Source organism: Nycticebus coucang, chromosome 2, assembly GCF_027406575.1.
Source record: "Nycticebus coucang isolate mNycCou1 chromosome 2, mNycCou1.pri, whole genome shotgun sequence".
Taxonomy (NCBI): domain Eukaryota; kingdom Metazoa; phylum Chordata; class Mammalia; order Primates; family Lorisidae; genus Nycticebus; species Nycticebus coucang.
In genome coordinates this window covers 111,118,983-111,191,071 of record NC_069781.1, presented here as the reverse complement: position 1 = coordinate 111,191,071, position 72,089 = coordinate 111,118,983, and the positions used below count along the sequence as shown (strand labels likewise).

Here is a 72,089-nt window from a genome sequence, read left to right as displayed (position 1 = left end):
CATAAGACACTGTGTGTATATATCTGCATGTGCGTTTGTGTGCCCGTAGTCCCCATCCACCTGTCTGTCATCTGTCTAAAAATGGCTGATTTTTATACCACTAACTGACACAAAGCAAACTCTTCTTTTCTTATAGAAGTTGGCATAAAATGTCCTAGTATACCAATCCCCACCAGGATCTCACCTCTCCAATTTTACTAGCCACACCAAATAGATTTTATGAAATTTAGTCACATTTCCTATATTTTAATGATGATGCCCCAGGTGGCCAGAATAAATATGTGTCCCACTGTGGGGAGCGTGCTCAGGTTTTATTTACATGTATCAAGCATCACAAAAACAAAAGGAAAAACTAATGTGGAGACAGGATTTGTGGATTGTTAAAGCACTTATTTTGATCTCTTTTTGAATGGGAAGTGGAGCATGGAGATGCTGTCTGAGCCCCTGTCTCGGTTATCACAATACCTGGACTTGGACCCTGTCTCCACCATCAGTGTGGAGTGGACCCACTTCCTGGCCTCCAGAGTCCTTTTGAGCGTCCACTGCTTTCGCCCTCTTATGTTGCCCATGAATGTTGCTTCTTCCTGCATCTCAGATGTCACCTCCACCATTAATCTCACAGTGTGTGAAAAGCTCCAACACGATAGCAAATGGGCTGTGAAAATTCCATCCCCTTGGTGCCAGTGGGAATTCTAGTAAAACAGCAGAGGAAGGAAGAGCAGGCCAGGACCAAGATTCACAGAGTCGGGCTTATGTGTAAAGACTTTAAGGGAAAGGGGAGGGCTGGGTCCAGCCTTCCCCAGGGACGGACAGAGTATTTGCTAAGTGGCCTGAGGAATACATGGGCCATCTGAGCCATTAGGCCCTGGCAACAAGCAGGGAGGAAATGAGAAAAGATTCCAGTCTATCCTATTCCTTAGAATAAGTCAGCTTCCTAAGGAATAAAAGGATTTTCTGGATCACAGCGGCAAACACATGAATATAGAACTCCTGCCTTGAAAGCTTACAGGAGGGGAAGAGCACTTTCAGAACACAGTAAAGTGGCTCTGAATTTTTAATGTCCCCCAAGGATCAGCAGTGCACATGGAGCCTGCTTCTTTGCAAGGGCCTGAGGACCCTGCTGCTCCATTGCCAATTAAAATGCACAGAGCTCGGGCTCCATGGGCACTAGCTAAAGGTTAGTGTACGTACCCCTCTGTGGGCAGCCCAGAGAGGAGGCAGGTGGTGGAGCTGGCAGAGTCACAGCCACAGCCACAGGGGAGGGGCTCCTGATGCCTGCACAGGTGACCAGGTGATGAACCAGGGCACAGGGGAACGGTGGGTCTTGGGACACAGCTCCTTCTGCAGCTTCCGGGGATTGCCAGAGCTCTAGAAAGGTGGTTTGAGGGCTGGGACCAATGTCAATTTATAGTTGACATTTCTCATTCTCTCATATTTCTAAAAGACACCCCAGGCAATCATTATATATGAAAATCCCATCATTTGCTGACAGTTTACTGATTTTCAGTTATTCATCTGCCTCCACGAAAAACCTCTGAAAATGTACAGCAATTTTTCCTATGGCTTTTAAAATACTGTCCATTAAAGACTTGTTTCTATACTATTTCAGATTCAGAAATATATACATACATAATCTCTACTCATGGCAATAAACAAAATGAAAAATTTCCAGTTTGGCATAAGTTACAAAGGACAGGCTCCCTGGCCCCAGCACTGCCACCGAGGGCTGGTTGACTTACACAATATGTCTGTTTTCCTCTAGGAAAGTAGGAATAATAGCGCCTGTCTTCTCCCAGGTAAAGGACACAAGATAGTGATCAACGAAGTGTTTGGAATTCTTTACAAGAAAGGCATGATCAAATTATGCAGTGCTCTGCCTGCCTTCAAGCTGGAGCTTGTAGACCAGCCTCTCCATACGTGGCCATCCACACGATGCAGGAGATGGAAGTATTTGTTAGTCCTACTCCAGCATTTGAAATAGATGTCTATTTAAAGAACTTCAAAAAAAAACACAAAAAACAGAAAATTCTTTTTAAAATTGGTTCTGAGATTGAAATAAAACAAACTAGGTGCTATGTGTGTCCGTGTGTTGCATGTGTGTTCATGTGCACATGTCGGTGAAGGCACACACATGCATGCCCAGACAGGAGTATGCGTGCACTCACAGACAAGGGCACATGTACACGTGTGCATGTGTGTGACTGAGTGTGAGAATAGTTACATCTCTGCATGACTGGATGTGCGTTCCTGCATGTGTGTGGGGGGGTGTGTGTGCACACGTGCATTTTTCTCTAGTGGAGATCACTTCTGGTCTAGTTTTATGACTGGCACCAATTCACCTGCTGCAGACCAAGAAATCTCACATGAGAAATGACTACAGTTGATCTCTGTCACTTTCTAAGTGAGCCTTTGTGTTCTTCATTATTAAATTCAGCTTATTATGTCATATGCAAGTGCTTTTTATTACCGATGATGACAACTTAGTTCTGCAAAATACCTGGAGTGCAGACCCTCAGCAGAAGGCTGCCCACACCCCACACTCTCTCCTACAGTTTATGGAGGTGAGCACCCTGTGTACTGGATGCCGGAAGCCTCAGCAGGTGGCTGGCTGTTCACAAGTGCTGCCAGCCTGCTGGCCAGGTGGGGGCTCCGGGTCCTGCTCACTCTGCTTCATTCTGGTGTCATAGTCATTGACGGCAAGGCCTAGGCTAGTGCACACTGGCCATTGTCCTCTCTCTAAAGGCCAAGTGGAAGCGCTGGCCTAGAGGCCACTGAACAAGAGGGCTTCTGCTGTTCCCCGGAACAGCAACCTGGTGAGAGACTTACGGCGCTACAGTGACAGAAATGCTATTTGTGCTTGGGAGTCTGGTGTTGCTCCGTATTTCAGGTGTCACACACAGATGTCACAGTGTCAACCCCCATTAAAACCAGCCACAGGGAGGGGAAAGTTTCATTTGAATTTCAAAGCAACTGGATAAGGCTATGTCTGAAAAGAAAAGACTCGCAAAGGCTATGCTTTACAATGCACAGTTCTCATGGGCGAGTCCAGGAAAATCGTGATCTTCATAATTAAGGAAAGGCATGACAAGTAAGTGTCACTACCTTTCAGAAGGAATTTACTTAAAATGCAAATGTTGCTCTTAGAGGAATAAACGGTCATACCTGACCTTGAGTAACCCAAGGGAATGAAGACTTGAACTGATATGGATGAGAGGACACCAGAAGCAATCTTTATGCAAATACTTGTTTAAAATAAAAATGTGCTACTGGCCGCACTGTAAGATCTTCAGCTTCAGATGATGATATTTTATTTCAACCTGCTTCGTTCATTTGCCACTTAAATTTGTTGCAGATTTATATTTTAAAGGCATAAAATGTGACGGAGTGAACAGGGACTTAAGTCTGTGTACCTGGCCCATAAGCCTGCGGGCTGGATGACCTTGAGAAAATCACTTTACTTCTCTGAGGACTAGGGTCCCTTTCAGGAAACAAAAACTCTGGTCTCAATGAGTTTTCAGGGTGATCTAATGAGAAAAGGAATGGGAAGATATTATGTGCTGTGAGTATTATTGTCAAGGTAATATTAGGAACTGCATTTCAAACATGGTATACTTAACCCTCACCCTAACTACTAACATGATTGTAAAAACAAACATGCTGAAGGATCTATCTACCTTGCTAGACCTGAATCAAAAAGCAAAACAAAGCCTACACTGGCTCTGAGGTTGACACACTTTCTCTCAAAGCACTGACATGTTGACAACAAACCAGTTCAGTCAATTCACAGAGGAAGAATTTGAGGCCCCATGTTTCAGTTGATCATAACAAAACAGTAGATTCTCTGTCCGTTTTGGACTCTGTTCCCCTGCACACTCTGATTTCACAAAGACAATAGACTTGAAATCTCCCTTCCAGCTTAAAATGCAGTTTCTGAAACAACCGAAACACCATGGACACTACTGGGTCTTTCCAGCAGTTTAATATTTCCTTCCTCATGTGAGGATCCAGCCCAGGACACGTGTGGGTGCCTGTTGACTCATGTGGTATGAAAAGAGGGTTTTCTCTACTCAACTCATTCACAATCTTTTTGTGTGTAAAAAGTTGACAACTGATATATTGGCATGGAGAATCGATGTAGCTTCGCAACTTTATTTGTTCATAGGCTTTATAGACTACTGAGTGGCTGGACCCTACAAAGTTGTGTTGGGCCATGTCCTCACTTTAATGATGATTCAACCACGGCCTTAGGAGTAAAGCAAGGCCTCAGAAATTACTGAGGGCTAAGAAGGATCCAGCACCTAGTCCCCAACTTTTAGCCTAGGACTCTGTCTGTGGCTCTGCATCCCATGAGTCTCAGACTCAATGCAATTAATGAGTAGCCCATACAAGGTCAGCACTTGAATTTTAAAAGAAACAAAAGAAAACAGAAACAAGAGAAAGCTGGTAGACCAGAGCCATATGAACATGGAGATGAAGTGTTGGGCATGGCAGGCAGGTGCAAGGCTGACTGTGCGACCTCAGACACTCAGGCACTGCGTGTCCGCAGCACTGGAGGAAGGCAGGGTGGGGAGGGCTGGGTGCCCAGCTGCTGGTCTGGGGAGGCTTTTCACACCGCCTGCCGGGAGGCCTGCTGTGCTTACGGCCACACAGGCTTGGGTGGACCAGCAACTTGAACTCTTTCTTAAACAGCTTAACAGGTAGCAGGACAATGTCAGTGATCCAGAGAAGAAGATAACACACACTTGAAGTTTCAAATCTGGGTCTCAACGAACAAAAGGCAAGCCCCAGTTGGCCCTGAGGGAGAGCTTTCAGGATGGAGAAAAGCAATATGGTATCAGGCAGGCCAACAGTGGCATGATGAGACCAGCAGTCCATGGTCTGCCAAAGCCAGAAGGTGAGTTGCAGTGCACAGGCCCAGTTATCCACCCCGAGGATGTCACACAGGGGTGTCTAAGGCCATCCTCCTCACTTCTTACTCTGCGGCTCTCACTGGAGCCCCTTGCGGTTTTGTGGGTAAATGAATTAGCAGATTTCTTCGTATGAGTTTGTTTTTGCTTTTGGGATAGAAAAAAAGTTCTTTGCTCTTTGGGCCAAAAAAGAATGGGTATCCATCCATCCAAAAGTCAAGCAGTTACATTCCAAATCAAAGATTAGTCTTAATCTAATAATGTTGATTGACTTTTATAAGAAATTGAGGTTAAGCCCCTTCACAGGGAAGAATAGCTCCTAATCCCCCAGGTTGCTAAAAGTTAGCTTTCTGCTTGTCAAATTAGCTTGAAGCGGGCATCACTGAAACAAAATATTTTGTCTGACTCTGTACACTGCAGGGGGAAGGAGCCCTGGTCCACAGAGTGAGAGCAAATCAGGCCAGAGCCAGCACAGGGAGTGAAGGCCTCCTGTGGGCGTGGCATGCTCAGGGCAGGGCAGGCTGGATGAGGCAAGATGGCCTCAGCAACCCCAAACACACTTGCAACCTGAACTACACAAACACTGGCCCGCACTGTACCAAGAAGGAGATTCTATCTCCTGTGAAAACAGGCAGATAGCCAACCACCCTGCATGCTTCACCTCAGCAAGATTGCACCCAGCAGGTGGCTAATTGGTGTGTTGTGACTCCTCAGTTGTCCAGCCCACCATAGCAAACCAAGAATTTCGGGGTGTGGGTAACCCGAGGGGAGTGGTGGTCACCTGGAAAGGGAAGAAAGTGCACCGTGGACTCCTTCTCACTCCAGAGGAGAGTCACTGGGTTTACTCCTTGGAGTGGTTTTCATTGTTATTAAAATAATAATAATAATAAGCATAAAATTAGAAATAAAGCCCGCAGCGCTGCAGCCATTGCTACAGCACTGTGTAGCAACCAAGCCCTATCTACACCCCAACTCTCGTTCAGTGCAAATTTCACAAATATTTACTGTCATGGATACAGAGATAAAAAGATATGATTTCCTTTCCTCAAGCAGCATACAGTCTTAATAAGGAGATGGACAAACAAATGGACAATTTCAACACAATGGCAGTGCGTTATAACAAACACACAGGGCAGTGAGAATATGGGGAGGGACCCCTGAGTCCATCCATGGGAAGGCAAGTGGGAATATGGTCTTGGGTGGGGGAGGGGACAGGCGGGCCAAGAAGGGGTAATACTGGATGATTCCATGCCATAGAACAGCTCACACGACAGCCCAGAGGAACCACAGGCCTGGAGTGTCTGAGAACAGGGACACAGAGGTGTCTGGGAGGTAGGGCCATTGAGTGGGGGACTTACACAAGGATTGTGAGCAGGCATGCTTGAACCACGCAAGGCACAGTCCTCTGGTTTTGGTGGGTTAGAAAGATCCCAGACAACATCAGAAGCAGAATGTGCCTGAAAGGGAGGTGATTCTGAGCAAAAGGGCAGAGGTTCAAACCTCATCTCATCCACAGCAGCTCTTTTAAGACAGAAATAGAACATGAGACGCCTTTGTAATTGTAAAATTTCTAGAAGCCACATTTTTTAAAAAGTAAAAAGCAGCAGGTGAAATTAATTTTTGTAATAAAAATGATGGTACTCGCTATAGCCGAAATAGTATCATTTCAATATGGAATCAAAAAAGTATCAATGAGCTATTTTTCATTTTTTTCTCCATTTAAGTCTTCAAAGCAAAGTATGTATTTTACACACACAGCCTATCTCAATTCACAGCAGCTGCATCGCAAGTGGTCAGTGGTGGCTGGTTGGTGGCTGTGTGGCCAGCATAGGTCTGGGTCCAGAGTCTCTAGTAAGAGGCAGAGATAATACACATTCTTCCACACATTTTTTTCCCAGCCATAATTGCACTAAATCCCACACTTGCTGATATTTCTTTTCCAAAAGGTAGGGAAAAATGAAACAGTTTCCACTGCCGAAAGATACCTACCTACCCTGTTTTCCTGAAAATAAGACCTACTTACAGGAAAGATAAGACGTCCCCTGAAATTAAGACCTAGCGCATCTTTGGGAGCACACCTTAAAATAAGACACTCTTATTTTCGGGGAAACAGGGTAGTCATCCAAGTTTTCAACTGCAAGCTACAGGACTCAGTTGTGGGAAAAAGTTCTCTTAAAATAAACATGCACTGCGTAATTTTCTTTGATTTCCAAAGCTCTAAAGAGAGAGGGTGGCACAGGATGATTTGCATTTTAATAAACATGGCTTCTTGCAAAACAATTCTCAACGTTGTTGATGAGTGCCTCCCAATAACAATAATTACCATCAGAGGTGCAGGCGCCAGCACTCACTAATGACTGTCCTCAGAGGCAGGTCCTGTTTTGATTGACTTAAGGTGAAGCTGTTAAGTAACTGGCATGAGGCCATACAGGGATGGGGTTCGTGCAACTTGTTTCCCAGAAGTAAAGGAGCTTACTCCTCTCGTGTCAGGCCGCGAGAGGGCTGGCGTTAGAAGCAGGACTGCAGCACAGGAATGTGTAGGCAAGTTTTCAGAACTTAAGAGCTGAGGAAGAACAGAGCAGTAAGTGAGGACCGCAGCAGCCTCAGGAGGTGTGTGGGCTTGGCCAGATCACCCCAGTCTGGCCCGTGAGGAATAGCTTTACTCTCCTCAGCCAAGGACATGTGTGTTTGGGGTCAGTTGGATCCTAAATGCTTTTTAGAGTTTGCTCTCAAAGCCCTCACCCAGCTTTGTACCTGGTTTGCAGAATTCCCATCCCAAGCACTTGGTGGCCTTTGGCTCCTTTCCAATGCTCAGTTTTGACAACAGCATGCCAGCATTTGTAAGCACAATATAACCCCACATGCCGCCGCAGCCTTGTAGCAGGTCTGAAGAAGTAACTTATGAGACAAGCTCCCTCACTTCGGGCCGCCATGTGCTGAACGTCGAACTAAATGCTTTGTGGGAATGAACCCAGAAAATCTGCACAAACCCGTGAAGTGGATATTGTCATTATCCACACCAGGCAGAGAAGGAAACACAGGACGTTGTGTAACTTGCTTTGGTAGCTCAGTAACACCTGCGGAAGCCAGGTGAGTCTAGGACAGAGCTTTAAGCTACTCCTTCGCTCGACTGCGGTTAATTTCTTGTGTTGTATGCTTATGAGAAAGACACACACTATGGCAGGCACAATTCTAAAGTGACTTCCAACATTCCCACCCCAATCTAAGTGAGGGCAGAATCTGTGAGTAAGACGGAGCATCACCTCTAGGATCAGATTACCAATCAGTTGACTTCAGGTTAGTCAAAAGGAATATTATCCAGGTAGGCCTCAGGCCTCACCTGATCGGGTAAGAGCCTTAAAAGGATGAGGCCCTTGCTAAAGGAAAAGAGGTTCTATGTGTGAGAGAAGCTGCAACAGGGCTGAGGGGCAGGAGCCGTGGGCACCTCTAGGAGCTGAGGGCAGCCCCTGGCAGTAGCCAGCAGAAGAATGAGCATCTCAGTTCTACAACCTCCAGGCACTGAATTCTGCCCACAGTCCTGAGTACAAAGGAGGACCCTGAGCTCCAGAAACGAATGCAGGCCAGCTGACTCCGTTACTGCAACCTCTGGGGACCCTAAACAGATGATCCAGCCTGGTTGTCTGTCCCTTGCAAACTGTGAGATAATAAATATGTGTTGTTCTAAGCCACAAAGAAAAACCAATACACATAGTTGCCTGCTTCATTTCTATAGGCCCTAATTAGCGATATTATTGATTTTTCAGTAATTAATACATTTTATTTTTAGAGGAATCCTAGGTTCACAAAAAAATTGAGTGAAAGGTACAGAGATATCCATATTCCTCCTTCCCCACACATGCACAGGGTGGTACGGTTACAACTGACAAACTCACATTGACATGTAATTATCACCCAGAATCCATCGTCTAGGCCAGGGTTCACTTTGGGTGTTGGACATTCAATGGGTTTGGACAAATGTACAAAGATGTGTATACATCATTGCAGTATCACACACAGTACATGGTTTCACTGCCTACACATTCTCTGTGCACCACCAGGTCTTCCCTTTCTCCCCCGAGGGTAACTATTGATCTTTTTACTGTCTTCATAGTTTCTCTTTTCCAGAATCTCATGTAGTTGACATTACATATTAGCCTGGCTTCTTTCACTTAGTAATACGTGTTTAATGGTCTTCCCTGGCTTCTCATGGCTTGATAGCTCCTTTATTTTTAGTGCAGAATAATATTCCACTGTATGAGGGCACTACATTTTATCTATCTATTCACCTCTGCTTGCTTCCAAGTTTTGGCAATGATGGATAAAGCTACTGCACCTATCCATGTGTGGGTTTCAGTGGGCATGGTTTTCAATTCCTTCAAGTAAACACCAAGGAGCATGACAAGAGTATGTTTAGTTTTGAGAAACTGATAGACTGAATTCCAAAGTGGCCATACCATTTTGCATTCTCATTAGCAATGAAAGAGAGTTCCTGTTTTTTCATATCTTCACAAGTATTTAGTGTTTACAGGGGTCTGGATTTGGGCTATTCTGATAGGAATGTAGAGGTATTCCTTTGCGGTTTTAATTTGAAATTCCCTTACGACAAAAGATGTATGGCATCTTTTCCATATGCTTGTTTACTGTCTGTGTATCTTTTTTAGTGAAGTTTCCGTTCACATCTTTCACCCATTTTTAAATCTAGTTGTTCATTGTCTTATTGTTTGAGAATAAGGACGCTGTGTACTTTTGATAAATCTTATATCAGATGTATCTTTTGCAAACATTCTCTCCTAGTCTATGGCTTGTCTTCTCATTCTCTTGACATTGTCTTTTGCAGAGCAAACATGTTTTATTTTCAAGAATTCAAGTTATCAATTATTTTTTTCATGGATTGTGCCTTCGGTGTTGTATCTAAAAAGTCATCACCATGCTCAAGGTCATCTAGGTTTTCTTCCATATCTCTTAGGAGTTTTATGCTTTGCATTTTAGATTTAGGTCTATTATCTATTTAGTTAACTTTTCTAAGGGTGCAAGATCTGTGTCTAGATCACTTGTTTTGTTTTGCATGGAGATGTCCAGTTGTTTAGCATCATGTGTCATTTTCCATTGTAGTGCCTTTGCTCTTAATCAAAGTTCAGTTGACTGTATTTATGTGCGTGTGTTTCTGGGCTCTCTATTCTGTTCCATTGATCTACTAGTCTTTTATTTCACCAATACTACACTGTCTTGATTACTATATGTTATAGACTGAGTATTTGTGCTCTTCCAAAATTCTTATGTTGAAACCCTAATCTCTGATGTGATAGTATTTGGAGATATGGTCCATGGGAAGTAATTAAATTATAGAGTGGGAATCTTATGTTGGGATTAGTGCCCTTATAAGAACGCACATGGCTGAGTGTGGTGGCTCTCATCTGCACTCCCAGTACTTCAGAAGGCTGAGGTAGAAGGATCATGTGAGCCCAAGGATTTGAGACCAGCCTGGGCAATATAGTGAGAACTTGTCTCAATAAAAAATAAAAATAAAACAAATTAGCTGGGCACAGGGATGCATAGTATAGTCCTAGGTATTTGGGAGGCTGAGGTGGGAGGATTTCTTGAGCCCAGGAATTTGAAGTTACAGTTACAGTGAGCCATGAATGCATCATTGCACTCCAGCCTGGACAATGGAGCAAGACATTATCTCTAGATAAATTTTCAAAATAAATAAATAAGGAAAGAGGGGAGACATGAGAACTTGTTTTCTCTCCTTCTTTGCCCTCCAATTTAAGAGGATACAACTAGGAGATGACTGACCATCATGCTGGTACCATAATATTGGAATTCTACCCTCCAGAACTGTGAGAAATGAATGTTCCTTGTTCAAGCCACCCAGTCTGCAGTATTCTGATGCAGAAGCCTGAATCAAGACACTAATTTTATAGTAAGTCTTGAATTCAGTCAACTCCACCTTGAGTTGACTATTCTAGGTTTTCTTGCCTCTCCATATGAACTTTAGAATAAGTTTATTGATATTTACAGAATAATTTTCTGGGAATTTTGCACTTCACTTGATCTTAGCCAAAAGGCTGAGAAGTGATTTTTCTCTGGGAATTTTGATTGAGATTGCATTAAATCTACAGATCAAGCTGGGAAAGACTGACATCTCAACAATATTGAGTCTTCCTAACATGAATATGGGCTATCTCTCCTTTTATCTGGTTTTTCTTTGATACCATTCATCAGAAATTTTGTAATTTTCTTTAAATAGATCTTGTGTATATTTTATTAAATTCATATCTTGGTATTTATCTTTTGGGAGGAGTTCTAATTAAATGGTAACCTGTTTTTAATTTCAAAATTCCACTTGTTTATTTCTGGTATATAGGAAAGCAGTTGATCCCTGTATATTAACCCTGTTTCTTGAAACCTTGCTATATTTATTTATTAGTTCCAGGAGGTTTTTTTGTTGATTCTTTCAGATTTTCTACATAGATGATAATGTCATCTGTGAACAAAGACAGTTTTATATCTTCCTTCCTGATATGAGTCTGCATACTTTTTGTTTCCTTTTTTGTCTTATTATATTAGCCAGGACTTTTCAGTACAATATCGAAAAACAATGTTGAGAGGGGACACTTTGTTTCTGATCTTAGTAGCCTATAGTGGCTTTATAATGGCTAAGTATGGCAGTAGCTGTAGGGGTTTTGTAGGTGACAGTTAGCAAGTTGAGGAAGTTACCCTCAAGTCCCTATTTACCAAGAGGATTTTTTAAAAATTATAAATGGATGTTAGATTTTGTCAAATGCTGATTCTGCGTCTATTGATATAATCATGTGATTTTTCTTCTATAGCCTGTTGATGTGATGGAGTACAGTAACTGATTTCTGAATGTTGAACAAGCCTTGAATATCTGAGGTAAATCCCACTTGTTCCTGGTAGATAATTATTTTCAGTTAGATTAATATCAAATCCATTATAGTTTTCCATTTTTCACCCTTGTTCTTTTGTTTCTATTTTTGTCTTCCACAGTTTTTCTCCTTTTGTGGCTTTAATTAAACATTTTAGGGATTCTATTTTCCCTTCTTTCTTAGCATATCAATTGTACTTTTAAAACTTTTCTAGTGGTTACTTTCAAAAGACATTGATAAATAATCTGAATCTACTTTCTAATAACAGATTGCTATTATTTGAACAATCTGTTTATTTGATAGATCAATTAAGGATAAAAGAAATAAAAATTTTTGTCTTGCCTCTACTTATTCCTTCTCCAATGTTCTTCCTTTCTTTATATAGTTCCTAGTTTCTCATCTAAATCATTTTCTTTCTCCCTAAATAACTCCTTTTAATATTTCTTACAATATAATTCTATAGGTAACAAATTTCCTCATTTTTTGCTCATTTACAAAAGGCTTCATTTTGCTTTCTTTCTGGAAGGATACTTTATGGGGTACAGAATTCTATGTTGGTACTTTTTTTCTCTTAAAACAACCAATATTTCACTCTATTCTTATTTACATGGTTTCTGGGAAGAAAATATATGTAATCTTTATCTTTGCTACTCCTATCCTCTCCAACTTCTTTCACGATTTTTAAAAATTTTGATTTTTCTGAAGTTTGAATATGACATTCCTAGGTGTAGGTTTTTTGGCATTTATCATCCTTGATGTTCTCTGAGATTTCTGGATCTGCAATGTGATTTATGACATTAATTTGGGGAATTTCTCAGTCATTATAACTTCAAATATTGTTTTATTTTATTTTCACTTTATTTTTCTTCTGGTATTTCCATTACTTACATGTTATATGTTCTGTAGTTAGCACTTGTCTTGCATATTGTTTTATTGGGAGTTATTGGGGGTCTTTTGCAGTGTTTTGGGGGGGGGATGGGTTACTTTTCGATTTTGAGTTTGTATTTTCAAATCCTCAAGCTCCGAGATTCTTTCCTGAGCCATGTCCAGTGTGCTAATGACCCCATAAATGACATTCTTCAGTTGTTAGTGTTTTTGATCTCTATCATTTCTTTTTTAATTCTTTCTTGGCATTTCTTTCTCTTTGCTTACAGTATCCATGTGTTCTAAATATTTCTACTTTTTCTATTGGAGCCTGTAGCATATCAATCATAGCTTTTTTCTTCTTTTTCAATTCCTGATCTGATCATTTCAAAATCCCTGGTTCTTGATGTTTTCTCGAGCTCTTCAAAGTATTTGTCTTGCCGTTTACTGTGCCTTGTAATTTCTTTTTGTTGTTGTTAAAAGGCAGACATGATGCACTGGGTAGAAGAAGCTGCTGTAATTAGGACACTAGTCATATGGGGTAGGTATGGGGTCCAGGGAGCCCTTCTATAGTCCTATGATCAGGTCTCAATGTTCTGCTGAACCTGTCCTCTGGGCTGTACCTATCAGTCCCCTCCCTCAGGTGGAACAAAATGGCTAAAGGGAACTGGAATCCTATATTTCCTTTCCCCCTAGGTCTTTAGGCTTTAATAATACTAAACAGGCTAGGCTCTGGTTAACTGGTTTCATCTGAGGATAGGACTTGTGTGGAAGAATAGAGTTCACTGGTGTTTTTTCAGAATTATTCCTTTTACTCCTTTTGGAAGGAAAAGGGCCCCCCCCCCAATATTTACTATGAGAACCTGGTTAGCTCCCAGATACAAAACTCACAAAAGTGTGAGAGTCCCCTAATGACTGCATACCCCTGGAGTTTTTAGTCCTCAGACTTGCCTGCATCAAGTACCCAGCAATTCATCAATTATAGTTCAGTTTTTCCCATTCAAGCCTGGTTCCTATAGAAACCACTGCTTATGTGTTTCTGCACCAGTAAGTTGTGATTCTCTGTATCTTCCCTTTGTTTCACCCATTTTGGAGGCAGCCATATGTGGCCTCATTATACTTTCATTAGTAGATCCAAAAAGAGGTTTTGATTTTTCAGTTTCTAAGATGGAGTGGTGACCCTCTAAGCTTCTTAAATGTTGGACCAGAAACCAGAATTGGGCAATATTATTTTAAAGTAAACTTTTTTGAGAGGAATAATCTTTGATTTACAGAGAAATTGCAAAGGAGAGTACAGAGAGTTCTTATACACCCTTCACTCAGTTTCAGTTTGCCCTAATGTTGTCATAGTATGTCACTGTGGTTTCTGATTTAAAGCCCAGAGACCAGTGTGCATACATTTCTACAGAGTAACCCCCAGGCTGTGTTCCAGTTTGTCCATTAATGTCTTTTTTCTGTTCCAGGATCCAAGGCAGGGCACTGTGTTGCATTTAGTTGTCATGTTTCCTAAGTCTCCTCACATCTGTGATAAGTTTCTTAGCTTTTCTTTTTCATAACCTTGACAAATTTGAGAGGTACTGTTCATATATTTCATAGAATGCCCTGCAGTTTGGGTTAGTCTGATGTTTTTCTCATGCCTAGACTGTTCATGGACTTAGGGAAAAATCCTACAGAGGTTAGGTGAGCTCCCATTTCATCATATGGGGATACACAGTACCCATGTAATATCCCCAGGGATGGTCATATTCCTTACTTGGTTAAGGTAATTAACAATATGTTTACTATAGAACATAGTAACAGATGGGCATTTTAAGGGGACAGGGAGCCTCTGGCTGATCCACAGTTCTCACTACACTAGAGGCTTCTGTGTAGAGGTCTGGACCAGCTAACGCATTCTCTTCACTATGATTTGGGAGTCATTACAATTGTTATATGAGACTATCTAACTATACAAAGCTAATTTAGCCAGTTGTCCATTGCTGTAAGAAACACTCCTCAAAGTGGCAGCATGATATGCCCACAATCAGTCGATTCACAGATTGAGTTTGGATCTCAGTGCATAGACTTGGGATGACTCAGTACTACCAGTGGACATGACTGGTTAGACCTGGCATGGGCTAAAGCTGCAACAAGGATTCCTTGTGTTTGGATTTCCCTAGTGCCCTACTGTGGCTACTGGACTACTGGACAGCTTGAAATTTGTACTGTCAAAGAAAAATATTTGGACACTTGTTAAAAAACAGTAAGGTACGCTTTTTCTGGGGGCTACTACATAACTCTTGAGAGTGGGCTCAATCCCAATACAATAAGAAAAAGCAGAAATTTATAGCCAAGGAGTAGAGTGGGGGGTCAACGGATAAAAATTAAGCAGAGGAAACATCAGGGGTAAGGATTCTGGCTAAATTGACCTAATGGGATTCTTGCTGAAGATGGGTCAGGGTGACCTGGCATAACCTGGGGAAAGGTCAGGATGAGAAACCCAAGCAGATATAGAGGTAATCAGATAGATATTGAGGGTGGAGTTTCTGATTGAGCTATCTTTGTAAGGTTCTAAAATTAGACTCTACAAGGACACTGACAGTAGTCCAAAGTTGGGCCTACTTAACCAGAGTAATCAGAGGATTTGACTAAAGTTTGGTCAAAGAGAGAGTCTTTGTCAGTACCCAGCCCAGGTGGCATGTGTAGCCAACACCCATCTTCACCCCCAGCATGTCTGCTATAGTCTTCACCCCTGATAGAAAGTTGGCCTTCAGTGAAACCCATACCCCATTCCTGGGGTGTCCTCTCTCCTAGTTTGCTTCCTTATATTTTAATCTTCTGGCACCCGAAACTATTGGGCTTTCTCCTTTCCAATTTCAAAGCATCTAATATTTATCACTGACGCAGTCTCACTTGAAACCAGGAATTACCGCTCATGCAGATGTTCATTTTAAAGCCACATATCAATTATAGAAAGTGAGACTTTCGAGTGTCAAAAAGCAGATGGGCATTTTAAGGGGACAGGGAGCCTCTGGCTGATCCACAGTTCTCACTACACTAGAGGCTTCTGTGTAGAGGTCTGGACCAGCTAAGCAATTGGAGGAGAAAATGCAGCCCCAGGGAGGAGGGGTGAGGATGACACCGCCAGCGGTAACCCAGCATAGCTCTCTAGGGAGTCAGCACTCGTACAGATGTCTGTGAGTTTAAATATGACCCTGGTCATGCTCTTCTCTCAAAATGCTTTAATGATGTTCGTTACCATCTCAACCAAGTTCCTATTTTTTAGTGGAAAAAATAAGGTCCAACAAGACTCAGTTTCTGTCCACATCTGCAGTCCTCCCCTTCCTCCACATCCAAGCTGGACCTATACTCTTCATGGAAAACCATCACCACTGTGTTTGTCAAACATGCTGTGCACTGGGCACATCTTTAGGCTTACCTTTCTTCGCTCATGAATGCCCTGAGCCCCTCCCTGCCTTTTGCACAGCCAAATCCTGGTCAGCTTTGAAAACTGACTCCAACAGTCCCTCCTGAGAAAGCCTGAGAGGCACCCTCCCCCACACACTCACCCTCCCCCACACACTCACTCGGGCCCTGCATAAGGTGGCCCTGTGCTCTGCCACTCCAGGAGCAAACTTCTATTACGGTGTCCCCACAGTTTGCAAGTCTAATTGAGATTCTCCCGTAAGACTATGAGCTCAATAAGGACAGAAAATATGAACTTTCTTCTTTGTTTATCTGAAGCCTAACATAATACTGACATATAAGGTATAGATATTGGTTGAATAAAGGATAGAAACAAGGAAGAAAGGAGGATAAAGAAGGAGGGAAGAAGGGAAGTGCACTGGTTTATTAGGAAAAATGATGGATGGTATCAGGGTGGAAGAATGATGTCTATTTTGGACCTAATGCTACCAGTGACAAATTTCTAATGTGCTGAGAACAGATTTTTGGTGTCACTCTCTTTTCTTGTTTTCTAGACCTCATGTGTGAGGCCTCTCTAGCTGAAAATCAAGGGAAGAAAAGGTGTCAAGGTATCAGTTCAATTGCTAGTCACATTTGACAAACAAATCAGTCATAGATCCTGGGCTGCAATATAGATCTTAGACTTTTTTTGAGATAGAGTCTTGCTCTGTCACCATGGGTAAAGTGCCTTGGCATCATCATAACTCACAGCAACCTCAAACTCCTGGACTCAAGCCATTCTCCCACATAAGACTTCTGAGTAGCTGGGACTACGGTCATACACCACTATACCCGGCTAATATTTTTCTATTTTTGGTAGAGGCAGACCTGCCTGACCTCAAGTAATCCTCCTACCTCGGCCTCCAAGAGTATTAGGATTACAGGTGTGAGCAATGCCACATGGGCAGCACAGATGTTGCTGCTCCAGTTTCTTCTAAATAATCATATTCTCACTCAGACTATGTATATTTAGAAAAGAGAAGAGAAGTCAGTGGCTGTGCTCAAAGATAAAGGGCTCCTTCCTGCAAATTGAGTCTACTTTGAAGATGAGGCTACACCTGGGAAAATTCTCAGCAGCACCTTTTCCACCCAGGAGATCAGTCACCTACTGGGCCATCGGCTTACATTTTGTGTAGAGATGTGACTCCTACAACTAGGGTGCAAGAAAAGAGTGAGCCTCAAAGGTCAGCCACACGATGACACAGACCACATCCATATGTGGCCATGAGGAGAGGGAGTCTCACAGACCTTCTCTGCTTTCTCGTTTGAAATAAAAAGGTGGCCTTGCATTTAGGATGCTAGGAGTAACTATGTGCTGACTTCTGATGACTCTCATCTTGGAAATTGGGGAGGTGGGGCTGTCCTTTATGGACAAAACGCTCTTGAGTCCAAAACAGAAGCTCTATCTCCCTCCACAGCCCTTGGGCCCATAGCCACATAAGCAATCCAAGCAGTGAAATTGCTGATATGAGCTGAAATAGGAACCAAGGAGGGAGGAAATAAGAGCCATTTGCTCCACCGTGGGGCTGTCACATGGCTGGCGCCATGGAAGGACCACCCAAATTTGCCTCCTGCTGATGGTGACAATGGGGCAGGCTTTCTTCATTCCCTCCTTCCTTTGTCTTGGATCCAGCTCCTGGAACCCTATTTCTGTGTAGGCACCTGCCCCCAGCTCATATGGCCATATTTGTTCCACTTACCACTCAACTCCTTACTGGGATGGAAGTAGGTGATGAATCAAGGCATCATCTACTCAAGGTAGAATCTTCTAGAACCTTCTAGACTCAAATGACTGAAGTGGTTTAGGAGAGGAGAGGAATCACTAGGACCAAAATTCTATATGGACCTATTCTGTCCTCACAACTCCTGTGGCATATATGGCCACCTTACACAACTTATTGCTTCCACAGCCTTGTTCCAAAGATGTTGTGGTTAGACCTGTGAACCCAGTAGAGTGACCTAATTAGCTTTTCCTTAGGGGATTGTCAAATTTCTCCAAGTACTAGAATGATATGGAAATATTATCTGTCAGATTTATATGAACCCAGAGAGAAATCATATGTAAAACTGAAGCTCCAACCCAGTTCTCTGTCATGGCTTCAGCAGAGCAGAGCCACATCAGTCTATCTGACACAGCACAGTACACTGTCCTCAGGGTCAGTGCTAGATTCCCTACTGATTATGGAATGACCAGTGCTCACCAAAAACAGGGAAGGAAATCTACCCAAGACAATAGGAGAAATGAAGAAAGATTATAGAGGTGATTGACAGTGCCAGGCACACAGCAAGTCATAGCTGGATGGCAAACTATTATTAGATGTATTATAATCACCATTGGTACTACAGGCAAGGGATGGAGAGAGACACTTGTCCATGTAGTGTGTGAGTAGGCCTGGGCTGCCATAACAAAATACCACAGACAGGCCTACCTAAATAACAAGAATTTATTTCTCACAGTTCTGGGGGCTGGAAGTTCAAGATCAAGGTGCCAACAAAGAAGGTGTTATTCTGAGAACTCTTCCATTGGCTTGTAGATGGCCACTATCTGTGTGCTCATGTGACTTTTCCTTTGTGTGCAGGGATGAAGGGAAACTCTCTAGTTTCTCCTATAAGGAGACTAATCCTATTGGATGAGGGCCCCACATGTATGACCTATATCCAAATATAATCACGTTGGGTCTTAGAGGTTTAACACAAGAATTGGGTGGAATACAACATTCAGTCTATAACATGTAGGCACAGTCCAATATCACTACTCAGGAGTTATGTATCTGATGCTGGAGATCTCGTCTATGTGGTGATACTTAATTTAAAATTTACCCTTAAGACTCAAGGCCAACTAGGCAGGCTTCACTAAAGAAAATTTGTCTTGGTCAGTAAAATCTTAGGATTTTGTGAAGACTATCAATTGAACTTTGCTTCCAGAAACATTCTTGAAATTTGTAACAGATAATAGGGAAAAATATGTTGGGGGGGAAATTCAAATGAAATCAGGGCTCCTTAGAAAATTGTTTTTTCTTTTCTTTTTTTTATTAAATCATAGCTGTGTACATTGATATGATCATGGGGCATCATTCACTAGCTTCATAGACCGTTTACCAAGTTTCACATATACCCTTGTAAGATGCACCGCTGGTGTAGTCCCACCAATCCCCTTCCCTCTAACCACCTCCCCCCGCCCTCCCCTCCCTTTCCCCCTTCCCCCTATTCTTAGGTTGTAACTGGGTTATAGCTTTCATGTGAAAACCCTAAATTAGTCTCATAGTAGGGCTGAGTACATTGGGTACTTTCTCTTCCATTCTTGAGATACTTTACTAAGAAGAATATGTTCCAGCTCCATCCATGTAAACATGAAAGAGGTAAAGTCTCCATCTTTCTTTAAGGCTGCATAATATTCCATGGTGTACATATACCACAATTTATTAACCCATTCGTGGATCGATGGGCACTTGGGCTTCTTCCATGACTTAGCAATTATGAATTGGGCTGCAATAAACATTCTGGTACAAATATCTTTGTTATGATGTGATTTTTGATCTTCTGGGTATATGCCCAGTAGAGGAATTACAGGATTGAATGGCAGATCTATTTTTAGATCTCTAAGTGTTCTCCAAACATCTTTCCAAAAGGAATGTATTAATTTGCATTCCCACCAGCAGTGCAAAAGTGTTCCCTTTTCTCCACATCCGCGCCAGCATCTCTGGTCTTGGGATTTTGTGATATAGGCTAGTCTCACTGGAGTTAGATGGTATCTCAAAGTAGTTTTGATTTGCATTTCTCTGATGATTAAAGATGATGAGCATTTTTTCATATGTCTGAAGGCTGCATGCCTGTCTTCTTCAGAGAAGTTTCTCTTCAAATCCCTTGCCCAGCCTGTGATGGGATCCCTTGTTCTATTCTTGCTAATGCATTTGAATTCTCTGTGGATTCTGCTTATTAAACCTTTGTTGGAGACATAACCTGCAAATATCTTCTCCCATTCTGAGGGCTGTTTGCATGCTTTACTTACTGTGTTCTTGGCTGTGCAGAAGCTTTTTAGTTTGATCAAGTCCCAGTAGTGTATTTTTGAAGCTGCTTCAATTGCCCGGGGGGTCCTCCTCATAAAATACTCGCCCATCCCGATTTCTTCAAGGGTTTTCCCTGCACTCTTCTCTAGTATTTTTATAGTTTCATGTCTTAAGTTTAAATCTTTGATCCAGTGAGAGTCTATCTTAGTTAATGGTGAAAGGTGTGGGTCCACTTTCAGTCTTTTACAGGTTGCCAGCCAGTTCACCCAGCACCATTTGTTAAATAGGGAATCTTTTCCCCACTGAATGTTTTTAATTGGCTTGTCAAAGATTAAATAATGGTAAGTAGCTGGATTCATCTCTTGATTCTCTATTCTATTCCAGACATCTACCTCTCTGTTTTTGTGCCAATAACATGCTGTTTTGATCACTATTGATTTGTAGTATAGTCTGACATCTGGTAGCGTAATTCCTCCTGCTTTGTTTTTATTTCTGAGTAATGTCTTGGCTATTTGAGGTTTTTTCTGATTCCATATAAAACGAAGTATTGTTTTTTCCAGATCTTTAAAGTATGACAGTAGAGCTTTAATAGGGATTGCATTGAAATTATATATTGCTTTGGGTAGTATAGACATTTTAACTATGTTGATTCTTCCCAGCCATGAGCATAGTATGTTTTTCCATTTGTTAATATTTTCAGCTATTTCTTTTCTTAGAGTTTCATAGTTCTCTTTATAGAGATCTTTCACATCCTTTGTTAGATAAATTCCCACATATTTCATCTTCTTTGGCACTACTGTGAATGGGATAGAGTCCTTAACTGTTTTTTCAACTTGACTGTTGTTGGTATATATAAAGGCTACTGATTTATGAATGTTGATTTTGTAACCTGAGACGCTGCTGTATTCCTTGATCACTTCTAAGAGTTTTGTAGTAGAGTCCCTAGTGTTTTCCAGATATACTATCATATCATCCACGAAAGGTGAAAGTTTGATCTCTTCTGACCCTATATGGATACTCTTGATTGCCTTTTCTTCCCTAATTGCAGTGGCTAAAACTTCCATTACAATGTTAAAAAGCAATGGAGACAATGGGCAGCCTTGTCTGGTTCCTGATCTGAGTGGAAATGATTCCATTTAACTCCATTCAATATGATATTGGCTGTGGGTTTGCTGTAGATGGTCTCTATCAGTTTAAGACATGTCCCTTCTATACCGATTTTCTTAAGTGTTCTGATCATGAAGGGATGCTGGATATTATCAAAAGCTTTTTCTGCATCGATTGAGAGAATCATATGGTCTTTGTTTTTTAATTTGTTTATGTGCTGGATTACATTTATAGATTTACGTATATTGAACCAGCCTTGAGATCCTGGGATAAAACTGACTTGGTCATGATGTATAATTTGTTTGATGTGTTGCTGGATTCTGTTTGTTAGGATCTTGTTGAATATTTTTGTATCTATATTCATTAGTGATATCGGTCTATAATTTTCTTTTCTTGTTGGGTCTTTCCCTGGTTTGGGGATCAGGGTGATGTTTGCTTCATAGAACGTGTTGGGTAGTCTTCCTTCTTTTTCTACCTTTTGGAACAGGTTAAGTAATATAGGTACTAATTCCTCTTTAAATGTTTGGTAGAATTCAGATGTGAAACCATCTGGTCCTGGGCTTTTCTTTTTAGGGAGGTTTTGTATGGTTGATTCTATTTCCGAACTTGATATGGGCCTGTTCAACATTTCCACTTGATTCTGGCTAAGTCTTGGAAGGTGATGTGCTTCCAAGTATTGGTCAATTTCCTTCAGATTTTCATATTTCTGAGAATAAAGTTTCTTGTAATATTCATTAAGGATTTTTTGGATTTCTGAGGAGTCTGTTGTTATTTCGTCTTTGTTGTTTCTGATTGATGAGATTAGAGATTTTACTCTTTTTTGTCCTGATTAGGTTGGCCAAAGGTTTATCTATTTTATTGACCTTTTTGAAAAACCAGCTTTTTGATTTATTGATCTGTTGTATTATTCTTTTGTTTTCAATTTCATTTAATTCTGCTCTAATTTTGGTTATTCCTTTTCTTCTACTGGGTTTGGGGTTGGAATATTCTTCCTTTTCCAGTTGCTTGAGATGTCCCATTAAGTTGTTAACTTCCTCTCTTTCCGTTCTCTTGAGGAAGGCTTGCAGTGCTATAAATTTCCCTCTTGGATCTGCCTTTGTGGTGTCCCAGAGGTTCTGATAGTTCGTGTCTTCATTGTTGTTTTGTTCCAAAAAATTGGCGATTTCTTTCTTAATCTCATCTCTGACCCAGCTATCATTCAGCATCAGGTTATTTAACTTCCATGTTTTTGTATGACTATGCAGATTCCTGTTGTTACTCAGCTCAAGTTTTATTCCATGGTGGTCCAAGAAGATGCATGGAATAATTTCTATTCCTTTAAATTTACTGAGGTTAGACTTGTGACCTAAGATGTGATCGATTTTGGAGTAAGTTCCATGGGCTGATGAGAAGTATGTGTATTCAGTTTTGTTGAGATGAAATGTTCTGTAGATGTCTGCTAAATCCAAATGTTGGATGGTTAGGTTTAAATCTAAGATTTCTTTGCTCAGCTTCTTGTTGGAGGATCGATCCAACACTGCCAAAGGAGTGTTGAAATCTCCGACGATTATGGAGCTGGAGGAAATCAAGTTGCTCATGTCTGTTAGAGTTTCTCTTATAAATTGAGGTGCATTCTGGTTGGGTGCATAGATATTAATAATTGAGATCTCATCATAGTGAGTATTACCCTTAACAAATATGAAGTGACCGTTCTTGTCCTTCCTTAATTTTGTTGGTTTAAAGCCTATTGTATCTGCAAATAAAATTGCAACACCTGCTTTTTTCTGATTACCATTTGCCTGAAATATGGACGACCATCCTTTCACCCTGAGTCTGTATTTGTCTTTTAGGTTAAGATGTGACTCTTGTATGCAACAGATATCTGTCCTGAGTTTTTGTATCCAGTCAGCTAACCTATGCCTCTTTAGAGGACAGTTTAAGCCGTTCACATTAATGGAGAATATTGATAAGTCTGGTGAAGTTTTGGGTATCAAGTTTTTCAAAAGTCCAGTGGCCATTTTTAATCCTTTGCCAGTGTGCTAATTGGAGTTTGATCCGAAGTTTCTGAGTGCGTTTACTTTTGTGGTATAGGATTGGGTTGGTCATTACGGAGGATAGGTCTGAGAATATCCTGAAGAGCTGGTTTAGTTATGGCAAATTTCTTCAACATATGAATGTCATTAAAGTATTTAATTTCTCCATCATAAATTAAACTCAGTTTAGCTGGATACAAGATCCGGGGTTGAAAGTTATTTTGCTTTAGGAGATTAAAAGTCCGTGACCACCCTCTTCTGGCTTGAAAAGTTTCAGCAGAGAGATCTGCAGTCATTCTAATATTCTTCCCTTTCAAGGTAATGGTTTTCTTTCCTGGCAGCTTTGAGGATTTTCTCCTTCATATTAACTTTAGTGAAGTTAATTATGATATGCCTTGGGGATGTTTTATTGGGGTTGAGTCGTGCTGGGGTTCTGAAGCTGTCCGCTATCTGAATTTCAGAATCTCTAGGCATGTCTGGAAAATTCTCTTTCATAATTTCATGCAGAAGGGCCTCTGTGCCCAGCGAGGCTTCTTCATCTGTTTCTGGAACTCCTATGATTCGGATATTCGCCTTCTTCGAATTATCCCTGAGCTCTCTGAGTGAGTGATCCGTTTTTGCTCTCCATTTCTCTTCCTCTTTGAGAGTTTGGGAGCGTTCAAAGGCTTTATCTTCGATGTCAGAAATCCTTTCTTCTGCTTGCTCCATTCTGTTGCTGAGGGATTCTACTGTATTTTTCATATCTTTGAGGGCTGCAAATTCTTGCTTCAGTGTGTCTAAGTCTTTGGTGGTTTTGTCTTTAAATTCATTAAATTCTTGAGACAACTTTTGAATTTCTCCTCAAATTCCTAATTCCACTTTGTTAATCTTGTCTGCAATCCAAATTCTGAATTTGATTTCTGACATCTCAGCCAGTTGTTTATGAATAGAATCTTCAATTCCATGTGCCATATCTTTCCTTGGGGGGGTTGATGTATTCTGGTTATTCATGTTACCAGAGTTTTTCCGCTGATTCCACCCCATGGTTGTTCTACTCCCTCTGATTTTTTCCCCTGGGGCTTTGTCGAGGGCCCGTACAGTGTTGTGGCCTGAGAAACTGGGGCCCTGTCTGGTGTGGTGGGGCTAAATGGTTCTGCCTTGTTTTCAGCTGGTTTCTGTTCCACCCTAGTGAAACAGATACTTTGGATTGAAGTCTCAGCTGTGGAGAAATATCAGCAATTAAGTCACCCCACCCCCCACCGGCAAACAATTTGAAAAGAAAAATCAAACCTCCCTACCACCGTGCACCTAGGGCACCACCTGATTTGTCCTCAGGTGATTGGTTCAGTTCAAAAATATCCAAATCAATTGTCTCAGTCTGCACCTGTCTCGGGTGAGAGAGTTTAAGAGGTCTCAGGGAACTGGTTCACAGGGGTCTGGTGACTACTCTGGTGTGGCTTGCTCCAGTGCTGCGTGGAGTCAGGAGAAGCCACCCAGCCTATAAATCAGTCTGGGAAGGTTGCTGCCTCCTTCCCCACCTTGCACCACTTCACACCCAGTCACCGATAGCCCTGCAGTTGGCTGACCCAGTTGCCTGTAGTGAATCGGTACTCCAGGAGTTTGTACCTGCCTAAATCACAAGGAAGTCTGCCAGGCCGCTGCGCTCTGCCTCTCTCCAGCAGGAGGAGGTGAGGCCTGACAACCTCGGGTGCTAGATGAAGGTTGAGGGGTTTTCACTCAGGTCCAGTCTCACCCCTGATTAATGTTACTGACAGAACAGAACAGAACAACTCTGCATTTCCCCTGCAGAAGAGAAGCTGAATTGAGTTCCAAATCAGCTTGTCTTTGCTCTTGTATTGTCTATAGGCTGACGATCCCCTGAGGGCCAGGTGCGTCTTAGGTTTAGTAAAGTGGACCTCTGGGTCAGCCCCGCCCTGGGAGTTTCCCTGGTTTGCAAGTTTATGTTGCCTCAGGCAAACTCAGAGTCTCTGGTTGCCCAGGGAGACAGGGGGTGTGGCTTCAGAATATTCTGTAGTGAGCCGTATTGCTAGCAAAAGAGGGCTGCTGCCTTATGGCTCAGGCAACCGTTGCTCCAGTGTAGCTCCCCTCCGGCCAATCGTCCTCTCTCCGCTCCGTACCCCAGAGTCCACACCAACAGGCTGCAGCCCAGCACTGTCTACACCCCTCGAGCAATCACCCAAGAGTCTGGACCCCTGGGGGACAGGCCTCCAGACCTTGGAGCGAGAGCAGAGGGGAGCGCGGGGAGCGCCGGAAGCCTGGGGTTGTGGGTAGAGAACACACACAGCTTTACACAGTTTTATGCCTGGCCGTATTATCACCAAAAGACAGCTGTCGCACTGTGCCTCACGGAACTGCCACTCTGGTGCAGTCCCCTCTCCGCCGACCGACCGGGACTGGCCTCCAGACCCCAGTGTGAGCAAAGGAGAGTGCTGGGAGCTCAGAATTCCAGGTAGAGAGCATATACAGTTTATACAGTTTTATGCCTGGCAGGAGGACGCCATGGCACCCCAGTAGGGGAGGTAGGTCCAGTTTTTAGAGGGTCTCTCCCGTGGAGTGTGGTGGGAGGACCTTTGAACTCTGCCCGGATGTTTGTGGGGCACTCTGAGCCATTCTCATGGGGGAGGGGACTCCCGTCCACTTGGTGATGGATTTTGTACCTTTTGTTTGTATCCTTATGGTCGCAGCTCGCCTCAGCGGGGTTAACGTGGGTTCTACAACCTTCTCTCTTAGTGCAGCTCAAATCCACCAGGTTACTTGCTGAATTTTTGTCCTTTAACTCTCCTTCTGAACGGGAGCCTCTGTGGAAAGCTGGCTTCAGTCAGCCATCTTGTCTCCTCCCTTTGAGAAGTTTTAAAACTCAGGAGCCTTATCAAGTTTATGATGACAGGAACAAAGTTCTGCATTTTCTGATCATGATGACAGCTAATACAGGTCTTGGGTCACCTAAGGCCTCTGCTTTAGACAGGAAGGCAGCCCCCAAAACTAATCGCCGGGCTTCCTTTGCCTAGCTAATTTTGTACCATGTTTCCAGAGGGGCTCGCGAGGTACCCTGTCATAAGACAGGGTGCTGCTACAGAAGGCGAAGTGATTTCTCACTGGTCAGTTTGAATCAAGTTGAAGAAGCTGGCTCCTGCTATTACAGAACTCACAGACTTTTCTCCTTTGAAAATTGAGGTTCCAATCATAAGGAGGGAGGCGGAGCAAGATGGCAGCCGAGTAACAGCTTCCTTACATCTGGGCACCGTGAGTCTGGGGAGATAGGACTCCAGGCATCTCTGGCTGGTGGGAACTGCCTATCACCACTCCTATGAGGATACAGGGAGTCAGCGAGAGACTTCTGGACCCCAAGAGGAGGACTAAAACAGTGGAAAACCGGCAAGTGGTCGCGTGTGTTCAATCCGTCTAAACCCACCCACAACTGTAAGTTCAGTAGCAGCGAGACTGCAAACCAGAAAGGCCTTACCTGTGAACTGTTTTGATGTCCTTGGACTTGGCACTGAGTTGAACTGCCTTGGGGAAGGCCTGAGCAGGAGTGCGGAGAACTTTGGCCGTTGTCTAGGGCCCGAGTCTGAGCCGCTGAGCCAGACGGAGCTAATAGTGTTTGGCGGTGGGTCACACGGAACCATTGTCAGTGATCTGCCCCGCAAGCTCTGCCCTCAGGGTCGCAGAGCTAGAAACGGGTGGGAGCTGGTAACCCAGCAACCAAGTAGCCTAAGGGTGGGGTCTGAGCCGCCTTGCAGCCCTAATCCTCAGGGGCAGAGTGACACCGGTTTTGACACACTGGGTAAGTGGATAGCCACTTCAGCATGATTCCAGCGAGAAAGCTGGGAAAGCTTCTGCTCAGCAAGTTTACAAGTTCAAAGTGCCTTTTAAGTGGGCTGAAGAGAGATTTAGGGTGTCTACCTGCTGGGGTTTGAGAAATCAGCAGCCTCCAGTCGTATCAGAACTGTGATTAACATCTCATACCCCAGAAGACCACGTGTTGCCCAGACAATATTCAATAACATATACAAACTGCTTTGTTTTTCGTTGTGTATTTTTTTCCTTTTTTTTTTTTTTTGTTTGGTTGTTTTTTTTTTGTTTGTTTATTTTGACGTTGTTGATGTTCTTTTGTTTTTTAATTTCAATCTTTTACATACAGATCCCTTTTTCTTTCTCAATTCTTCTAGTTTAATTATAATTTACCATTGTTGCCTTTTTTAATAACTACAACTTCATTTTTGGTAGTGTTTCTACCGCTATCATTTGGTTTTTCACCCAATTTTATCCCCGTAAAGTTTTCTGTTCGCTTGTTTTGGTTTGATTTATAGCATATTTGTCTTTCCTCTCTACTTGGTGGAGGTGGGGTACTGTGTCTGATCAGGTTAGCAAAGAGCTGCTGAACTCAAGGGAACCACCCAACTGGGCAGCCCCAGAAGGTGGGGTTTTTTAAGGTTGTGTCAAAGTACCCTACTGTACACCTATATTGCCCTGTCTCCCTCTTTCTGTGCCTCTCTTCTTTTTGTCAATATTCCTTATCCCCACCCCCTCTCCTTTCTCCATCTTTCTTTTTTTTCTTATCACTCGGTCCTCCTTTCTTTCATCACTTTTTTGCTCCTCAACCTTCTCACCCTTCTGGTCCTGTAACCCTTAGTCCACAGGCACAAGAACTTAAAGAGCAAGAGGAAGTGAAAGGAAAATTAGGGCAAGGAAACAGATAAAAGAAATCACTCATGAGGAAGAATCAGCAGAAAACTCCAGGCAACATGAAGAACCAGTCCAGAACAACCCCGCCAAAGGACCATGAGGTAGCTACTGCAGAGGATTCCACCTATACAGAAATGTTAGGAATGACAGAAAGGGAATTTAGAATACACATGTTGAAAACAATGAAAGAAATGATGGAAACAATGAAGGTAACTGCTAATAAAGTGGAAAATAACCAAAAGGAAATCCAAAAACAGAATCAAATCAGAGATGAATGATATGAAGAATATAAAACGGATATAGCAGAGCTGAAGGAAATGAAACAGTCAATCAGGGAACTTAAAGATGCAATGGAAAGTATCAGCAACAGGTTAGACCATGCAGAAGAAAGAATTTCAGAGGTAGAAGACAAAGTTTTTGAGATAACTCAGATAGTAAAAGAGGCAGAAAAGAAGAGAGAGAAAGCAGAACGTTCACTGTCAGAATTATGGGACTTTATGAAGCGTTCCAACATACGAGTTATAGGAATTCCAGAAGGGGAAGAAGAATGCCCCAGAGGAATGGAAGCCATACTAGAGAATATTATAAAAGAAAATTTCCCAAACATCACCAAAGATTCTGACACACTGCTTTCGGAGGGCTATCGGACCCCAGGTCGCCTCAACTCTAACCGAGCTTCTCCAAGACACATTGTGATGAACCTGTCCAAAGTCAAGACAAAAGAAAAGATTCTGCAAGCTGCCAGGAGTAAGCGCCAGTTGACCTACAGGGGCAAATCCATCAGAGTGACCGCAGACTTCTCTAATGAAACTTTCCAAGCAAGAAGACAATGGTCATCTACCTTTAGTCTACTTAAACAGAACAATTTTCAGCCCGAATTCTGTACCCTGCTAAGCTAAGCTTCAAAATTGATGGAGAAATCAAATCATTTACGGATATACAAACATTGAGGAAATTCGCCACAACAAGACCAGCTCTACAGGAAATACTTAACCTGTTCTGCACACTGACCACCACAATGAATCAGCACCAAAGTAAGAACTCAGAAATCAAAGGACAGAACCTTACCTCCACACTGATGCAAAAGATAAAACTAAGCAATGGACTCTCACCAAATAAGACGAATAGAATACTACCACACTTATCAATTATCTCAATAAATGTTAATGGCTTGAATTCCCCACTGAAGAGACATAGATTGTCTCACTGGATTAAAAAACACAAGCCATCCATTTGCTGTCTGCAAGAAACCCACCTGGCTTCAAAAGATAAATTAAAGCTCCGAGTCAAGGGTTGGAAGACAATTTTTCAGGCAAATGGAATTCAGAAGAAAACAGGAGTTGCAATCTTATTTTCAGATACATGTGGATTTAAAGCAACTAAAGTCAAAAAAGACAAAGATGGTCACTTTATATTGGTCAAGGGAAAACTACAACAAGAAGACATTTCAATTCTAAATATCTATGCACCCAATTTAAATGCTCCCAGATTCTTGAAGCAGACCTTACTCAGTCTGAGCAATATGATATCTGATAATACCATCATAACAGGGGACTTTAACACACCTCTTACAGAGCTGGACAGATCCTCTAAACAGAAATTAAACAAATATATAAGAGATTTAAATGAGACCCTAGAACAACTATGCTTGATAGATGCATATAGAACACTCCACCCCAAAGATAAAGAATATACATTCTTCTCATCACCCCATGGAACATTCTCCAAAATTGATCATATCCTGGGACACAAAACAAATATCAACAGAATCAAAAGAATTGAAATTTTACCTTGTATCTTTTCAGACCATAAGGCACTAAAGGTGGAACTCAACTCTAACAAAAATGCTCAAGCCCACCCAAAGGCATGGAAATTAAACAATCTTCTGTTGAATAACAGATGGGTGCAGGAAGAAATAAAACAGGAAATCATTAACTTCCTTGAGCATAACAACAATGAAGACACAAGCTACCAAAACCTGTGGGATACTGCAAAAGCAGTTTTGAGAGGAAAATTCATCGCTTTAGATGCCTACATTCGAAAAACAGAAAGAGAGCACATCAACAATCTCACAAGAGATCTTATGGAATTAGAAAAAGAAGAACAATTTAAGCCTAAACTAGGTAGAAGAAAAGAAATATCCAAAATCAAATCAGAGATCAATGAAATTGAAAACAAAAGAATCATTCAGAAAATTAATGAAACAAGGAGTTGGTTTTTTGAAAAAATAAATAAAATAGATAAACCATTGGCCAGACTAACTAGAAATAGAAAAGTAAAATCTCTAGTAACCTCAATCAGAAATGATAAAGGGGAAATAACAACTGATCCCACAGAGATACAAGAGATCATCTCTGAATACTACCAGAAACTCTATGCCCAGAAAGTTGACAATGTGAAAGTAATGGATCAATATTTGGAATCACACCCTCTCCCTAGACTTAGCCAGGAAGAAATAGAGATCCTGAACAGACCAATTTCAAGCACTGAGATCAAAGAAACAATAAAAAAGCTTCCAACTAAAAAATGCCCTGGTCCAGATGGCTTCACTCCAGAATTCTATCAAACCTTCAAGGAAGAGCTTATTCCTGTACTGCAGAAATTATTCCAAAAAACTGAGGAAGAAGGAATCTTCCCCAACACATTCTATGAAGCAAACATCACCCTGATACCAAAACCAGGAAAAGACCAAAACAAAAAGGAGAATTTCAGACCAATCTCACTCATGAATATGGATGCAAAAATTCTCAACAAAATCCTAGCCAATAGATTACAGCTTATCATCAAAAAAGTCATTCATCATGACAAGTAGGCTTCATCCCAGGGATGCAAGGCTGGTTTAACATACGCAAGTCCATAAACGTTATCCACCATATTAACAGAGGCAAAAATAAAGATCACATGATCCTCTCAATACATGCAGAAAAAGCATTTGATAAAATCCAGCATCCTTTTCTAATTAGAACACTGAAGAGTATAGGCATAGGTGGCACATTTCTAAAACTGATTGAAGCTATCTATGACAAACCCACAGCCAATATTTTACTGAATGGAATAAAACTGAAAGCTTTTCCTGTTAGAACTGGAACCAGACAAGGTTGTCCTCTGTCACCTTTACTATTCAACATAGTGCTGGAAGTTCTAGCCAATACAATTAGGCAAGACAAAGAAATAAAGGGAATCCAAATGGGAGCAGAGGAGGTCAAACTCTCCCTCTTTGCTGACGACATGATCTTATACTTAGAGAACCCCAAAGACTCGACCATAAGACTCCTAGAAGTCATCAAAAAATACAGTAATGTTTCAGGATATAAAATCAATGTCCACAAGTCAGTAGCCTTTGTATACACCAATAACAGTCAAGATGAGAAGCTAATTAGGGATACAACTCCCTTCACCATAGTTTCAAAGAAAATGAAATACCTAGGAATATACCTAACGAAGGAGGTGAAGGACCTCTATAAAGAAAACTATGAAATCCTCAGAAAGGAAATAGCAGAGGATATTAACAAATGGAAGAACATACCATGCTCATGGATGGGAAGAATCAACATTGTTAAAATGTCTATACTTCCCAAAGCAATCTACCTATTCAATGCCATTCCTATCAAAGTACCTACATCGTACTTTCAAGATTTGGAAAAAATCATTCTGCGTTTTGTATGGAACCGGAAAAAAACCCGTATAGCTAAGGCAGTTCTTAGTAACAAAAATAAAGCTGGGGGCATCACCATACCAGATTTTAGTCTGTACTACAAAGCCATAGTGGTCAAGACAGCATGGTACTGGCACCAAAACAGAGACATAGACACTTGGAATCGAATTGAACACCAAGAAATGAAACTAACATCTTACAACCACCTAATCTTCGATAAACCAAACAAGAACTTACCTTGGGGGAAAGACTCCCTATTCAATAAATGGTGTTGGGAGAATTGGATGTCTACATGTAAAAGACTGAAACTGGACCCACACCTTTCCCCACTCACAAAAATTGATTCAAGATGGATAAAGGACTTAATTTTAAGGCATGAAACATTAAAAATCCTCAAAGAAAGCATAGGAAAAACACTGGAAGATATTGGCCTGGGGGAAGACTTCATGAAGAAGACTGCCACGGCAATTGCAACAACAACAAAAATAAACAAATGGGACTTCATTAAACTGAAAAGCTTCTGTACAGCTAAGGACACAATAACCAAAGCAAAGAGACAACCCACACAATGGGAAAGGATATTTGCATATTTTCAATCAGACAAAAGCTTGATAACCAGGATCTATAGAGAACTCAAATTAATCCACATGAAAAAAGCCAACAATCCCTTATATCAATGGGCAAGAGACATGAATAGAACTTTCTCTAAAGACAGACAAATGGCTAACAAACACATGAAAATATGTTCATCATCTCTATATATTAGAGAAATGCAAATCAAAACATCCCTGAGATATCATCTAACCCCAGTGAGAATGGCCCACATCACAAAATCTCAAAACTGCAGATGCTGGCGTGGATGTGGAGAGAAGGGAACACTTTTACACTGCTGGTGGGACTGCAAACTAGTACAACCTTTCTGGAAGGAAGTATGGAGAAACCTCAAAGCACTCAAGCTAGACCTCCCATTCGATCCTGCAATCCCATTACTGGGCATCTACCCAGAAGGAAAAAAATCCTTTTATCATAAGGACACTTGTACTAGACTGTTTATTGCAGCTCAATTTACAATCGCCAAAATGTGGAAACAGCCTAAATGCCCACCAACCCAGGAATGGATTAACAAGCTGTGGTATATGTATACCATGGAATACTATTCAGCCATTAAAAAAATGGAGACTTTACATCCTTCGTATTAACCTGGATGGAAGTGGAAGACATTATTCTTAGTAAAGCATCACAAGAATGGAGAAGCATGAATCCTATGTACTCAATTTTGATATGAGGACAATTAATGACAATTAAGGTTATGGGGGGAGAAGCAGAAAGAGGGATGGAGGGAGGGGGGTGGGGCCTTAGTGTGTGTCGCACTTTATGGGGGCAAGATATGATTGCAAGAGGGACTTTACCTAACAATTGCAATCAGTGTAACTGGCTTATTGTACCCTCAATGAATCCCCAACAATAAAAAAAAAAAAAAAAAGAATGATACAGAGAAGATTAGCACGGCCTCTGAGCAAGGATGACACGCAAATTCGTGACACGGTCATATTTTTAGAGTTGTTATGGAAGGATTTGGTGCACTTCAAGGATAGTATTTATGTTGGCAAAACTTGAGAATAAATTGGTCTTGAATTAAAAAAATAAAATAAAATAAAAATAAAAAAATTAAAAAAAGAAAATCATAAGGAAAAGAAAAAAAAAAAAAAAGAAAAGAAAATTGAGGTTCCAGAATGTGGTAGGGGGACATGATTATTGTCTCGTTTTGCTCTACCTAGAGAAGCCCGTGGTGGACACAGGTCGTGGAGAGGTTGCGTAGAGGTTGATTGTGTCTACACATCTCAGCACCGAGCCCTTGCTGACCTCAGTGCCTGAGGTATTGTGTCCCCCACTAGTTCATTGTACCTGAGTAATTTCCTAGGCAAGGCTGAAACCTAAATATATCTTCAAACTCGCCTGCCAATTGCTTGAAAATATTCCATTCTTACTTCTTGGCTATTTCCATCACTGTTGTGTTTTTCAGAGAGTGAATGCCCAGAGAGAGACATTCTGTACCTTGCTTTTTATTTATTTATTAATTTTTTTTTGCAAGTACTGGCTCTACTAGGTCTTAACACACTAAATAAGCATGTAACTCTCCACCCTCACCAGCCACTGTGCAATGCCCTAAGTGTGAGGGAGGAAGCAGCTCCTCAGATTTCTATCCCAACAAGATCTGTGGCTGCATTAGGTCCCAGCAGGATGGACAGCTGGTGATACAAGGCACCCTCTCCATGGTGATTGATAGAAGAGTAACAAGACCATTTGGACTCTTCTTGAAATGCGATGTGGTCTAAGAAGGGCATTTATGCTTTGTATAGCACAGCGCCCTGCAGGTCAGGAGCTGTCAGCACCCTCCTGTAGGCTTGCATGTTCTTAGGGGCTATTCCCTGAACTGGCTAGGGATTCAATGGGTGACTTCAACAGGACACTGGATGTCTTCTTCCTCCAGATCACTATGGGCCTCATTTTGATTGCACACACCGACCAAGGCAGTCTGCCTGCTGTGCTCCCCCAACATAAAATCCCACGGCTCAAAAACTCACAAAAACATTAACCAAGACAGAAAGTATCAGAAGGTAATCAAATGAATCAAAGCCTCTAGAAAATTTTACATACTATAACTCAGTTTTTATTTCATTTAATTTTAATAATTTCCATAGCTAATTGTGCATTTCCTGTCATTTGGATCTATACATTGAATGTAATATACATTAATCCCAGATCTATGAGAATCTGCAAAGTAACCTGTTGTTGTTTTTCTTATGCACTCACCAGACTACCATAAATATTTCTGACTGAGTTCCCCGACAAGAGACAAAAACAGGACAAACCTAAAATAGAGGTTGTGGTAAACACCGGGGAAGCGAATACCACTGACACGTGAGAGCTCAGTTTTCAGAGGTTAATCAAACCATGCTGACAGAAGATCTGATTCCTCAGACACATTTCTCTCTTCCCCCATAGAAAACACCAGTGGGCACACGACGCAATGAATCTTTTCACTCTAATTCCTGATAGAACAGAAAACTTGTTCTGTTCCAGGAAGAGCTTGGCATGTGCCTGTGTATCACTGGAGGCCGCTAATCACGTGCAGTGTGAAGGATGGGTGCTGGATGCTGCAGTGTCGGCTGAACAGCTGCACTGACCCACGTGCAAACAGGAAGGACATGCAGCCATCGTTACCACAGGTTCTCTGAGGCCATGTGGACAGCTTCTCCCAGGCCATTTGTGAGATGGGGAGGGCAGGTGCTCTCAGGGGTCCCTAGCAGATAAAGCTGTTCATGCTTGTCACCCAGCAGGACGTAAGGTTTTTGACCACACACTCTCCCTTTTTGTTTTTCTAAAACTCCTGTTACATCCTCTAGAGTCCCAGGGCACTCATGGTGGGACTTGCTGTGCAGTGTACCAACAGTTTTGTGCTCTTGAAACTAACATGACATTAAAGTCTCACTGAGCAGGAAGCCCTGAGTCCTGAATTCTTTCTTCTTTTCAGTTTTTTAAAAGCAAGCACTAAACAGTTGAGGTTTAGTTCTATGGAGGGTGACTAATGCTGAGAAGATTAAATATGCACAAATCCGCACACATACACATTTTCGTCTGCATACCTGGGGACAGGCAGAGGTAAGCTGCCTGATAGATGCTGACCACTAGCAGCAGCACTGGGGGACCACAGGGTGACCACTCTGTACCATCCACTGGGAGGCAGGTGCCCAGGATGGCATGTAATGCAGTCTCCTGCTCGGTCCACAAATGACCAAAAGGGGCAGACACAGTCCGTCCCATTCATGCAATGACCCGGCTCCAGAGCCATGTCTGGAGAGGTTCATGTGCTGGTCACAGACTTCCCGACATTCCCACAGATAGTGGTTATTTTGGTCACCTAATATCTATCCTACCCACAAGTGACTTGTCGGATCCAAGCATGAAAACCACTTTTTCGTGGCTGAGGAATGTGCATATGACTAGATTCTATCCCATGAGGGGCAGACAGCTCCTAGGGGACCTTCTGGCAGAATGTATGGCTTTTAGTTGGGTTCCCTGGAAAAGCCTCGGAGATAGAGGTTCACATGCAGGTGACTAATCGGAGTGTGCTCTTGGGAGTAACAGGGTAGGGAGGGCTGAGGAACGCAGGATTGGACAGAAGGAGTTCACCTGGGAAGTTTCTCCACCCAGAGCCCAGCCAACCCGAAGGGAGCAAAGGGCTGGAGATGGTCCCTCAGAGACGGTCACAGATGGAAGTCAGGCAGTGGGCATTTTCCTCTGGCCCGTCACTGGTGCTGGATGTTCCCAGGGAGTGGGTATCACCTGGGCTTTGGGAACCTGTTCCTTGGAGCATTCAATGTGAGCTTTGGCAGCTGGCACCCAGGGGAGGAGGTCAGTGGAGGGCAGCGTCCCTGGATGCCTCACACCGCCCACTGTAGAACCCAACCCCTGTCCTACTTGGATTCACTGACTCCACCTGAGGGCAGCTCCTCTGGCTATTTTCACTATTCTTTGGGGGGAAATAACAAAAAAGATAAATTAGTGGAAGGAAGCATGGTTACAGTCTCTGCAGCTTGTCTCCACACTGATACTTACAGCCCCTTTGTCCACTAACCGCCCTATGCTCCCCTTGCTCATGGTCAGCACCTTGACTGCTTTAGGCGACCCACACCCTCATCCCTGAGGTCTGAGCCTCTGCTCACCATGCCCTTTTCAGATGATGGCTGCAGCACATCTACTCACCACTCGGCAAGCCTGGGTGCCAAATGCAAATACCCCCTCCCCCACTCTATCGTGTGAAGCAGCCCTCCCTGCCCTGACAGTCAGGACCCATTCTCCCCTCCAGGCACAGACTCTTCTTGCCCCCTAGTTTGCTGGCATGAAAAACTCACATTGGCCAAGCAAAGTTTCAACTTAATGAGACTCTTGCTGTGACCCTGGATAGAAGCATCCCTTCTCTGGAAATAAGAACTTTAGATCCACACAACCTAAAATTCCTAGGGGGAGGGAAATACACATTATTCTCACATGGGTCAGGAGAAAGATGGCAGGCATGTCCATGCCTACCTGTATCTCTTGGCTCCCAGATGTATGGTCCACCTACAGAGGACACAGCTCCATGAGATGATCATGGATTTAGGGTATATTCTACATTCTGGAAGATGCTGCCCCGTCCTCACAAAGTAGCCTCTCAGGCCAGCAGCTTCTGGGCCATATGGTAAGTGAAGACCACAGACCCCATGCTTATGGTCCCTGCTGTACCTCTTCTGCTGTGCAGTGGACCCTTGGTTGGAGAGCATTTCCTGCACATTATCAGATAGCCATCCTGGCTTACGCCTTACCGTCAGGAACATTAAATAGGTAACTATCATACAAATTAATTTCAGTCATGAAAAACGTCTTTCCTTCCTGGAAAGGAAGCCAGTGTGACCAAGTTGACACCAGGGGTTGATTGGTCTATGTGAGGGAAGGAGCTATGCCCCAGCACCAGTCAGCATTTTTGGCAGCAACAAAGCTAGGTCGGTCCTGGAGGGTGGAAGCCCATCCCACTCGGCTTGTGCACAAGCTCTGTCCCTGCCATCACAGCTGCCCACTTCTTTACCCCATGTCCCAAGACTAGGGTGATCAATATCAGGGCTGGCTGAAGCCAACCAGTTCATCTTCCTAATGTGATGAAGGCTCATCATGGGATGCAGAGACCTTCACACTTCATGCCACTCTCATGGGCATCTTTTCCTCAGATCTCCTTATAATTAGTCTTAAGCCTCCCTCTGGTGACTCCCAATCAACAAGCGAATCACACAGAATTACTCAGGAATTCACATATATTCCTACACCAAGTTCCTTTCTTCACACAAAGTAGATTTTCAGGTGAACTACACAAAACACTTGACCAGTGGGAGAATCACTGCTCACTGCTATCCTTAGGGCCACCCCTGAGTGAGGCTGTTGTGTGGCAGTGCTCCATTTTTGGCTTGAAGCTACCCACAAAACAAACCAATTCATGACTCAAACTTTGATCTCTCCATCAGCTGATCATGGAGACCCCACTTGGCCATGACTGTGAGTTGAGGGAGGAGCCTGGGTGATGCAGAGACCTGGACCAGCTGCTAATGCTACTTGTATTTGTCCTGTGGCCCAGCTTGTGTCCCATGCCAGGATGCCAGCAACTACACTTCCATCCTACTACCGGTGGCTTCTTGGCCCATCTGACCTTTTGACTTTGTGGATCTGATAGGACCAAGTTCACGTGGGCAGTGCTGGCCACATGGTCAGTCACCCCACCCACACCAGGGTTGTTTAGCATCTTAGGAGCTGGTTTTTGGATGGAATATAGTTCTCTGCTACAGTTAGCATGGCCTTGCTCCAGAATCCTATCATGGCCTGCCATAAAGTCTACAAGGTATCCTTTCCCACCACAGGTGTGTGTGGTTCCCTCTGAATGAGAGGTTTTGCGGCACAGGCTCCAGCCATTTGCACCTCATCCTGGACCCTTTTCTGCTTTAGGTCTTGCTCATATCTAGCAGCTGTTTGTATCACTCAGTATATGGGTCAGGAATTCATTCCTAAATATGGCACAAGCCATCAGAAGAAGCCCCAGAGAATGTGCAGACATTGTTTCCTTCTTAGTGCTAGGGAGTGCAAGAATCAACAATTCCCTTACTATGAGGAGACGTCTTGACATGCCCCAGACCATCTAGACATCTGGAACACTGAACATTTGGCTGGTGTGGTGGGTCCTTGAGCCTTCACGGGGTCTCTGTTGTCCTCTGGAGCACACACATCTTATCAGGGTCTGTAGCATACTGAGCCCTTCTTGCTATACAGTCTGACCAACATGATGTCACCAATACAGTCAGCCAGTGTGAGGCTCGGCAAAATATTGAGGTGGTGTTGGTCCCTTTGGACCATATAGGACAGAGAGAGGGAGAGTTGACAGGCTGTGGGGCACTGTTCAGTGCGTTATCTGTCACCTGTTGCATGGCAACAGGAATTGCTTCTGGCCTTTCATCTTAAAGGGATGGAAAATAGGCAAAGCTGCAGATCTGCACTTGCTGTCACTTTGTCTCACTTGCAGAGAGAGGCTGAGTCCAGCATGGTGATTTTAATTGGGGTTATTATTTGGTGGAACTTGCAATGGTCCTGTAGGAACCATGTGATTTTTATGGGGACAGACTGGTGAATTGAATGGAGACATGATGGTGACCACACTCTGCATCTTTTGGTGTTTAAGGGTGATTAATCCATCATTCCATCATTCTCCCCAGGATTGTGCTATTTTCTGTCTTGAATAAAATGGGATGAGTAGTTGCAGGGGTTTCCATTCAGCCTTTCCCAACATGTAGCTCTCACCACAGGCCAGGACTCAACATGAGCCAACCACTCATCTCAATTACACCCGCAGGAGCCTGGGAAATGCCACCAAAGGGATCTGCAGCCCCAAAGGAACTGCTGTGAGATTGACTTGGGCCAGGACTTCATTCACTGACCATTGCCTCCCTCTGATGGGAGAGGCATGAAGATATACTTCACATTTTGGTTATTGGCACCAGCTTAGGTCTGGTGTTTGGCAGTCTTTGAAACGTCCAAGGCTTCCCCTTTCCCCAGAGCGGAATCAACTAACTGCATAAATTGCTATGGATCACTTTGAGAAAGGACAGGCGGTGTGGGGGACAGTAAACTTTTTCTGTAAAGGTCTAGAAATAGCAAATATTTTTGGCTTTGCTTGCCATTCATTCTCTGTTGCAACCACTCAACTCTGTGGTTCCAGCACAAAAGCAGCCCTGGCCAGTGCATAGACTCTGGAGGAATGGCTGTGTTCTAGGACTATTTGCCAAAGCAGGAGCTGAATTTTCCCAAAGGTCCTAGTTTGCCAGCCTCTGGACTAGGGAAATGATTATTCCACATGCTTGTGATGGTGATGTGGGTCCCTCCTCCTAAGGATTCAGCCTTTCCTTCAGTCAGTCGGTCTGGGGCTGAGATCTGGCTCAGATCTAGAAACCCCACAAACAGTTGTAATTTTTATTGGGCAGCTGCCCTCATTCAGGTTCTTAGGATTCTTGATTCCTTTTAGCTTTATAAATGAAGCAATCTGCTTCTTGGATGCTCATCTGCCTGTCCCTAGGAGGCCTGTGCTGCCTGAACCACCTCCACAGCTCTCTGCAGGTCTGTCCCCAGCCCCACCAGCTGCCATTCCAACCTTGTTCTTCCTGATGCTGCTGTCCCCGCCTTGCAATTGGCAGTTAGGCCCTGCCACCTGTTCTCCATTATTCCCGGGCCCCATCATTCCCACTGCTACCAGCTGGTGCAGTTCTGCAGCGGCATCTCCTGTCCTGAGCCTCACGTGACAGAGCAGTTCCTCCTGGACTCTTCCATCACCCAGCTGATGACCTTCCCAGCTTTGTGTATCATGTCTCCTTCTCTGGGCACATTGACCCCTTCTTCCACTGCCTGCCACAACATCTTGACCTTGTCACTTGACTTAGTGTGGTCAGTTACTCTTTCCAAGTTCCCAAGAGGCATCTTTCAGAGGATCAGTGCCTTTGCTGGGGTCTTTGGTGAGAATGTCAGACCCTGGGTGGAGGGTGATATTTCTGAGTCTACAAACTTTTCCTCACTGACTTTGGAGTCCCCACTTCTTGAGCCAACACACTTTGCCAGCACTTGCATCTGTGCTTCTCGTCTCCTCACCGGACCTGTCATCTGGAACCCCAGCACCTTCAGCTCCAAGTCTCTCTCCTCCCTTTGCGGCCTCCTCTTTTCCAGGCACGTTATGTTGTGACTTGACCCTGGTTATCAGTCTGCTGGCCAGGAGGACAGGGGAGCCTTGGCCCAGAGAGGGGCATGTGTTTTCCCGCTTTCTCTCCCTCTGCTTCTCCTCAGGATCTGCCATTGGTGCCCACTGCTACGGGCCAGGCTATCAGTGCCTGCCTGTGACCAGAGGGCCTCTCCACCAGTCATTCTAAAGTCTGTGTCACAGAACCACCCCTCAGATATAGACTTTTCCTCGAGTGTTCCCGGGAGAAGATTCTAGAGAAGAGTTTTGTATACAGGAAGATGATTGGGGAGGTTCCTGAGAACCGTAAGTAAGAGAGTGCAGACACAGAAGGGGCAGAGTGGGTAGCTGGACTCCACACAGGAGCCACTGAGACCACTGTCTGCCTTTGGGGACCTGCAGAGCTATGTCAAATGGGGGCACAGGGACTGGGCCTGGCACTGGTTTGGAAGGCCCCTGGGCCCTCAGGGGAGAGCATTTCCTGCAGAGGGACTCCGCTGAGAGCATCCTCAGCCAGTACCCCGCAGCCGGAGGGAAGCGTGCCGGAGGCCTTCATTCCAGGGGCAGTACCTGGGAGTGCGCCCGCATCTGCTGCAGACTCTCGTGTTCCAAGGAAGGCGGGGAGAGAAGGCTCTTCTCCCCCTTTGGAAATGGCTGTGTCCAGAGATGGAGCCAGAATGACCCCTGTTGCCCCCATCAGTGATTACCTGAGGGCAGAGCTGGCTCAGGTGACAGAGAGTTCCCACGTCTGGCAATTCTAGTGAGCGGTTTGCTCAGCACCAGGTCCCGTTTCATCACTCTGAGGGTTTTCTCTCTCTTAAAGATGGCAGCATTGTGCAGTTCAGAGCAGTTCCTCCTGGACTCTTCCATCACCCAGCTGATGACCTTCCCAACTTTGTGTATCATGTCTCCTTCTCTGGGCACATTGTCACCTGCTCTTTCAAAACTGAACTTGGGGAAGGCTGGAGGGAGGAATGGAGAAAAATGAAAGAGAGAATAAGCCAGACTGACGCTTATTCTGACCACAGCACTGCTTTTTACAAAGTTCCTACCCGCAGGCCATCATGAAACGGGGCGGTCTACGTGCTTTTCTCTTTTGCATCTGTTTGTCCTGATCTTGCCCTTCCTGTGCCTATTCAACTGCTTCAGGGATGTTGAGGTTGCTGCCGGATGAAAAGCAAGAGAGAGTCAGTGTCATACTCTGGCATCCAGAGCAGAGTTTTCAAATCTGTAGCAAGCATTCCTTTTGTAGGTCAAGGATTTTAAATGTTTTAAGTTTCCATTAAGAGACAGGCTTGGACAATGTGACATTCACATTTGGCATTAGCCAGGGCTGGAGAGAAAAAGGTACGATATGAAGCAAAATCTCTCCTTTCAGGTCTCCGTGAAGTGAGACGGAAATAGAGATAAAATAGGGATAGGGAGGGAGAGAGAGACAGAAGGGAACGGAGAGAAAGCACGCGAGAGAGAGCAAGAGGAGGCTGGCAGAAAGACACATCCCCCTGCCATTGCCCCAGGAGGCCTGAGGCAGCCGGGCTGGGAGGAAGCACTGCAGACATTACGCGAGAAAGTGCAGAGCAAAGAACTGCCCCCTGCTCCCCACTTGGCAGCCTCCAGGTGGGGGAAGCCTCAGAAGAATGGCTTTCATGCATCTTAGAAGGAATCCGGATATCCCCAGGTGCTCTGGAGAGGTGGCACGCAGAGGTCAAGGGGGTTGGTAGGGGATGAAGGTCAGAGATCAGGCAGTAACATTCAGCAACCCCCAATAGCAGGTGTGGGCACACACCCTGGGAAGCCAGATGGGAACATCACAGATGTTCAGCAGATACCCCAGTCCACGGACAAGCCACACGAGAAAGGAAAACATCAGGTCAGATGCCTGTTCCCCGCCCACTAGGAGGCCTCCAAAGTTCCTGTTCTTGCTGCACTGCTGGGGAGGGCAAAAGATGGGGAGGAACCTGAAAGGCGGGGCACTTTCCCAAGAGACAGCATCAATAAAGCAGCAGGATACGTGTCCCCAAAAGAGATGGGGATGTGGTGAATTCTCAGGCAGTGCAGCCCCTTGCTCAGACCCCAGGATCCTCTTTCGCTCACAGCTGGAACCCACTCCAGCCCCATGGGCAGCAGGTGGGCAGTGCCAGAAGATGGGTACCGGGAGAGCAGCTCTTGGCCCCATCAGGAGATCAGACTATCAACACCGCAGGCATCCCCTCAGCTGGGATAGTTCTAAGGCTTGTTCTTCAACAGCCCCCAGAGCTCCCCATGAAGCCAGGGTCCCATTGCCCACAGTGCTCAGCTCACTCAAGAACACATATTTCACCGCTGTCTTTCTGCCTCAGCTTCCTGAGGTTACCCTATATTCCTGGGGTTGCCTGACTAGAAGCAGTAAGAAGTACTTCATTCATATTCTCATTTCTACACCTTCTGGGAAACCTGAACCATAAGGATTGATCCCTACCTTCCTTCCACCTAGTGAGGTGGGCATCCGAGAGGAAGACTAAGTCTTTTATTTTAAAAAGTAGCTATTCCTAGCATTCTGGGAGGCTGGGGGGGGGGGGGTGGTGGATCACTTGAGCTCAGTAGCTCACTTTACCGTATCTCTAGTAAAAACAGAAAAATTAGCCAGACATTGTGGCAGGCACTTATAATCCTACGTGGGAGGCTGAGGCAGGAGGATCCTTGAGCCCAGGAGGCTGAGGTTGCAGTGAGCTATGATGACACACCACTATAGCCTGGGGCAACAGAATGAGACTCTGTCTCAAAATAAATAAATAAATAAAAATAGAGAGGGGGCTAAATTTCCTTTGAACAGCCAAGGTAATGAGAGTAAATTTTCACACTATTGTATTAGTAACTTACACACTTACAGCATTTTTTCTAATTCTGGAAGTATCATTTACTTATTCAAAAAGTATTCATCCATGTGAATTTACGTACAAGGAATTATATAGGTGAGCTGAAAATGTTCTGTAGTAATAGGATTGAAGAGCACAAAGGGTCTCAGGGCCACTTTCAGAGAGCAGCTCGATCCTCTTCCCTGTCAACTGTCTTCTCAACAAACCGGTTCCAGCTCATTTCCTCTTGTTTTTCATGTTTACCTCTGGCAAAAGCACTGTCAACAAAGAATCCTGAGGTCCATAAATTTAGAGAAGAAAGCTCTCTTTCATATAAAGTCTGTCCTGATGGGTGGGGAGTGCAGCCTCCATTGGAGACCAAAAGTAGGTCCTTGGAAGGAGGAGGCAGAGACAGGCACTGATGCCGACTGGGTTGCTGAGTGCATGTACTCAGCAGGGTATAAGAAGCACTATCACATTCACAAAGGGGGAATGTGCACGGTGCAGGAAGTTCACATGCGTGGCACCCACGTCCCATGTTCACTCTGGGGTGGAACTTGACATTTAAATGCATTACAACTTAACCCTGGAAGTGAGAACAATGTACCTAAACAGTGTACTCTCATATTAATTTGACAAAATAAAAAAATACTCAAAAAAGAAAAAAATGCATTACAGTTAGGCCTTATAGGTTAAAAGGTAAAGCAGGGACACAAAGGGACATGAAGGCGTCAGTGTGCAGCCTCCGTAAACTGCCAGAACCAGTCCGCGGTCAGTGCTTCCTTATCAGGGGAAAGTTACTGAAGTCAGCCTCTCGTCCAATCCAGGCTGTTGCTGTGGAAGGTGGGAGACTCGGTGTCTGGAAGTGGGTGAGGTGCAACAGTTTCAGTGTGGTTTATCTCAAGACCAGTGCTTGTTTAGCTGCTAGAGAGAAAGAAAGACCTTATAGCATTTAGAACATAGTTCATTCTTTAAGTGTAGGGTGCATGACTTATCCCTTGCTTGGCACGGCCTTAGGTCCTGTTTATAATTTGGTATCTTGCTGCTACAAGGAGTCTGTTCTGTTAGTATTATGATCTGTATTTTAACAGCATCAGCAAAGTGTCCAATCTTAAAAGACAAACTAAGGAAGAAAAGCAAAAATAAGGAAGTCACTTATTAATTAATATCATCATGCATTGCACAGTGATTTATCAAAGATCTACCATGAGGCACATGATCTGCAGCAACCTGGAAATAGATAAAGAACAGATAGAGTCTGTCCCTTCTTAGGACTCCTAGGAAGACAAGTGCGTGCCTTAACTGTAAATTGGATGGGTGACCAGGGCTCTAACTGGGAGCCCACAGCAGAGTGAAGCCTTTCTCTTAGGATGTAAAGGATTACTAATGAAAAGGAGTGTATCAGTCAGCTAGTCCCTCAGTAGCTCTGCAAGTCAATTGTCTCAAAACTCAAAAATAATCACTTTCTACACTCACAGGTAAGTAGGCTGTGTTTTGCTGGCTGTCTTTTGCAAGAATGTTCTCTGTTCAGACTGCTCAAGCCAGTGACTCAATGAGGCCTCCCTCCCCTGTGAAGACATGGTCCAGAGAGCCAACAGGCAAGCGGAAACATGCCGCCCTCCTCCAGGTCAGTGCAGGATTGGCTGGCTTCCATGTCAGGCCACATTTCCAAAACCCCTGCATTGAGAATGTGAGTGAACCCCACTCTGAGAACAGGGGCTGGGAGTCTGACAGCCGGGATCCACTCTGGGAGTGAAGGGAGGGAGGAAAACCCCAGGAGAGGCAACAGCGACATGTGGATATCCCCATCCCCAACAGTTCAGGTCAAATACTCAGCAGGCTCATGGAACAGGCATGTGTGAGCAACAGTTCAGGTCAAATGCCCGACCTGCAGCCTCCTTCGTCCACTGCAAACTCTTTGCCACCCATCCACAGACTCAATAAGGTTTCTAGATTCTAAGTAGCTTCAGATGGTCTCCTTGAGGGTCGAAGTGGTCCCATTGCTAGGGCTGCTTACTCCATATGGGGTCTTTCTATATCAGACATGTTCAGGGATTCAGGATTTACACAAAAGGCCACCTATGAAAGGGAAGGTTCCCATGAATTGGGCCCAGTAGAGAAGGGGAAAGCAATGCTGAGGGCCTGTGACAGAACTAGTTCATGATTCTGACCTTCTTGTTTTCTTCCAAGGCAGATGTCACCAGTAGCCATGGGGCAAAATTCGACACATGGAGCACAAGCATAGAACTTCCAATGGACAAGGTTTTCTCCTAAATTAACTTAGCAGGTGAAATTTCATCTTCCTGTCTGCTACGCCTTGAGTTCCCAAAGAGGTGGAACACGGGTGACAGCAGAATTATTTCGTATCTGGAAACGCCTCAAAATACACCACTTTCTCAGATTAGCATTTCACAGCTTGTGTTAAACATCTGAGAAGTCCTGTAAGAAAGAAACTTATAATTCCCAAACCTTCCTTCCTGTGATCCTTTTCCCAGTTATAGGAACAGGCTCCTTCTGGGGAATGGCCCCTCATGTGCCCCTGAGAGGTGCACCACCACCCTAAATCTGTGATTGTCACCACCTTAAATCCTGGGCCCGATATCTGGTTGGACTGTGAGTGCTCCAGGAGCATCAATGTCCTGCATGGCACGTCCAGAGGACTCGGGTTTCTTTCTCCCTCTAGGCCCTCTTGCCCCCATGCTTCTTCACCCCAGGCCTGCGTTCTCTGCCCACCCCGTCTAGGGTAAGACCTCTGCACAGCCAGTAAACCAGCTTTCAGTTTGTAATTTTGTCCTGGGTGCCATCTCCTGGATTGCTCCTCAGCCATCTGCTTTTTACCCATAAATGTGCCCTCCATAAGCCAGGCTCCCCTTACCAGCTGGGGGCCCTCAGACCTCTGGGTACAGTTTCCTCAGCTGTCCTGTCTTCTGTAAGTCTCACCCATGTCAGCCCACATGGTGGAAATCATGTCTTCTAGAAAGTAGCCTTCAACTTGTCTAAATTCATGCCCCCTTGCATAATTATAAAATGTCATACCTTTCTTTACTTTTTTTTTTATATTTTAAAATTAATTAACTACCATGGCAGAAAATAAACTCAAATGATGTCTGCGTCTTACTCTGAGCCATAAGGGCTGAGATGAGCTCATGAATGGACGTCGCCATGGCCAGCAGCCAGACGTGTGGTCACACAAATACCACACGGCAAAGTGGCAGTATAAGGTGTGTGTAAATGGATACTCGCTGCACAGTTATTTCAACTTTTTGATATAGTTGACAAATTTCATAATAAAATGTTAGGCAGAAAATCAAGCAATAGTAATTCTACAATATATTTTTTCAAATGACACAGAGCACCCACTAGACTGAGACGATGGGGTAAGTTGTAGGGGGTGTGGGACCATGGGCGTTTGCCCAGGCAAGAGGGACTGCTTCCCCTGTCGAATTTTCTGTGTGACTTGTCTGATGCAGTGAAAACCGCTATCTGAGGCCATGTTGCTCATGCACACCTGAAGTTTCCTGCCCCATTCCTGCTAATCCTGTGGGGTGGGAGGCCCACACAGGTGCTCTGCAGGGCTCCCTGCCTGCAGACGGAGCCCCGAGTTGAGCCCCTTCGGGCGAGCCTGCTTGGCTGCCATCCCTGCCATCCCCTACGTCTCATCTGCAAGCCTGTCCTTCTACACCCCTTCTGGCTCATACATCAGGCCCCACAATATGAAAAGGGCTGTCACTTCACCTGCCACTTTCCAAATCTATTTTCCATCCATCTGCCATGGGCAGAAGCACCATGGGGTCAACATCACATCCCAAGGAAAGTCTGGCTCCCGTGTGATGACCTTGCTTAGGGAACAAATGGTACCCAGTCTCTGCCTGGGTTAACACCGGCACGCTAGAGACAGGCACAGGCAGAAGGGCCAGGAGAGCTCCAGCAGCAACTCCCTCTCTCACTCCCATCTACGCAAAGAGAGTACTCGTGGGACGGGGCAGCCCCAGCAGGGGAGGACCTGTCATTTCACAGATGCATTCGTGATCCTGGAAACTGTGGGGCCAGTCTTATAGGGGGCTCCTCCGAAGTAAAGGGAGTCCCCCAAAGTGTAAGACGTCACTTTATTCTGGAAAGTAACAATTGCATTCCAAAGGCAACAGCTGCAGGCAGCGACTGCCTGAGTCTATCATAAGGGAAGGAACAGGTCTTAAACGCCCACCCAGAGCCACAGGTTTCAAAGCTGCTACCAGTGAGTGACAAGTAGCCAGAAAGCTGTGGCATCTGTCTCACCAGGAATGTGTATACAACTGTGATGGCCAGGCTGGAGCTGTGACTCTCTAGCTGGCTTTGTACACAATTAATACTTAGTTCCATGACCAGAGGAGTCTCCAGGTGTGCTTAAACACAGAGCATCAAGCTATGTACAGGAATTTGGAGGGAAAGAGTTTGTAAGTGAGGGGTGTGGCTAATTCCATCTGCCAACTTTACTAGGTCACCAAGTGCACAGATATTTGGTTAAATGTTATTTCTGGGTCTGTCCGCAATGGTGTTTCTGGAAGACAGTAACACTTAAATTGGTAGAGTGAGTTAAGTTGATTGCCCTCCCCAAGATGGCTGGGCCTCACTGCATCTGCTGAGGGCCTGAAGAAAACAAGAAGGTGGAGGAAAGAGAAATGTGCCCCTTTGGCTTCCAGCCTGCCTGTGCTAGGCCACCCGTGTCTCCTGCTCTTGGACAGGGGTGTTCTCATTGGCTTTTCTGGGTCTCCAGCTTACAGATGCCAGGTTATGGGCCTTCTCGGCCAGTTCCTCATAGTCAAGGGATCTCTCTCTCTTTCTCATTATATATATACATACATATATATATATATATATATATATATAAACACACGCACATATACATGTGTATATATGCATGTGAATATGGCCACCCTATGTATCTCTTTATGGCCACCCTGTATATCTCTTATTATATATATAAATACACACATATACACATATAATGAGAGACATACAGGGTGGCCATAAAGTTTGTCTGCAATTTAAAATAGTGTGCAATTTAACAATAAAAATATTCACACTCTCTGAGGAAAATTGAAAGCAAATACTTTTTTTGTTGGAGGATTATTTAATATAATCATACATTAAAAAAATAAGGACTTAAAAATTTTTTAATTGCACACGAACTTCATGGCCATCGTGTGCATGTGTGTGCGTATATACATATGTATATATGTGTATATTCCCATTTGTTCTATTTCTACAGAGAACTCTGATGACTAATACATAAGAAATTACTGGCTTCTAGGGGTTCTCTGTGCCAGAAAGTGCCGCAGCACATGTCACTCTCCAGCCTGGCTTAACTGGTAAACGCTGACCTCAGGCAACATCTCATCTGACCTATATGTCCTTTGTTCAGTGACAAACGGTAGGACCGGAAACCAGTGTGAGGACACAGCTGGTAGGCTCCGGTCTCTGAAGGGATCACAGCACAAATCCCTGTCAAACTTGAGAGGAAAACAGGCAGCCCCAAGAATGCGCAGTGGCTGCTCTCTGATTGGCTAAGGGAAGTCATTGGCAGGAAGGCAGAGAAACAGCTCGGGGGGTTCCCCAGAGCCCAGCGCCAGGCCGTGCAGCCTCAGAATAGACGGAGCAACTGCGGGCTACAGCTGGCCCTGCCCGCATAGCAGTGGAATGCGTAAGTTGTTTAATACTCCATGTGGTCACTCTTTACCCCAGGAAGGGATTTAACATGGCTTACAGATATGGCGGCAACGTTCCTAGTGAGAATAAAATGCAAATAGACAATATAAACTAAGAAGAAGAAAATCAGGTGAGGTGCAAGATGAAGTGAGGAATAAAGTTAGCATTGGAAGCAGCTAGATTTAGCTGCGTGAAATCAGGTGAGATATTTGTTACAAACTCGGTGACACAGGGAAGTGGGACTCCAGCCGCCTGGTCATTCTATAATAAAATCTGGGGACCACTTCACTGGATGCATGGGAGACAGAACTATAAATGTACTCAGCTAAGGGTTCTTAACATAAAATTTGAACCTTCTGAAATGGGTTTAGAAGCTTATATTCATAGGCCCTTATATATTCTAGTCAGAGAATTTCAATATGCACCAAATTATCAAAGTACTCCAGGACCCCAAACCCACTCAACTTTAACACCACTGCCAACCTTTCCAGAAAGCCATGGGAAAATGGAACCATGACCAGATGATACCAGATGTGGTACTGTTAATAGCACTAAACACTTACAAAGGAGGAATGTATGGGCTAAGCATGCTCCATGGATAATCTTGCTTTTACTCCTGGAGGCAGACACTATAATTGTTGCCATTTTATAGAAGAGGAAGCCAAGCCTTCAGGATTTAGTTCCCCATGTTATCCAATTGGTCAATTCCAAGATTAATTCCCAGGCCGTCAGGTTCCCACAGGGACCATACATCTAAATGACCAAATTACAAAAGAGACAGTTTCCTGATGCACAAATACATGGTTTGAGCAAAGACAAAGATGGCGATGGAAGAAGCAGTAAGATGTTTGGATAAAGAGCATCCTCGGCGTGTGGACAGGCAGGCAAGATCGGCAGAGTGGGCACTGGGCGGCCAGAGAGGAGGGAGAGAAGGCAAGAGTAACTAGTCTTGTGTCCAGAAGTAGGAAGCCAGGTTCTATAGGTTTTGTTGAACAACGGACCTGTCCAGAAAATGGGGAAATGTTGCAGGGTTTTGATCAAAGCGGTGAAGTACAGCGATCTGGGTTGGCAATGGCAGTGGCAGTGGGGAGGTGAGGGACCATGTTCTTGATAAGCTTTGGAGGTAGAACCGAAGGATTCGCAGGTTGTTAGTTGAGAGTGGGAGGTTAGGGAGAAAGACATTGGAAGGATATAGTTAGCATCAGCACAAACAGGGCAGGCCAAAGGTGCAACAGGGGAGGCGGGGGGGAGAGGAGGCCTGGAGTTTGGCTTTGGTTGTGTTGAATGTAAAATGCCTGTTAGACACCAACACAGAGATGTGCAGAGGAAGCTGGACCTAAGGCTCTGCCATCCCAGAGTAAGGGCAGGGCTGGAGTCTCAGTCCAAGCAGTCTTATAGCCATGGAGCAGGTGCACTCCCCAAAGGAGAGAGTGTCGATAGAGCAGAGGCCCATGGGTGGAACATATTTGTATTCTGGATTAAAGTCAGGGGGATAAATAACGATCCTCCACATGAACTTACTATTAACATTACTCTGAATGGCCTGGGCAACAGCAAGAGAGCTAAAGTGTAAGTCATCATTGTATCTGTTATCCAGGAGGATAAAATGGCATCCTGTTTTCAATCGATGTGTCTGCTTAGAAAATCCAAGAAACTTGAATAAAAATCTATTGGCATTAATGGAACATATAGAATGCTATAAAATAAACCAATTTAAGAAAAGAATGTTAAACATACGTTGAAGGTATAATGACTCAAAATATATGTTGGAAGAAAAAAGGGCATTAAAATAACACGAAGATATGAACTACCCAAGAATTACTCTTAAGAAAATTTCATTAATACTTATATGAAAACCTGAATACCCACTAAAGCCCCATGAGTCTGCAGCACCTTCTTTTGTCATACCTTTCTTCAGAGCACCAGGCTCCGAGGTGTCTCCATTGCCTGTCTCAGTTCAGTGGTGTGGACTGTCCAGCAGCACAGCCCTGGGGTATCACTCCAGCTGGGAACAGGCCTGACACACAGAGAGGCATCACTACAGTGCCTGTGACTCCTCCTATTCCAGGCACTGCTCTGTCCTAATCCACTCAGTCCAGGAGGTAGGGAGGTCAAGGTTACTGTTATATAGGAAAGGAGGTAGAGGGACTGCCCAGGAGCTCATGGTGCAATCACAGAGGTACTATCTGAACCAGAGAGTCCAGCTTCAGATTCCACAGCCACCATCATCCTCTGTCACCTCCCTTTTATCTGGGAAATAAAAAATAATGACAATTATTTTCAAAACTTCATGTACATATAAAGGAACATGAATGTCAAGATAGTTTGTTGGATTTATGGATCTGAGATGTTTTTCTGACACTTTGCCTTTGACTATGGATGTCTCATGCCTGGTTTTGAGCTTTTCTAACATTATCTTGGAATTGTTAATGGTTTCTGTTCAAAAAGCGCCTTGAAAATTATGTGGCAATTTTATCTTCCCCTTATTCTAAGCCAGTACTCTGGGCTCCTTTACCTGAAAGGTAGTTTAGATTGCAGGGAAGACAGTAGCAGCTTCCAGAAGATTCTGGTACATTCTGTCTTCAGAATGTGCCAGGAAACCTGAGGGGAGGGAGAGAGAAAGGAGAAAATGAGAGGCTAGAGCTGAGGAGAGATTTCTTCTGATAAGGAAGGCAGAGAGAATAGGGGTTCTGCTGAAGCACCCCCTTCACGACTACCACAGAGTCTTGGGGAGCTGCCGGTCTGCAGTGGACAACAGCTCAGTGTCTGAGGTTTGTGTGGATGTTTGGCCTGTCTCCTCTAAATAAACTTGCTCAGTAACCTTGTACATCTAATGTCTAGAGAAAGGGAGCCCCCAGGCACAGAACTCCTGTCAGGAAAAACTTGGCCATATCCAGAAAGCCCCATAGCTGGTGAACTTCAAGGCCCTCTGAAGGAACAGAGTTGAGAATGGCTCAGGGACACCCAATGTTGACCTACCACTGTGAGCCCTGAGTACATTGCTCTGCCCAAGAACTCTAGGAATTACATGCAGAGTGAAACACCCCAAAGCTAACTGAGATTTAATTTTACTCAAAAAGTGAATAAAGGGGTGGGACACTTCTTGCACATTCACATGTGCAGCTAAGATCTATACCTATCCTGCCAGAAGTCCAGGTATGCCACCCTCCCGTCAGTGGGAGGAACCCCCTGACAGGTGAGGGGAGACAGGAGCTCAGGTGAGCTTTCTACTAACAGCTGAGTCCTGGGGACTTTGTAGCCAGTGGGTCCTGAACTCACAGGGTCCTCCAGCCAGGTCCCCAGCTGCCCGTGGGGTAGGGAGAGTCAGAAACCCTTATCAAGCCTTCACTTCATGAAATGCACACCTGAACTGGAGAGATCACATCTCTGGTGGATCTCTAAAAGCTTTTGAGCTGCAAAGGGGAAGGGGGACCTCTGGGGGAGAGGGAGGCACTGAAGTTCCAGCCCCTGCATGTGGGGCATACCTCCCCAGGCAAGAATTCATGATGGCTTCCCTAGGGGCACTTGATGAAAGCACCTGCCACAGACTTGCCCTACTGCTTGGGAGATGTCCAACTAAGCCTCCCTCTCTCCTTCCAACCCTGGTGGTCTCTGTCACTTGGATGGGGCCACAGCTTCTGGAAGGCTCTTCTTGACCCAAGTCTCTCCTATAAAAGGAGTTAACTCCTAAAAGTATATAGAATCACAACTGTTAGATTGGGAGATTATGCATCAATTGTTCATGTTTTTACTTAATTATTAATACTTCTGTATGCTTTCCTGGTTTTCTGTGAGTTTGACATTTTTGCCCATATTTCAGCATCACTATTGAACAGCATGAACAGCCCCTTGCTCAGAAGCCCCAGGAGCACTCACAGTGAGCCTGGGCCACAGGCAGCACCGAAGCCCTTGTCAGAGTCCAGGCTTTGAGTCAGTGGGGATGTTATAAAATGCTGCCTTTTTTGCTATTCAAATAATCCCTCTTTGCCTTAAATATAGTGATGAGTAGCTCTGGAATGAGGTTTTTGTTCACCAAAAGTTTCTCCCAGAATAGAAACTGCCCTTTTCTTTTCTTTTCTTAGGAAGTACATTTGTCTGGCAATATTCACTGTTGACATTTTTAAGCTAATGCACTCTGTTATGCAAAGTGGAGCCCAAAAAGCAAGGAATCCATTTGCCTTTTTGTGTGTGTGTTTTATTACCCAAACTCTGCCAAATGGGATAAAGACACATTTACTAGTCAAATGCATTCAACACTTAGACTCTTAGCTTGTAAATTCCTGAAATGCCAGCAGCTCACACACTGGCCTGGTTGGTTTGGCATTTTGGTCTTAAAGCTGGGGCAAGTGGTCCAAATCCTTTTCTTATCCTTTTCTCTAGCACTTGCTGCCTTCAGCAAAAGGAAAATTATGATGGTATTCTTTTGGTGAGGATAGGGTTTCAAATACTCCAGTCTCTCCAGAGGGGCGCCACTCCACAGATAAAAAGCAGCTAGCCAAAAATTGAGCAGCTGCCCCCCTGTAAATCCAGGTTCTGGGGTCTGGGTTTTAAAACACAGCACCTGTTGCCCTAAGCAGTTGCAGTGGACCTGCAGCTGTGGGTGCCGTTGTTATGCAGCCTGCTCTGAGGGACAGCACAGTGGTCCTTGTCAGTCTGGCACGTGAGGATGCAAAGATAACATGCATTTTGTGACAACTCCTGCTGCTCCTGCAGAGAGAACCCCTGTACAATTTAACAAGATCGCTGCATGTCTTAATAGAGAAAACATTCACTCAAACGGGTTGGCCAGACTCTTGGACACTTTTCTACCAGGTTTCTATGGTTACACTGTTCATTATTAATTTAGAACAAACACCAATTCACAACCTCTGGACTACAGTCTCTGTCAGATGCTGTAAACCCACCATCTACCCTTTCTGCTTTTCTCTGATGTCAGTGACCAACATGACAGGAATATGCCCCCAGACGAAATCACTAAGCATTTAGACACTTTGCATTCTCTGTCCCTCCCAGCACGGAGTGTCCAAACATGGAGAAAGGCAGGGATCCAGGGATTGAGGTCACTGGGAGGGTCAAGGGCATTTGTGTTGGACCAAAATCAATGGTAATTGGAATCCACCATAATTGCTTTATCTTTTCCACCATCTTTGACATTTCAGTGAGATTATTTTCCTGATAAAAAAGTTTCATTAAAAATTTTTTCTATAAAAGAATTTTGAACCATTTCTGTGCCTGCTGCAATCAAATCCAAGGCAACATTCCAAACAGGGACCATGAATCCCTACAAAGACCCAGAGCGTGTACTACCCTCAGTGTCTCATCTGCTACTTAAAAGCAGATGGGGTAAATCTCGGGCACTGGACCAGAAAGAAGCAAAATGAGTCACCTTGCTGGAAATAATCCCAGGGGCAGCCCCCAGGGCTCACAGCTAATGAAAAACACCAAATGACACCCTAGTCCCACAATGGCAAAGGCTCTGCTCTGCTGCCCGGGGCCCCTACCACATGCTCACTGTTGTGGCTTCTGCTTTGTCAGAGGCGTGCTAAGTAGAGCAAGGGAGAGGGCAGCTCGACATTCTTACATAGTTCTGTCCTTGTTGTTGCTATTATTTTATCAATATTAATACTAAAAGGACCCTATCTGTTTAATTAAATTGTTCCCTACCCCTGTGTAACTTTAGTTACACATATTTTTTAAAAAGATACATTTTATTTTATTTTTAAGTCTCTAAGTTTACTTTGGCAGATCCACTACTCAGAGGGAAATTTAGCAAATTACCCAGCAGAAAGCCCAGTGTCCACACAGCAAGTGGAAAAATGACCCAGGAACTGTGTCCCTCCTCTTCTGACTTTACTCACTGTAGGCCCTGATGATGCCAGGCGGCTGTGACAAGGGGTGTTACGAGATGAAGGGAGATTGAGACGATGTTTGATCTTTGAAGATCAGCCTTCACACATACGCAGCAGAGGTCAAGCTGACGTCTCTCAGCTCCCTTCCCTGGTTTGGTGCGAGTGTGTTCCAGGAAGCTGGTTTGTTACCTTGGCAAGTGACTCTTTATCACGAGGCATTTGGGGAGGTCAAGTTTCCTGTTGCAGGGAAATCTAGCAGTTCCTGATGTTTACATAAATAAGCCTTCAAATATTGATAAAAATGTAATGGGCAAAGGGGAGCTTTAACCCTATTAGGTTGAAAGTCAATGAATAGCATTTATGGGGACATAAAGAAAGTTAGGGGAAACGCAGTGTACTACATATATACTATGACGATTCCTTGAATCCATGCACAGAAATTTGCTGCCTTCCTTTTTCTTCCATGCAAGTTCCAAAGTCAGGAGATGCCAATTAAAGTGCTGAGAGATGGGCTATAAATTACATCACACGTTAATGGTTGTGACTTATGCTACAACCACGAATCAAATAATAAGTTACTTCTTTCTGGAAAAAAAAAAATCAGAACCACCATTTATTTCTCATTATTTTACAATAATCTTTGTATAAAGATAACTTAGGCACAACCTCCACCCAGGACAGTGAAAGCAGAGAGGAGGCATTTCATAAAACCCAGTTCCTTTTTCTTGCTCTAAAAATCAAATCAAACAACAACATCTAGTTGAAACGATGGTGACATAGCAGAAAATTGTTTACCTTCAGCACTGCAGACAAAATAAACCTGTCCCTCCATTTGGAGAAATGAACTTATAAATATTGTGACTTATTAAAACAACAAGGACATAATTCATTTCACCTCCCACCAAAATCAAAACAACACTCTCTTAACCTCCACAAGAAGCCTGAGATGTTGGCAAAGCAAACGGCAGCTCCTTCTACAGGAACATGCAGGGAGAGGGAGACGTCGCCTTTTCCGAGTTCACATGTGGCTTAAAATAGACTCAGAACCCCTAAGGCTGCCCGGTGCACCCTCCCATTTGGGGTCAGGGGGCTGGCGTCCACGTAGCGCCAGGTGCCTCGAGCATGTGCTGCAGAATCAGGGCCCATGGTAGGCCAGTGCTCTCAGGACCCGGCACCAGGCCCACAGTGACTCATCCAGTCATTTTCACTTTCTGGGCAGGAGGACAGGTGGATGTGTCCTCAGCTCCCAAACACAGCTGTCCCCAGGCCTGGAAAGTGAAAGTTTGCTTCTGAGAAGGTTCAGACCTACAGGAAAGAGCCCTGTGGTTTCCCTTGACCGGAAAGCGGCCACCTAGCCTGTGTGCACCCCACCCCACCCAGAGGGGACACGTCAGCTGTGCTTTTCTGGGAGGGTGAGGGCACCGCACAGCAGCCTGAGAAGGCTGGGGGTCAGCTCTCTGATGCCCGCACCAGAAATCTCAAACTCGTGGCAGCTGCCCTGTATATATTCCAGGAAGGTGGAGCCACTCTCAGGCGGGGCAGTGGACACATTCCCTTGAATTTTCTAGGTCAGAACTCACCGGAGCCATCACTGTGCATGGGAACTCCCAACCGATCCCCTTCTGAGGAGAAGGGGAAGTGCCTCTCCCTGGTTCCCTTTGAAACTGGAGGACTGAGTCCCGTTCTAGCCCTGGCAGCACCTGCCAGGCATCCGAGAACAGTTGGGCACAGGCTGGCACCTCCAACAGGCCACCCAGCAGAGTGGTCAGCTCAGCCAGACCCGGCTGCAAAACCACTGATGCTGAGCTTAAAGAGAGAGTGTGTTTATCACGTCTGTGTTTGTACCTGTGTACACACACACACACACAGCTGCAGACGCATGTGTACGTATGTACTTGTATATTTAAATGCACATACCTAACTTTGCTACTAAAGGCTTGCAGGCACAGGAAGCTGCATAAAGCAAATATGATGGTTACTGGAGTCTTGAAAGGCATGTAGGCTTGTGATCCCCTGTCCCTCTCAGCATCTCCTCCCTGCCTCCTCCCCAGGGGCACTACTGGCCTGAGATTGACGGCCGTCACATCTCTGCTTTTCTTTGTCATATTATTACCAACTTACATTTCTACACTATGGAACCTGTTTTTGCCTTTTTTTTTTTTTGTTACACCTTATACGTAGGCACAATCCCTCGCCCGAGATAGAGATATTTACATTATACACGTACATATGCACACATGTGTGTATCTATTCAGGCCATCAAACGCTTAGAGCAAAATGAGCAGGACCCTCTCCATCGAGCCAGTGCCCTGCTCCTAGAAATATCATTTATGGGATAAATAATGCACAAGTATAAATTAATACTATAATTAAAAAAAAAAACTGCACTCCTCAAGCTGGAGCCCCCAGAACAATTCCCTGCATAAATCCAAAACCAGACCCAGAGCCTGCATGTCCCCACATGCACCCCAGTGTGCCCTCATAAATTTTCCCGAGGGACCCCAGACAAACTGTCTCTAGCTGCTGCAGCACCCTGGCTTCCCCAGGACAGAGGCTGGCAGGTGGGGCTCAGCACACCACCAGGCGTGGCCAGAGAAGGACCTCGATGGGACTTGGGCTGGTGCCAAATGCATGAGAATTTGGAGACCAGTTGTTACACTCAGCCATTATTAAAAATTAAAATGTATGGACTTGCAATTAAATTATATTTCAAAGCAAGTTGATAAATACAAGTCATCTCTCCTATTTTACCAGGTTATGTCATCACCTGTGCTCTCCAGCCTGTGCGTGCCTGTCACGTCTGTCTGGTGGAAATACTTCACGGTTGTGGGTACACACACCCTTCCCAATGCCATGTTTGGGGACATGGCATTGGCAGCTTCAAATTGGCCAGAATGGGAGTATTTATGCCATGGAAACTGGCAAATGCTACAAACCAGGTGCCCGTAAACACACACGTGCACGCACACATGCCATGCTGAGTATACCACCGGATCCTCCCCAAGCCCCACAGACTAGGACCTGGAAACCAAGCATCTTTTAAGACAGCCTGCTCTACCTAAGACCTTAGGTGGCCTCCTAAATCTCATTGGAGTTGGGGTGTCTCACCTGGCACCCCAACAAGGGGATGCCCTGGGCAGGCCCAGAGCCTGATGCAGGCCAAATGGAGGTGGCCATGTGCCCAGTGCTGGACAGAGAGGGCTTGAGGCCCACTGAGAGGAGCAGCCCTGCCCATACCAGGTCCCTCAGCCAGGTGGCAGCATCCCAAGGCCATCTCTGGCAGCTGCAGCATTTGCCTGCACTGAAAGTGAGGTGGTGTGCGGAGCCCAAGCACCCAGGACCCCACAGGCTGAGCCCTGGACGGTCTGGGCCAACCTGTCCCCTGCTGAGGACAAGCGGCCTGCCTGGTGCTGGGATGAGCCCAGAACACAGCCACCCACTTACTCACTCGCCCCTGGTCTCCGTCGGGCTGAAGCTCACACATAGCTTCTGAAATAAAGGAACTTATTGTCTTGTGTGCTCAGGAGATGGCTGGTAGCAGGGCCCTAGATAGTTTCAGAATGGGGGCTGGTGGCCAGAAAAAACAACCCTGACCCTATTTTCTCCCCAACCCAGAGGAGGGGAGCAGGGCTAGGGATAGAGTCAATCACCAATGGCCAACGACAAGGTCATCTGTGTCCAAAGAAGGGCATGTCCATCCAACCCCTCAACAATGGGGCTTGGGAAGGTTCTGGGGTGGTGAACCCACGACATGCCGGGGAGGCAGTTCACCAAACAAGGCCTGGAAGCTCCACTCGTCTTCCCCTAATTCCTCTCCTAACCATCTCTTCTGTTTGCCTGTTAATGAGTCCCCTCTAAGTGTAGCACTGCCCTGAGATCTGGGGTTATTCTAGCAAGTCACCAACCCTAGGGACAGGTCCAGTGCCCCAGATCTCACAGCTATTGGTTGGTCCTGGGACCTACTCTGGCATCTGCTGTGAGGACAGTGTCCTGGGAAGGAGTCCCACTTCTGGACAGTTGATTTAACAGGCTTAGACATCCAGTTGGTGCTAGAGAATTGAACAATTAAGAAACAAGAATAGTTTGGAATGACCCTGTACCAGTGCAAAGGCAGAGAAAGTCCTGTGTTCTCTCTAAAAGTGCCAATGTCCCTAGTTATTTTTTAAAGCTGAATTCAAGGGAGCCCATTCTTCCTATTTAACTAGCTGCCTGGCAGGCCTGGGAAGCTTGCCCAGGCAGCCACCAACAGAGCGAAAGCTACAGCCCTCTGCAGGTCAGGTGCACCTGGGCGCCTCTTCCTCTGCCTCCCACCTAAGCCCACATCCATCTCCAGTTGTCCCCGGAGGCCTGCTGGAGCCTCTTCTCACAGGGACAGTGTCCTGATCTTGGCCACAGGGCTGGGTAAATATATGCTCCATGCTGTGTCTTCCCAGCAGTGTCCCCTCCACTCCTGCACCTGAACGACTCCCAGATATTCACTATGACTACAGGCATGGTAGCAGGGGCAGGCCCAGGGCAGAGTCAAAGCCAAACCCTGAAGTTGATCTAGAGAGTGCGCCACCCCTGCAGTGACACCCAGAAGGGAGTCAGTCCAGCCACTTCCAGTGCCTGAAAATAATGAGCTTCCTCAGGTCCCCTCACTGAGCAACACTGCCCAGTGCTCCATGGGGATCACATCCAACATACGTTGGAAATTACCAGTATCACCCAACCCCCATGCCTAGCCCCTTCCAGGCACCTCAGTTTGTGCAGGGAAGGAAGAGAGAGCCGGAGGAGAGGGCCAGTCAAAGTGTTGAGGGGAGAGACAATAACAGCGGGATCCACAGGATTCCGACCCAGCAAGAGCTAGGGCAGGGGCGGGTGACCACAGGCCAGTGTTTGAAGCAGAGTGCTAAACCCTTTTTTCTGTGAGCAGGAAGTGTGGGAGGACACGGGAGACCTCTGTGAGTGTGAAAACACACCTAGGGAAGGGCCAGACCACTGCGGGTGGGGCTGTCATCAGCACCAGCCAGCCCCCTGCCCGCCCTTAGGCCTGAGAGGGGAAAGCAGAGAGCCTGGGAGCAGCCAAAGGTGCTGGTGTCCGAAGCAGCAGCTGGAGGGAAACTGGAAATGAAACAGATAACAAAATACTGATACCAAAGCCAAATAGAGACCCAGGAGTCTATGGAAGCATCTTCAAAAGGCTGGCTCATCACACACTCTCTTAATGGGCGGGGTTGAGGCACAGCAGGCTCCCACGGGTGTCTTAGGGGGCTGCTTCCCCAGCTCATTGCCCTCACGTGACCACGACGTACAAATCTAAATGTGTTTTCTCTCCTGTCACCACGCAGTTCCCTCAGCCCAAGAAGGCAGGTTTGCCGGTGTGCTTTCCCTCTCAGCGTGGCTTCCCTCGTTGACCTGAGATGGCTACGTCATCATCCATCCTGCACCTCCCACAATGCATGGAAACTACGATCACCCAGCATTTGAATGTTTCAGAAACCCCGTGTTTTTGTCTGAAATGACACAGCCGGCCCTACAGGTTTGGTCCACCCTGCATGCTCTGTTCCTCTCACTCTGGAGCAAAACAAACACGGTGTAAACAACCCGTGGGCAGCTCTCTGCGGGTGCTCTGTGTACCTGGCCCATGCAGCGGGGCTCCCTCAGATGACCTGTCCCTGGCTTCATCAGCATCGATCCTGGACAGCCCACAGGCAATTCCAGCAAGGTTTCCCCATGAGCAAGCAGCCTGGGAGGCGAAAGCTCAAACAAGCCATCTCCTGGGGGAGGCCAGGGAGGTCTGAAACTGCACCACGGGGCTGGCATGCAGCTTGCTCACGCAGGGCAGGCAGGTCAGCAGAGCCCACTCACGTTTCTCAATATGCCTGAGAAGCCAGATGCAGAGAACATGTGAAAATGAGCCCGTTTCAGGAAGCGGTGATCCAGCTGAGCATAAGGCAGGTGTGCGGAAGCCCCTCCGCAGGGGTTGTTAGAATGCAGACTCCCAACTCTGCCCTAGAGACACTGGCTCTGTGACTGTGGCCGGGGCCACCCTTGGTAATGCCTGGCCCCATCACTGACTGGTCTGTCACTGTGTAACCTTTGTGTACCTGAGGTGACCTGAGTTCAGGGTGTCCTCTAAATGGACTTTGATCAATTCTCGGATGCTGTGATAGTTCGTGATATGGTATCACGTGCTGGCACACAGGAAGTGGTCAGAATGTGCTTCTTTTGCCAACATGATAAGTTGTTCATGTTTACTAGATTGCGTAAAGTTCTTTCTTCTACCTACCCTGGTTAGTGTACTGGCCCCATATCTCTCTGGGAGAAATCTTGTTGTGTCACTGTCTTTGCAGTTTTTGTGTCTTAGCAAGGAGCCTGTCCCTCTGGCTGTCTCCCAGGGTGACCGAGATCACATCAGCCCTTTGCCCCCAGCTACCATCAGGGGCATAGTTCTCCATGGGGCAACAGGGGCCCCTGCACTCAGGTAACAGGGCCTGTGTCTGCAAACAAACCACCTTGCCCTAGCCAGCTTGCGTAGAAAAGAGAATTTGTAAAATTGTGTTAGAAGCTTTAATTTTAGGTCTGCATGAGGAACACGTGAGGAAGTTCTGGAACCCTGGTGACAGGGGTGACACAAGGAAGGAACACTCCTCTCTGGCCTCTTCCACAGCTTCCCCCAAACTTCCATCTCCCCTGTGGGAAGGAAGGACTGATAGGCTTCCCGGCGGGTCAACCACCTGGACTGGTGGCTCTCCAGAGGCTCCTGTGGGGTGATTGAGGGTGGCACCCCAAAGAAAAATGGAGTGCTGTTGCTAGAGGAAGAAGGAAGCGGTGCTGGACCATACACACATGTGCATGCATGCTCACATAGGCTCACACATACCTACACACACATATGCATGCACAGCCCCATGCACAATCACACACATGCAATCACATGCACACCCACACATATGCATGCACAGCCCTTGCATAAAGACACATACAAGCACACACACATGCATGCACATCCCATGCACAATCACACACACTCATGCACACATGCATACTCACATGTGCAATCACATACATACACACACATGCATGTACATCCCTGTGCACAATCACACATACATGCAATCAAACTCACAATCACACACATGCATGCACACCCCCATGCACAATCACAAATGTGCACGCACATTGCAATCACACATATACACATACATGTGTATACTCTCACACTCACACACCCTCATGCACACTCACAACACCACACACATTATCTCAGACACATTTACACAAATACACTCCTCACCACTCTCCTTCACACACACTCTCACATGCGAATGTTCGCATACATGCACTCACAGTCACAAACACACGTGGACACACACTGCTCACGTGCACATGCTCCTTCACTCACGCACTCCGAGAGCTGTGTGGTGCTGAGGCATAGGGGCCTCCAGAACCAGTCGCAGCTGGTCTGTGCACTGGCAGGGCTAGTTGTTTCCAGGGAAGGAGACACGGAGACAGATCACCGCCTGCTGCTTGGTTCAAGGAGACAAAAGGGGCCACTAGACTGTGTGCTCGAAGTCACTCTGGGAAGAGAACTGAGGAGAGAAAGGAAGCAGGGATCATGCATAGGGCATTCCTAGGGCATCTGTGAGCCAGTTGTGAAACTTGGCTATTACTGAAATTAGATCATACTCATTTATAATAAAATAGATTATATTACAGTAAAAATGAGGTCTACCACTCCTGGCTCCCTAGTCATGGCATAGTATGGCAGTGCAACCCCTCCTCCTCCCACCTCTGCAGTCCACGGCCTCATGCTGCCACCAGAAATTGGCCAGCTAAGTGGATTAGCAGCATGGAAGTCAGAGAAGGCTACAAATCAGGACCTCCATACTTTCTGGAGCACCAGAGTGAAGCCTCCATCAGCACAACCTTGGATGGATGGTACACTGTTGGACAGGTCACCTGCAGGGTACCTGGAACGGTGTCCCTGCAGGGAAGACTGGACGTCTGCCCCAGTCACTACCACCAAGGGCTCAGGGCCAGGCCCCCAGCTCCCACCACTCACAGGCTGGAGCCTCTTCTCAGAGGAGGCAGTGACTCCCCTTTTCTGGCCATCACTGTGCACAGGCCAAGCTGGCTCCAGAACCCGGAGAAACCAAGAGTCAGCAGCTACAGCCAGGGCACAGTGGCTGCAGCGAAAGGACCTTCTCCAGCTTGGCCTCTGCCTCTGAGCACGTGCTCCACTTTCCCCTTCTGCACTTGTCCTGTGGCCTCACGTTGCCCACATGTACTCTGACACACAGCCTCCATGACACCCACCTACCTCTAGTGCTCTGTGTGTGGCTCCACAGCTACAGGCTTTGGCTCCCTCCTGGACTCCAGCACAGCCCTTTACACTGAGAGAAATGTGTGCCCTGTGGTCCCAGGAAAGCCAGACCCCACATAGTACAGGTGGGATGCAAAGACCTAAGTGCAGAGTTCTCGGAGGGGTTGACAGATCACAGTTGACCTGAGCCCAAAGAAGCTGGACCCTTTCACCAATTTTATATCCCTTTATGTCAAGATGGGCTGCAGCTGAGCACATCCCTCCCCTTTGCTCTCAGATACACTGCCATTGTCACAGACAACTGGCAACAAAATGGAGCAGAACTAGGTGAGGCCAGGAGGAGGAGACCCTCCTGATAACTCTGAGGCTGTCTCCTGCCTCTCCTCCCATCGTCTCAGGACAGGTGGGCCTAGCCTGACTCAGTCTGCAGAGGTCAAGTGTACTGTCTTTGAATGTATTTCCCTCTCATCTAAAAGCACAAGTATCAGATATTTATTTGACCCATCAACGACTTTTCCTACAACCCTCAAGTAGTGAACTCATTTCATCAACTACTTTTTTTTTTTTTTAACAACGAAATACAGAAGCCTGAGCAAAAAATGAAGAATGAAGTGATTGACTCAAAAGAACCACACTTGGACTTTCTTTCAATGTAACTGTAGGTACAGCACTCAGAGAAAATAAGGCCTTTGGATGAATGTTTCTGAAACAAGTGATTCCCACTTCTCCTGTTACAGATATGATTCTTGCTCTCCTGCAGGTGGGTGAGTCAGATAGACATATTAATCAGATAATGAACACCCGAGACCAGGCTCTGAGTTCAACAACACTGGCTGCCACAAAACTATCATTACGTGCTACAAACCCAAACAGGTCTGAACTCCATAACCCGGGCAGGTACAAGTACCAGGCAGAAAGTTCCCGAGAGTCAGCCTGGTAGAACGTGACCTCCCCGAGTGCACACACACCCAGGCACCCCAGACACCATCATCATTATTATAACAGGCATGGTGACAAAGCCTGTGTCTGTAGGCTCCCTCCCTCTGGCAGGCAGGGACTCACATTAAATCATTAATGTTAACAAGGCTTCCCATATTGCGGGTGAGAAAACAGAGAGGTGGAGTTTTCTGAGCAACACTTTATTGATGTGTGACAATGATTAGAAACTGGGGCAGATGCAACCCATGACTAGATTCCAAAGTGATCTAAAATATTTGGGAAGTAAAATATCCAGTTAGAGGATAGTGTTAGAATTTTATAAGCACTAACATGTATGTATTATTCACTGTCAAAACTCATTTGGTCCTCTGATTTCAGAGATTGTAAGAGATCAGACATCTACTGATGTGACATGTTTACTTTTCTATATAAAAAGTAAATATATGATAAAACTATAATAATTTTAGTTTATTAATGTGAAAGACAGATACTAATGACTTCAATCAGTTGTTAGTTGTGCTATTGTTGCTGAATGCATCAAGACATTCATTTAGTCAGTACCGATTTTCTTTTTTCTCCTATATTAAGAGCAAAATCCTTTCATTTTCTACTTTGCCTTTTGTTCTGTCTTTGTTTTGTCTTTTAACTTTCTAAGATGCTAACCCTTGTAACCATTCTATGTTCTGTTGCAATAAGAAGCAGCCTGATCTGGAGAAGATGTGGAAATCAATGGAAATTCTGAGAGAAACTTCGAGCCTCCTCCATACTCTTTACTTTCTTTGTCCACAGAAACCTTTGTGCCTCTTGTACTCCCCCACCCACCCAGAGAAAGCCTCACATACAAGTGAACAGGGGAACAAAGTAAGGGACCCCTTCTGAGGGGGAGCACCTCCCTTCCCCCTGCCCTCCCCACCCTCAGGAGAGAGACCCTTTGTGGTTCAAGAGCCCCTCTCCCCACAGAGTGACAGTGTGAGGGGACGAGGAGAACTCAAACAGATGGAAACAGAGGTGTTGGCCTAGGGACAGTGGGTATCCCTCAGTTCTGGGGAGGAGCCTGAGTCTGAGGGGGGTTGGGGAAGTGGAGGTCAGTGCTGGAGCTCTGGGACCTTGTGGGGAGGGACAGGGGTGCCTAATGCCCCCAGAGGGCTGGCTTGGGCTAACTAGACTGAATATCTAGCCAAAGACCTCAATGCCCACACCAGGCCCGGACGCTCTTTCCCCCTCTGACTGGGCATCTTAGCAACCATTTCAGTGAGCCAAATATCAGAGGTTTTACCATGTTTTCTGAGCAAAGTATGAGTCCTATAAATATGCCTAGGAGCTCCCTGTGTATGACTGAGATTGATTTTTTTTTTTTACCAGTGGACTTAATGAGATTTGAAATTCATTTTTGTTGATTTAGAAAAATAATGTCATATTACTTGCCCTTGAGTACAGTGGAGCACATGGGCTAGAGTCAAATTCAACTGCATAGAACAGAAGTGACCCAAAAGCAGCTAAAAGAAGGCAGGGATTATTTTTATCACACATAAACAAGTCCAAAGAAGACAGTCCCAGCCTTCTTCCAAAGTTCTATCTCATCATCCTCAGTGAGCTGTTTCCAACAGCAAGGCTATCTCATGGTCCAAAATGACTGCTGAAGCCCAGACATCATGTCTGCATTCCAGGCAGGATAAAGAATAAAAATGAAAGTGCAAGAAGGAAAAAGAGAGTGTGCCAGTTATCCATCCCCATTTTTAGGAACTTTGCTAATAGCATCAGCCAACATCTGCTGCTTAAATATCAGTGGCCAGAATTTAGGCATAGCCTCATCTGTCTGCAATGTAGGATAAGAAATTTTTATTTTACAGCTATACTCACTGCTTTAAAAGGGGGGGATGGGGTTCTGTGGGTAAGAAAGAAAAAGAGATGAAAAATTATAATCTGCCACCCAAAGTATAATTAATGATTAATATGGGCACCTACCCTCAAAATTTTGCCAATTTCACAGAAACCTTGAAGTCTATTTGCCTCAGATTAAAAAACTTGACTTAATGACAGATAGTTCTTCATTATTTTACTTTATTTTTATTTCAAAACTATGTGAATTTAAGGTAGCATTATAAAAAGGAATTATAACATTTACTTAGTTGTTGACTGCTAGGAATGACTTAAAATACTCACCTAAAATATCTCCAGGACTTAATGGCCTCCTCCATGAAGTTGTCCTTTAACTAGGACAGAGTGAGCAGTGAACAGCGAGACCAAGATGCTTTTGTATCAAATATAAAAAAGAAGATACTCTCAATCCCTAATATTCTTCAAAGAGGTGCATCAATCTTTTACTTAAATCATGACAGGAGGAATCTTTGGATTCACAAATAGAGATGAGAGGAAAAAAGAGGGGGAGGCTTTCTGAAGCACTTGGATAAGATTTCAAAGAGAGGAAAAAAGGGAGAAAAGAAAGATTAAAGAAGATAGTTTTGCCCAAGTGCATTTTCGGAAGTACAATTTATTTGGCTATGAAGGATACACCACGGAGTAATAGGGATTCATTCATTATGTCCTAGAAGGGGAGGGAGCAAGCAGGCGGGGGAACCCCCAGGCAGAGAAGTCCCCGTGGCCAGCAGAAGGTGGTGTGAACCATCAGAAAGGCTTGGCCACTACTCGACCTGGGAGCCACCACATCTTCTGGGTGCTCTTAGAAGGTAAAACCCACAATTACAGAAAGGAAAAATCCAGTTGCGTTTGTATCTGACCAAATGACTTTTGTCAACATATGGTCTTTGCACACATCTGGTCCCAAGAAGATTCAGTGTGGCACTACCCATGCTCATTTCGACATCCTTCTTTCTGCTGGCACAAGGGGAGCAATAGCTGAGGGGCCCCTTCTTTGCCCCATGTGAGGCACTTCCCCCTCCATCACCATCAGATCAGCAGGTGGCTGAATGCCACCACGGGAAGGTGTGGAAATTGGTTGCACTGCAGGCACAGGGGGCGCCAAGTGGGAGGCAGGGGGTTCACCTGAAACCACCCTTCCTCATGCCCCATGAGAAGATCACTGTGACTTGGAAGTGTGTTTGGGGAGCCATTGTCCTTGCTCTATTGCTGCATCAAAGTCTTTTTCTTGGGATGAAGGCATGTTATGTTTAGCACAAAACAGGTGAGTGAAAGAATGGTGATATCAATTCTGAATAGGAACGGCTGAAAAACTGCTGGTGGGTCAGAAGGTGGCACCTCCATTCTGCACTGTAGGGGTGGGAAGAGATGGCCGGTAGCAAGTCCTGACACTGCCACACCTGAGCAAGTGTCAAATGGCACCACATATAATGAGACAGGATATTTTAGAAAAAGCTAAATAGAATATGCTTTTTTATTACACCTTGACAAATACATCTCCATGTGATGTCTTGGAGAGTTTGAGTCAAATATAGAATTTCCATTCCCACTGGGGCAGTCAGCATAGGAATATCCAGGCCCCAGCTCTGGTATGGAGGGATCTGTCTCTCTTGCCCCTGCTGCTGGCTCTGTTACACACCATGAGGGTCCTGCCATAAACACAAATCTATGCCTATGTACCTTGGACCTCTGTGCTGTGTGTTGGAGGAGTGTGCAACACACTCTTCCCCTGCCCCTTAGGCCTGAGGTAGATATGATGGTGGTGAGGCCGACACTCAGGCTGATGCCTAAGCAGGCCTGGGAAGTAGGCTGATTGCTCCGTGGCCAAGGAGAATAGTCTAGGGGCCAGACATCCTCAAACTTTTTAAACAGGGGGCCAGTTCACTGTCTCTCAGACCATTGGAGGGCCAGACTATAGTTTTAAAAAAAAACTATGAACAAATTCCTATGCACACTGCACATATCTTATTTTGAAGTAAAAAAACAAAACGGGAACAAATAACAATCACACCGCCTCACGTGGCCCGCATGCCGCAGTTTGAGGACCCCTGGAGGCCATGACTGTGGTCTGTCCCCTTGACTCCTTGGACACCTCACCCCATGGGGGCCTAGGGCTAAGGCCTCTCCTGCTCAAGTCTGGGAGGTAATGCCCAGAAAAATAGCACAATTGCAAGGAAGTCTGCACATAGTTGTCCAATCTGTGATATACACAGAAAATTGGATTCAGTGCACTCATATATATCACCAGGAGTTGAAGGGATCCAAAGAAACTCCACACTGGCAATTTAGCTGAGCTGTAAGGGATGCTGACTGAGAAGGAAGACTGGGCCTTAGTAGGAATATTAGAGCAGGCCAGCTAGCACAGGCAAGGTGGGAAAGAGAATCGGAACTGGGAATGTAATGTGGAAAAGGAAGTTCGGAGCAGGCAGTGGAGAGCCTTGGATGCTCAGCTAGGGGATGTTGTGGCCTGAGTTCTGTCCCCTCTAACGTATATATGCTAAAGTCTTAGCCCCAGGACCTCAGGGTGAGACCTGATTCAGAAACAGGGTCTTTCTCAAAGCAATCCATTTAGAATGAGGTCCCTGGTGAGGGGTTGGGATGTGAGGGCTAATCTAACATGATTGGTGTCTTTGTGGAAAAGGGGAAATGTGGCCACAGAGACAGACATACACAGGGGAGACCCCACGTGGAAAAGGAGGCAGAGACAGACTGACACTCCTGCACACCAAGGAGCAGGTAGATTGTAACAAACTAACTGAGGCCGGGCAAGGGGCTTGGACAGTCTCCCTCACGGCTCAGAAGAAACCAACTCTCCAGACACCTGCTCTTAGAGTTTTGGCTTCCAGAACCCTGAGACGATGGATTTCTGTGGTCTAAGCCCCCCAGTTTGGAGGACTGTGTTAGAGCAGCCCTAGCAAACTAATATAGGGAGTTTGCCGTATCCTACAGAGGGTGGAGAACTGTGAACCATTTAGAGCAAGGGAGCAGCGTGATCGAAGCTGTCTTATGGGAAGATTAATCTGGCACATGTGAGCAAGATGGACAGGACATAGAGTCAGCAGCACAGTCTGGCTGGTCTTTTCACGGTCAGCTGCAGCTGGGTCCTTGAGTCCCTGCAGGTTGACAAATGTGAGTGCCAGCCATGACCGGGTGCTTCCTGTCTGCTTGTCGTTCTCCACCATGACCATGAGCACCCTGGCAAAGGGCACAGCTGGCACTTTTAAAGTGATCACAAGAAAGCATTGACCGTGCAGAGGGGCTCACTGCACAGCAGCACTGCAGGTGCTTGCAACTGCACACTCTGTAGACTTGGTGACGGGAATGCCCCAAATCCATCCATAGCACAGCCCATCTTTACAGACCCCACGTCAGTAGCACGGGATTGGGGGCTGCCTGATTGCAAGGTTAATGCAATGAGAACAGAGAGGGCAGAGGAGGGAGACAACACACTAGTATTTTACCTTCACTTACATTGTCACTGGCTCACCATGGGGGGGAAGTGTCAAAGTCACTGGCATCCACCCAGTAACCAAATAACTTGTCTGCCTCCCAGCTCCGGTTGGAAAGTCAGCTTTGCTCTCTGTCCTCATGTGAGTGTGGGTCCATCAGAGACTTCAAGAGAAGGGGGCTATGTGAGGACAGCTGGTTTGAGGAGAGAGTTTATAACACTCGCCTAAAGACAGAGAACCAGAGAAACCAGTTTTATGGAAAGAAGGGTGACAACATTTGCCACTTCCCCTCCTAATGAGCCCCTCACCCCATCACTGTGACATGCATCTGATGCAGCGAACCCTGGTGATGGGCTAGGAACACAGGACTGAAAACCCCAGTGCACAGGGCAATCAAGATCTACTTCCAGGTCATGGGACGTGGACACCTCAGAGCACCAAGGCTCTCTGTTCTCGTCCTGGCTGCTCAGAGGCCAGGCCAGTGGAACACCACTTAAGTGCTGCAGCTGCCAAGTGGGAGGCTAAATAGCTCTGTGTGGCCTCACTGAAAATCGAACGTGTGGAGGTGACCTGAGTAACTCTGCTCCTGACTCGTGGTCACAATGAGTTATAGGCCACACACAAGCCTAATGAAGCCAGAAAGAGCTAGTGTTAAAATCCTTTGATGATCAACATTGATGACGTTCCCCATAATCCTGCAAGACGGGCGTCCGTCTCCTGTTTCACACGTGAGGCTCAAAGGAGCTACCTGACTTGCTGAGTGAAGATTCACACTCAAGGCAACAGATTGCAAAGAGTATGTCTTTTTGCTCACATTAGCTTCCCTGCCACTCTCTCTTACTTTCCTTCTCTCTCTCTCTCTCCATATATATACCCAATATCTCTTTGCCTCCTTTTCTTTTCAATTAAAGAAAAAGTGTTTGAGAAAAAACAAAAGTCTTAAGCTTTAGATCACCCTCATTCTGTACTGAGATGTGAGTCTTTACAAATTGAAACTGAACTCAAAATACTGAACTTCAAAATACTCAAATGACTTAACTCAAAATAGTTCTGTTCAAAACCCTATCAACATCAAGAAAAGAATAAGCCTCTAATTTTTCCCTGTATCTAGGAGTGCCATAATTTTTTGTTATATCAAAAAATGTTAAGACTTAAAATAGTGCAAGACTTAACTCTTATAAGCATTCACTCTGTGAGCACTAAGAACCTGGCGGTCTTTTCCTGTGCTTTTGGAATTTAAAGGGCAATGTTGTCTTTCCTCTCAAGACTTCCTGATAAGGATAATGTGTTGAAGCTGAGACTTCAGTAGATGTGAGCAGCTATTAATTTCAAGATAACAAACAGTTACAGGGGATGATATCCCAGCCAGGCCTAAGATAGATATATATATATATATTTATTTTTTGGCCGGGGCCGGGTTTGAACCCACCACCTCTGGTGTATGGGGCTGGCACCCTACTCCTTGAGCCACAAGTGCCGCCCCCAGGCCTGAGATATTAGGAGTATTTGTGCTTTAATGTGTATAGTTTTATCGTCAAAGAACAAAAGGTGTTGAAGGGGGATGACTCAGAAAAGACAGATTCTGAATAATCTCAGCACCAGAGAAAGCTAAGAAAAATGTCTTTGAATACTGCAAGACCTTTTGAGAAAATATCAGCTGTCTGTTCGTGGCAGAACTGCAAATGACATTGAAAAGATCAATTTGGGTGGAGTGGTATGAAGGGAAAGAAAATCGGAGTGGGTTGACAGTGACACTCTTAGAAGAAGTATTACTGTACTGACAGAAGTGGAAGAGCGAAGGGGAATGTGGTGTTGAGGAAGGAGGATTTATAATGAGTGGCATTGGACCTTGTGTTTTAAAGGCATCAAGTGAAATGTGTAAACTTCCATGTAGGTCCTTTTAACATCCCCATTTTCAAATATCATTGTCCTGAAGATCAGATAGTGTTACAGTGTTTGCTTCAGTCATCAAGGAAGAGTCTAAAAGCTCTTAGGCAAGAGTATGGCGTAGTTTGCACCCCCACGCGTCTGCCTTTTCCATTGTTCCTCTCCCTTCCTGTTGTTCCAAGTTCCTTCCATTTAGCTTTTCCTTTCTGCTTGAAGAGCCGCCTTTAGCAATCTTCCAGAGTAGTTCTTCTAGAGACAAATTCTTTGAGTTCTCCTTTGCAAGAAAAGGTCTTTACTTGCCTGAAGAATAATCTTACTGGATTTAGACTTTACAGTTGCCACTGATTTTCTGTCAGCACTTGAAAAATTTTGTGCCAGGTCCCTCTGGCCTTCATGGTTTCTGGAGAGAAATCTGCTGTCATTTGAACTCATGTTTTCCTACAGGCAATGTGTTACTTCTCTCTGTCTGCTTTTAAGTTTTTCTATGTCTTTAGATTTCAAACTTTTAATTATCATGCCTTGGCATGGATTTCTTGAGGTGTAACTTATTTGGGATTTATTCTGCTTCTGAAGTCTATAGCTTTGTGTCTTTTGACAAATTTGGGAAATTTTTAGTCATTATTTTCTCAAATACCTTTCCAGCCCCATGTTCTCCTTCCCCTCTGAAACTCAAATCATCTCCATGTTAGATACTTTGTTATAGTTCCCCAGGTTCCTGAAGCTCTGTTCATTTTTTTTAACCAATTTTCTTTCTGTTGCTCAGATGAGGTAAATTCTATTAATCTGTCTTTCCGTTTTCTGCCTGACACACTAGCAGACTATATTATGAGGGAAGCTAACTAGGATTGACCCACAGGATTAGTGCCTACTTGGGGTTCATAGTCATGA

At 44.9% G+C, this 72,089-nt stretch overlaps 2 long non-coding RNA genes and 1 other non-coding gene across 3 annotated transcripts in view; 2 read left to right on the top strand and 1 right to left on the bottom strand.

The window, feature by feature from the left end:
* The window catches only part of LOC128576715 (uncharacterized), a 20,311-nt gene extending 17,631 nt beyond the window's left edge, over positions 1–2,680 (top strand). The window contains exon 4 of the long non-coding RNA XR_008377489.1: positions 1,763–2,680. This is a non-coding gene — a long non-coding RNA (uncharacterized LOC128576715). The remainder of the gene's footprint in view (positions 1–1,762) is intronic.
* A 30,343-nt stretch (positions 2,681–33,023) lies between these two features.
* LOC128580085 (U6 spliceosomal RNA) lies at positions 33,024–33,129 on the top strand. The gene has a single exon (XR_008378437.1). It is a non-coding gene; the product is annotated as a U6 spliceosomal RNA (small nuclear RNA).
* Positions 33,130–43,400: 10,271 nt separating this feature from the next.
* Positions 43,401–51,451, bottom strand: LOC128571743 (uncharacterized). Its single transcript, XR_008375956.1, has 3 exons — positions 51,407–51,451; positions 50,800–51,141; positions 43,401–44,130 (listed from the first exon to the last, which is right to left on the bottom strand). It is a non-coding gene; the product is annotated as an uncharacterized LOC128571743 (long non-coding RNA).
* Positions 51,452–72,089: the final 20,638 nt, after the last annotated feature.